This window comes from Cnephaeus nilssonii (assembly GCF_951640355.1).
Source record: "Cnephaeus nilssonii genome assembly, chromosome: 5".
In the NCBI taxonomy this organism is placed as follows: Eukaryota; Metazoa; Chordata; class Mammalia; order Chiroptera; family Vespertilionidae; genus Cnephaeus; species Cnephaeus nilssonii.
Genome location: NC_137076.1, coordinates 10175093 through 10241741, shown reverse-complemented (window position 1 = coordinate 10241741; position 66649 = coordinate 10175093). Strand labels below are relative to the sequence as shown.

General features: G+C 55.5%; 7 protein-coding genes across 12 annotated transcripts; 3 read left to right on the top strand and 4 right to left on the bottom strand.

Annotated features, from left to right (window-relative positions):
• The first annotated feature begins 6589 nt into the window (after positions 1-6589).
• TIMM44 (translocase of inner mitochondrial membrane 44) lies at positions 6590-24761 on the top strand. Of its 2 annotated transcripts, none has more exons than XM_079770990.1 (13): positions 6590-6723; positions 12101-12202; positions 14296-14466; positions 15442-15522; positions 16266-16394; positions 17817-17956; positions 18248-18333; positions 18994-19086; positions 19194-19318; positions 20725-20775; positions 22831-22920; positions 23720-23830; positions 24198-24761. In XM_079770990.1, the coding sequence occupies exons 1-13, from the start codon at positions 6679-6681 to the stop codon at positions 24315-24317; spliced, it is 1344 nt and encodes a 447-aa protein (XP_079627116.1). In that variant the 5' UTR covers positions 6590-6678; the 3' UTR covers positions 24318-24761. The 2 variants fall into 2 exon arrangements, with proteins under 2 accessions (XP_079627116.1, XP_079627115.1); XM_079770989.1 differs by lacking the exon at positions 6590-6723 and adding an exon at positions 7028-7272.
• A 241-nt stretch (positions 24762-25002) lies between these two features.
• Positions 25003-27319, top strand: CTXN1 (cortexin 1). Of its 2 annotated transcripts, none has more exons than XM_079773159.1 (2): positions 25003-25319; positions 25650-27319. In XM_079773159.1, exon 2 carries the CDS (start codon positions 25670-25672, stop codon positions 25916-25918), a length of 249 nt encoding a protein of 82 aa, XP_079629285.1. In that variant the 5' UTR covers positions 25003-25319; positions 25650-25669; the 3' UTR covers positions 25919-27319. The 2 variants fall into 2 exon arrangements, with proteins under 2 accessions (XP_079629285.1, XP_079629286.1); XM_079773160.1 differs by having other exon boundaries at positions 25630-27319.
• Positions 27320-29427: 2108 nt separating this feature from the next.
• Positions 29428-31815, bottom strand: SNAPC2 (small nuclear RNA activating complex polypeptide 2). Its single transcript, XM_079770216.1, has 5 exons — positions 31579-31815; positions 30862-30972; positions 30658-30726; positions 30164-30422; positions 29428-30072 (listed from the first exon to the last, which is right to left on the bottom strand). The coding sequence occupies exons 1-5, from the start codon at positions 31759-31761 to the stop codon at positions 29741-29743; spliced, it is 954 nt and encodes a 317-aa protein (XP_079626342.1). The 5' UTR covers positions 31762-31815; the 3' UTR covers positions 29428-29740.
• An 899-nt stretch (positions 31816-32714) lies between these two features.
• TGFBR3L (transforming growth factor beta receptor 3 like) lies at positions 32715-36055 on the bottom strand. Its single transcript, XM_079772317.1, has 6 exons — positions 35966-36055; positions 35003-35139; positions 34634-34924; positions 33866-33986; positions 33328-33766; positions 32715-32918 (listed from the first exon to the last, which is right to left on the bottom strand). The coding sequence occupies exons 1-5, from the start codon at positions 36033-36035 to the stop codon at positions 33333-33335; spliced, it is 1053 nt and encodes a 350-aa protein (XP_079628443.1). The 5' UTR covers positions 36036-36055; the 3' UTR covers positions 32715-32918; positions 33328-33332.
• A 429-nt stretch (positions 36056-36484) lies between these two features.
• MAP2K7 (mitogen-activated protein kinase kinase 7) lies at positions 36485-46901 on the bottom strand. 4 transcript variants are annotated; one of them, XM_079772313.1, is made up of 13 exons: positions 46688-46901; positions 44869-44916; positions 41037-41178; positions 40793-40859; positions 40570-40683; positions 40364-40483; positions 40110-40217; positions 39854-40033; positions 39673-39753; positions 39425-39567; positions 38846-38891; positions 38597-38727; positions 36485-38417 (listed from the first exon to the last, which is right to left on the bottom strand). In XM_079772313.1, exons 1-13 carry the CDS (start codon positions 46809-46811, stop codon positions 38330-38332), a joined length of 1392 nt encoding a protein of 463 aa, XP_079628439.1. In that variant the 5' UTR covers positions 46812-46901; the 3' UTR covers positions 36485-38329. The 4 variants fall into 4 exon arrangements, with proteins under 4 accessions (XP_079628439.1, XP_079628440.1, XP_079628441.1 ...); XM_079772314.1 differs by having other exon boundaries at positions 36485-38414; XM_079772315.1 differs by having other exon boundaries at positions 36486-38518.
• Positions 46902-48535: 1634 nt separating this feature from the next.
• LRRC8E (leucine rich repeat containing 8 VRAC subunit E) lies at positions 48536-56704 on the bottom strand. The gene is made up of 3 exons (XM_079772713.1): positions 56638-56704; positions 52734-52876; positions 48536-51636 (listed from the first exon to the last, which is right to left on the bottom strand). The coding sequence occupies exons 2-3, from the start codon at positions 52869-52871 to the stop codon at positions 49393-49395; spliced, it is 2382 nt and encodes a 793-aa protein (XP_079628839.1). The 5' UTR covers positions 52872-52876; positions 56638-56704; the 3' UTR covers positions 48536-49392.
• An 8001-nt stretch (positions 56705-64705) lies between these two features.
• On the top strand, positions 64706-66471 carry PRR36 (proline rich 36). Its single transcript, XM_079772203.1, has 2 exons — positions 64706-65326; positions 65510-66471. Exons 1-2 carry the CDS (start codon positions 64936-64938, stop codon positions 66019-66021), a joined length of 903 nt encoding a protein of 300 aa, XP_079628329.1. The 5' UTR covers positions 64706-64935; the 3' UTR covers positions 66022-66471.
• The last annotated feature ends 178 nt before the right edge of the window (positions 66472-66649 follow it).

Sequence of the window (66649 nt, the reverse complement as noted above, 5' to 3'; positions counted from 1 at the left end):
GGCTGGTGTGAGCAGAGGCCCTGATTGCCCTGCTGGTCGCCCACAGAAGGCAACCAGCGGTGGGGAGCAGGGCCAGCAAGTGGGTAGCGCCAGGCCAAGGGGGGTGCAAGCGTGGGCCCCCGATTACCCTGCCGGTTACCCTACAGACAGCGACCAGCGGTGGCAGCGGGGGGTGGGGCTGGTGAGTGGGCAGCGCCAGGCCAAGGTGCGTGCAAGCGGGGACCCCGATTGCCTGGCCAGTCGCCCCACAGATGGCAACCATCAGTGGCAGGGGGTGGGGGGGACCCAGCAAGTGGGCGGAGCCAGGCCAAGGCAGGTGCGAGCCGGGCCCGATTGCCCTGCTGGTCACCCCTGATCAACCCTGATCACCGGCTAGGCCTAGGGACCCTACCCATGCATGAATTTTGTTCACCAGGCCTCTAGTCTATTCATAAAACATCATGGCACAAAGATGTAAATGTTATCATTAATGAAATGATTAATTTGTATACCAAAAGTTATACCTTACAAATAATAAGTAGGTCTTTTAAAAAATAAACTTTTGCCCGGCTGGTGTGGCTCAGTTGGTTGAATATCAACTCATGCACCAGGGATCGCCAGTTTGATTCCCATCAGGGCACATGCCTGGCTTGCGACTCGATCCCCAGGCAGCTGACGTTTCTCTCTCAGAAGGATGTTTCTCTCTCTCTCTCTCCCTTCCTCTCTAAAATCAATAAAAACATTTTTAAAAATAAATAAACTTTTTATTTTAGAGCAGTTAGATCTACAGAAAAATTACAAATATGGTACAGAGTCCACATACACCCCACACCATTTTCCCTATTTATAACAGATTAGTACAGGATTTTGTTACAATTAACAAACCAATACAGATACATTATCCTTAACTAACATCCATACTTTATTCAGACTTCCTCAAAATTTCCCTAGTGTCCTTTCTGTGCCCCAAAACTCCACATGGCATGTCAGCTACACAATCTCTCAGGCTTTCTTTGTTTTGATAACCTTGACATGAAGGAGGAGGACTGGTCAGGAATTTTATAGAATCTGTCAGTTGGGACCTGTCTGAGGTTTTTCTCACATTTAGACTGGGGTGATGTGTTTTGGGAGGAAGATCTCAGAGGTGAAGGGCCCTTATCATCATATCACATCTTATCAGGAGTATGCTGTCAGAATGACTAATCATGGGTGAAGTTTTTCTTCAAGTTTTCAAGGAAGAGTAACAAAAAATATAACACATATAGGCCAAGAAAGAAATTTCTAAGCAAAAGAAGAAACTGCTCAAGTCCCAGGTTCTTTTTGGCACAAGTATCTATATACATAAAAGCCTAAGCAACCGAACGACCGGTCGACCCATCGCTATGATGCGCACTGACCACCAGGGGGCAGGCGCTCAATGCAGGAGCTGCCCCCTGGTGGTCAGTGCACTCCCACAACCAACCTCCCACGCTGACCAACCTCCCGCAGTCCCTCCCCACACCAGCCAGCCCCGATCGGCCTCATTCAGGACTGGGCGAGTCGGCCCGGATCGGCCCCAATCATCGGCCAGGCCACAGGACACCACCCGTGCACGAATTCATGCACAGGGCCTCTAGTAATAAATAAAGCTGGAGTTATCCCTGAGTCCCAAGTCTCACAAGCCCCGGACCATATAATCAAATCACTCTAACACTTATGAAGAGTGTAAGTGGGGCCCTGGCAGGTTTAGCTCAGTGAACAGCGCGTTGGCCTGAGGACTGAAGGGTCCTGGGTTTGATCCTGGTCAAGGGCATATATCTCGGCTGCAGGCTCGATCCCTGACCCTGGTCTGGGCCTGTGGGGGGAGCAACCAATTGATCTCACATTGATGTTTCTCTTTTTCTGTCTCTCCCTCTCCCTTCCACTCTCTCTAAAAATCAATGGAAAAATATCCTTGGATGAGGATCAACAACAAAAGAGTATGAGTGGGGGTCAGCCCCCACTCCTATATTCATGCTCTTGTCTGATCCTGTCTCCTTCAGTGTAGTCAAGACCTAGTGAGTCCAGCCCTACCAGCATGGCTCAGTGATTGAGTGTAGACCTATGAACCAGGAGGTCAGGGTTCAATTCCTGGTCAGTGCACATGCCCAGGTTGCAGGCTTAATCCCCAGTATGGGGTGTGCAGGAGGGAGCCAATCAATGATTCTGTCACATCATTGATGTTTCTCTCTCTCTCTTCCTCTCCTTTCCTCTCTGAAATCAATCTATACACACACACACACACACACACACACACACACACCTAGTGAGTCCATTTTAACAAACTATGACCATTGTGATAGGTTGTCACATCTGAGATTAGACTACAGAAGACTGACTCTGTCTTGCTGGCCGCCTCTTGCACCCCTGATGGAAGCCAGCTGCCATGTTGGAAGCTGCTGTATGCCCATGTGGCAAAGACTGAGGAGGGCCACTGGCTAACAGTCAGTGAGAAACAGGCCTTCGTGCAACAGCCAGCAAGGAACTAAATCCTGTAGTGGCCAAGTGAGTGATCTTGGAGCAGAACCCCCCCCCCCCCCCTCAGTTGGGCCTTGAGAAGATTTCAACCTCACTTGACACCTTGATTGCAAACTTGTAGGATGCCATGAACCAGAGGACCAGCTGGATGGCACCCAGATTCTTCCTGACACACCGAAAGTAGAACACACATACTTATTTTAAATGATTATGTTTTCTGGATACTTTTTAAAAGAAATATACAGTATACACACACACACACACACACACACATTTTTTTATTTCAGAGAGGAAGAGAGGAGAAAGAGATAGAAACATCAGTGAGGAGAGAGAATCATTGATAGGCTGCCTCCTGCATGCCCCCTACTGGGGATCAAGCTCGCAACCTGGGCATGTGCCCTGACCAGGAATCAAACCCTGACCTCTTCATTCATAAGTCGACGCTCAACCATTAAGCTACATGGGCCAGGCTTGGATGCTACTTACAAAAGTGCTCCAAGCGCCCCACAGAGACCCCTTGCCTCTCCCACCATATGAAGTTTATTGAGTTATAATTGATGTACAAAAACTGCATTTAATACATTTGTATGCATATGTAATGTATACTATTGTATACAATTTCATGTACATATTTAAACATAAACAATTTGATGGATTTGGACATATGCCATAATCAATGTAATAAACATATCACCTCCAAAATTTCCTCCTATCCCTTTGTTTCTTGGATTTTTGGGGGGGCGGGGGAGGTAAGGAGGGGTAAAGAACACCTAACAGAAGATCTACCCTCTTAACCATATCTAAGTGTACCGCGCAATGTTGTTAACTGTGGGCACTATGTTGCACAACAGAGCTCTAGAACTGATTCATCTTGCATATCTGAAACTTATACCCATTGAACATCACTCAAGGAACATTTTTGGCAAAATTTGAAACTAATTATGCTATACAAATCAGTCAACTTCAGAATGTGGGATAGTTTTACAAGACAACAGGACTTCAAAATCATCAGCCATGCAAGACTTCCCATCCTCCCAATAAAAACGGAGGAGACTTTTCTAGATTAAAGTAAACTGAAAGAGATAAGATAACCAAATGTAACAAGTGAAGCTTGATTGAAGTTTACATGTTGTTTTAAGAAGTTATAAAGAGAAAATTGGGGGAAGGATAATAGTTGTATCTGATTGAACTTGAATTATTTAATTAATGATAATAACTGTCTTGGGGTGATAATGGCATTATGGTCTTATAGAGGATGCCCTTAGGTGATACATGCTTAAATATTGGAGGGGAAGAATTATGATGTCTGCAGCTCTCCTCCAAATGGTTTAGCAAAACAAACATTTTCTGTATAGATGTTCCTCGATTTACGATGGGTTATGTTCTGATAAATCCACCATAAATTAAAAATATCGTCAGTCGAAAATGAACTTAATATAACCTAACCTGCCTAACATCACAGCTTGGCCCAGCCCACTGTGACCATGCTCAGAACACTTACGTTAGTCTCTGGTTGGGCAAAATCCTCACTGCTACTGCCCAGCACCACAGGAGAGTATCACTAGCCTGGGACAAGATCAAATTCAAAATTCAAAGTATGTAAAAAAAAATTTTTTTTCAAAGTAGGCATATCGCTTTTGCACCATCATAAAGTTGAAAAATTGTAAGTTGAACCATTATAAGTCAGGAATTGTCTAAATATATTTCTATAAATATATCTGTGTATATATGTATATGTATAATAGAGGATGCTAAAGCACGTGTGGTTAAATGAATCTAGGTGAAGGATATATGGATGTGTATTATATTATTCTTGCAACTTTTTTGTAGCTTAGAAACTTTTCAAAATAAAAGGTGGGAAAAACAAACCACACTCATGCCTCCATATATGTTTCTCAAGCTGTCATCATTTAATCTTCTACTCACAGCAAAGATTCCTCAAAGGAGTATATGCACACTTCGTGTGCAGATTAAATGTTTAATAACTGGCCCTGCACACAAACCAAAAGGTTCCTGATCTGTAGTCTCTGTTAATTCCTATGGTGTAAATACTCCCACCATGGCCAATTTCAAACTACTAATGTGGTGTCATTAGACACAGAATTGGTAGCGGTCAGCAGCACACATCATATAGTATTTCCAGCATACAGATGTGATATATGTAAATAACCTCAGCGGCACAGATAGTAACATGTAGTAAAATAATTAGTAAGTGTTGAGTTTTGAATATTTCTTATCTTTGTCTTAATATAACCCATTTGATCATACGTTTACATATTCAATTTAAAAATAATGGCTGTGTTTAGCAACTGTCTCCAAATTTTTTTTCCTTTATTGATTTTTAGAGAGAGAGGAAGGGAGAGGGATAGAGAGATAGAAATATCGATGAGAGAAACATCACCTATTGGCTGCCTCCTGCATGCCCCCCACATGGGGATCAAGCCCACAAGCTGGGCATGTGCTCTGACCAGGAATCAAACCAGTGTCCTCTTGGTTTCTGGATTGATACTCAACCACTGAGCCACACAAGCTGGGCCAAAATTTCTAAAAATGTGACAGTTGGCTCTCACCAGCCAGTACATACTGGCTTCAGCACACCCCTGTAAAAAAAAAAAAAAAAAAACTCAACCCACTGAACTCTGGCTTCCACAGCCACCATTTAACCAAAACCCTCTTGCTCGCCCTAGCCGGTGTGGCTCAGTGGATAGAGTGTCGGCCTGTGGTCTCAAGGGTCCCAGGTTCGATTCCGGTCAAGGGCATGTACCTTGGTTGCGGGCACATCCCCAGTACGGGGTGTGCAGGAGGCAGCTGATCGATGTTTCTCTCTCATCGATGTTTCTAATTCTCTATCCCTTCCTCTCCGTGAAGAATCAATAAAATATATTTTTTTAAAAAATCCTCTTGCTCAACTCAGCAAGGACCTCCATATTGTAAAAGTTAAAAGGATGATGGACAGAGTTCTGGCCTGGCCTGCCTTGCCTGCATTCTCTGCAGCATTCAGTACTGCTTGCTCCATCTGCCTTCTCCAAGGCCCTCCAGGTTCTCTGCCTACCTGTTGAGCAGTCCTGCCCTGTCTCCTATAAGGGCTCTTCTTCCTCCATTTTACCTTTGGGCCTTTGATATGGCCTGTTTGACACATTCTCCTTGTGTGCCCTTGTCCAGCTCCATGGTCCCAAATCCAGCTGAAAGCGCAAACCTTCTTCTCAGCTAGTTTGCTCCTCTAGGAATGAAGACCTTTCAAAGCCAGAGCGGCGCACCCATCTCTTGCTCCCACCCCTAGGTGGCGCTCCTGAGGGACGGCAATGCAGGTCAGTCCAACCCTGAAGCAGGGAGTGTATGTGCACTCTTTCAAGTCCCATATACCTTATCACAATTTAATAATGCAAAAAGCTTCATATAGGACAAACGCATATATATTAACTCCCCGAGAGACCATCCCTTCCTCTCCCCAGCCTCAAATAGCTTGGTGGCGGCATTCTCTAAATGGGAAATCGCAGCTGGCCTGAGCTTCTTCAGGGCAAGGTGTCTCAATTCACCCTGAATCGATGGAGGGGTGACCCACACCAGCCTGGTCTCGTCTGTTCTGGGCCAAAATCACCAGGAGCCTCCCCAGAGTGCTATACAAAAGTGGGCTCATCCGCTCTTGCTCTTGGAGCAACTGAATTGCCCATCAGGCGGTCACTGTCAGTCAACCAGTCATTATCAGTGAGAGCCAGTCAATCACTATCTGGCTGGTTCGCTGGTCAATCAGTCAGATTCCAACTGAACCTGTTCTTGTGGTAGGTCATTCGGCCCATGTGTCCGTCCAGCCGCCGGAACCCAGCGAGTTCTAGGGGAGAATCTCTGCTCAGGACAGAATCCCCTTAGGCTCCGCCCCTTCGTAGTCTTACCCAATCCTAGGTCTTTGCCTCACAGGAGTTCCCGCCCCCCAGGGCCACATCCAGTGGCAGGCCCCGCTCTTTCGAAATTCTGTCCTAACAGAGGCCTCGCTCTTCAGGAATTCCCCGCCCCCCATTGGGCCTCGCCCCTATCGGAGACCTACCTCCAAGGCCCGCCTCCCTGGGAGTGCTATCCAATCAGAGTCATTTTCTCTCACACCTCGCCCACAGGGCCCGCTGGTCCCAGGCCCTAGGCGTTCCAGGCTGACGCGACGGATGACACTATCAAGCCGCGCGGAGAGAAGGTCACACGGGGTCCTCCAATATGGCGGCGGCGACGCTGCGGACCGGCTGGTGCCGCTGCCCGCGGGTGAGCAGACCTGTGGGGCCGGGGGCAGAGGGAGCTGGAGGGTGGCTGGTCGTAGGGAGCTCCCGGCCCACGACCTCTAGGGTCTCCTTCTCCTGGGGCCTTTGGCTCCCCCTCGGCCTTTCCCTGGTCTCGGCGAGAGGCGTGGGGTTGGACCGTGGGTCCGCTGAGGCCGGGGCAGGGGACCCGGAGCTGGGCCTGAGTGCGGGCGCCGAGCGTGCCGGGCGGGGACGGCGTGCGCGGGGCTGGGGCGGGAGCGGGTCGCGGTCCCTCGCCTCCTGGTCAGACCCCAGGGGGCTGGCGCCTCGTAGAGAGAAAGTAGCGAGGAGAAGAAGGCAAAAAACCATGACAGCGTGGCTCACGTTTCTATGCCAGGTCCTCTACCGAGAGCATTTCCTGCATTGCCTCCGGCCCGTCCGTGTGCAAGTGTGGGAGGAAAACCTTGCCCTTGCTAAGAACTTGGTCTCAGGAGTTGCGGTGGGAGTCAGCGCGTGTAGAATCCACGCAGGAAACAGAACTTTATGCTGCTGTTGCTTATCGCTGTTTCCCAGGGTAGGACACCGGGGCAGCCTGGGTAAGCGGCCTGCCCACAGTCTGACCCCGTCCGAGTGTTATCCATGGGGCTTGCCGGTGGGACCTCGCTTCTTCTCGTCCTTCCCGTCCACGCAGAAAAGATTTTTTAAGGCCAACAAAAATGAAAGTAAAGCCAAGTGGGATTTCTTGAAGATACACTCCAAGAGAGGGGTGATATGGCCAACTGAGAGAGACAGTGGCCCCCGAACTCCTGGGTTATGTGGCTTAAACCAAAAAGATGTTACCGAGCAGATGAGGGGAGCCCTCGGTTCTTCTTGAGGGAAAGATTTCAGTCAAGAGACAAAGTGTAGAGCCCTAGCCGGTTTGGCTCAGTGGATAGAGCGAGCCCCACCCCCACCCCCCCTTCCCAGCCCCTCCAAGGGTCGGGGGTTCGATTCTGGTCAAGGGCACGTACCTCAGTTGCAGGCTCCTCCCGGGCCCAGGCCCTGGTCCGGGTAGGTGCAGGAGGCAACCAGTCGATGTATTTCTCTCACATGGATGTTTCTCTCTGTCTTTCCCTCTCTAAAAATCAATGGAAAAATAGCCTGGGGTGAGGATTAAAAAAACAAAACAAAAAGAAACAATGGAAAAGCAAGCAAAAATTTATTGACCACAGCAAAAATATACTTAGGAGAGTGAAACAAGGAAGGACATAGATTACAGTGATAGCGAACCTATGTATGACACGCGTGTCAGCACTGACACACGTAGCCATTTCTGATGACACGCGGCAGCATGCCGAGGATGAAACATTTGCTGCTCCTGAGGATGAAACATTTGCGACTAGAGTCTTGGAGTTAGTTTTTTCCTCAAAGTGACACACTACCCGAGTTATGCTCAGTTTTTTGGCGAAGTTTGACACACCAAGCTCAAAAGGTTGCCCATCACTGACATAGAAGAAGTAATAGGAGAGCCGGGGCTGGGCTGCTTTGGCTCCCTGGGAAGTCAGAGGAAAGGGGGGAAGGGGAGCCTTGGAGACAGGTTCAGGAGGTTAGCCCTAGACGAGCTACCGCTGCCCATTGCTCCCCTGGCTGCAAATCTCATGGGGTCCCTTAGAGGTGAGGGGATACATGTGAGGGGGTGCTGAAGGAGAAGGGGAAGGGAATGAGTGGCACTGGGGTGCTTCCTGGACTTTCATTTGCAGGGGTTTTAAAGGCTGGGCCTTTAGGGGAGGTCTTAGGGATAGATCAGTAAAATATTCATCAGCTTTTGCTGACGTACCAACATGAAATTTATTCTCTTAATTTGTCTGTCCTTGGGTGTGGTTGGCAAATGGCACTTAATCGGATTTCTAGTAAGGTGATTTAAGCTATTTACCCTCTGGTTGGCGAAGAGAAGGGCAAACTGTTTACTCTTACGTGTCCTAGGTTTAGGAGATAGGATTTACTAGGTGGATACAAACTGCTGTTAAACTATCTCAGTTTCCCTATTCTGCTTCTGGAATTTCCCTAGCTTTTACTATGCTATAACATAAAGCCGAGGTCATTCTGACTCCAGAGCCAGATTCTGGAGTAAGGAAAATATTTCATTGGAATCTGAGTGCCGGAGAAAGAAGTTGTCTTGGACTGATTTTTTTCCTTGGCTTTGTCTTTTGAATCAGGGTTTAGAGGTAAAATCTGCATGTGTTTGGATTTGGGCAAAGAGGGAACCAACCTCACGTTTGGTCCTGTTATGGGATTTCTCTCCAAGTTAGCCATCTTTAATTTCTGACTGATGCTGAAGTCAGTGCCTCCAGAAACAATGGGTGTAGGCATATAGAGAAGTAAAACAAGTTAATTAAACTCCCAGAGTTAACTTAGAGTAGCTATAGGAGATGGTGGCATCTGTATAAGTATGGGGTGTTGCCTAGGGCAGTGGTCGGCAAATTCATTAGTCAACAGAGCCAAATATCAACAGTACAACGATTGAAATTTCTTTTGAGAGCCAAATTTTTTAAACTTAAACTTCTTCTAATGCCACTTCTTCAAAATAGACTCGCCCTGGCCATGGTATTTTGTGGAAGAGCCACACTCAAGGGGCCAAAGAGCTGCATGTGGCTCGAGAGCCGCAGTTTGCCGACCACGGGTCTAGGGTATAGAACAGAGAAAGGAAAGACCCATGGAAGGTAGAAATGAAAGATTGGTTCTACAAATACTCCAAAATTTATATGGAATCAAGAAAAACTCCAAATAGCTATAGCAATCTTGAGAAAGAAAAACAAAGTTGGAGGACTCACAATACCAAATTTTAAGTTATACTACAAAGCCAACGTAATCAAAACAGCCTGATACTGGCACAAGAACAGGCATATAGATCAATGGAACAGAATAGAGACCCCAGAAATTAACCCAAGCCATTACACTCAATATTTGACAAAGGAGGCAAGAGCATACAATGGAGTCAAGATGGCCTTATCAATAAATGGTAGGGAAATTGGACAGATACTTGCCCCCCTAAAAAATAATTAAAAAAATGAAACTAGACCACCAACTTACACCATACACAAGAATAAACTCAAAATGGATAAAAGACTTAAGTGTAAGTCATGAAACCATAAAAATCATAGGAGAAGTCATAGGCAGCAAAATCTCAGATATCTCTGGTAGCAATATGTTTATAGATACATCTTCTAGATCCGTGGTCGGCAAACTGCGGCTCGCGAGCCACATGCTGCTCTTTGGCCCCTTGAGTGTGGCTCTTCCACAAAATACCACGTGTAGGCGTGCACTTACAGTGCGATTGAAACTTCGTGGCCCATGCGCAGAAGTCGGTTTTCGGCTCTCAAAAGAAATTTCAATCGTTGTACTGTTGATATTTGGCTCTGTTGACTAATGAGTTTGCCGACCACTGTCCTAGGGCAAAGGAGACTAAGGAGAAAATAAACAAATGGGACTACATCAAAATGAAAAGCTTCTGCACAGCAAACTGCACAGCAAAAGAAACGATCAACAAAACGAAAAGGGAGCCCACTATATGGGAGAACATATTTGGCAATGATAGATGACCAAGAGACATGAAAAAATGCTCAAAGTCACATCATCAGAGAGATGCAAATCAAAACGACAATGAGGTACTATCTCACACCTGTCAGATGGCTCCCATCAACAAATGGCAAGTGCTGGTGAGGATGTGGAGAAAAGGGAACCCTAGTACACTGCTGGTGGGAATGCAGACTGGTGCAGCCATTATGGAAAACAGTATGGAGTTTCCTCAAAAAATTAAGTATGAAACTTCCATTTGACCCAGTGATCCCACTCCTAGAAAACCCAAAACATCAATCATAAAGAATGTATGCATCCCCTATGTTCATAGAAGCACAATTTACAATAGCTAAGATCTGAAAACAGCCCAAGTACCCATCAGTAGATGAGTGGATAAACAAGCTGTGGTACGTTTGTACCATGGAATTCTATGCAGCTGTAAAAAAGAAGAATCTCTTACCGTTTGAGACAGCATTGAATGCCCTGGAGAGTATTGTGCTAAGTGAAATACAAGTATCACATGATCTCACTCATGTGGAGTCTGATTAACAAAATAAACTGATGAATGGGGTGGATTCAGAGGCATGGAACAGAGTGCAGAATCTTGGAGTGAAGGCAGGAGATGGTGGGTGGGTGGGAGGTAATCAACCAAAGACCTTATATGAATGTATGCATAACCCATGGACACAGATAATAGGGTGGTGAAGGCCTGGGGTGGGGGGCAGAGGTGGGCTGGAGGAGGTCAATGGGGGAAAAAGGGAACATTTGTAATACTTTCAACAATAAAGATTTATTTAAAAAAATAAAAAACAAGAAGAAAGATTGGTTCTATCAGGCCATTGATATCAATGTGCCCGGCTCCATGCTGGGTTCTGGGATACAACATCTAACAGGACCTGCATAAGCCCTTAGGTAAGCAGCATCTTTGCCAAAGTGACTCCCTAAATTTCCCTGCTTATGGCCTGACCCTGGACCAGGACATGGTAGGTTTATTCCAGGGTTGTGCCTGGTACAATAAGTTATCAGTGTTTACCTCTTTTTAAAATTTTATTTTAGAGAGAAACATCAATTTGTTCTTCCACTTATTTATGCATTCATTGGTTGATCCTTGTATATGCCCTGACTAGGGATCAAACCCACAACTCTGGCATATTAAGACAATGTTCTAACCACCTGAGCTACTTAGCCAGGGCTATCATTGTTTACCTCTTAATGTCCAGGTCTCTGGTCTTACAAGGCCAGCGGAAGTGGGTGGGCTTGTGAGAAAAGACTGCTTGCCATCAGCATTGAGACTCAGCCTGCCCATTGTCAGACTAAGGGATTAAATTGGGGATTTAGCCTTATTCCACCACTAATTGGCATTTCCTAGGATCAATCTGGTTTCCCCTAGGTTCAGAGGCGGGAGGGTAGATATGGCCCCTGGTGCTGGAGATCCAGTGTTTTCTCTTCCCACCAGATTCCACTGGCTTCTCAGAATTTGGGAAGATTGTGGAGCGTTTAGCAAGTGGCAGGCCTGGGATAAAAATTGGCAAATGAGCCCTAGCTGGTTTGTCTCAGTGGCTAGAGCATCAGCCTGCGGACTGAAGGGTCCTGGGTTTGATTCCGGTCAAGGGCATATGCCCGGGTTGTGGGCTCGACCCCGACTGGAGGGGTGTGCAGGAGGCGGCTGATCGGTGGTTCTCTCTCATCATTGATGTTTCTCTTCCTCTCTGAAATCAATAAAAATATATATTTTTTTAAAAATTGGCAAATGAGTCTCAGGCAGTTCCTGCTTTTTTAGTGTGGCCTATTTACTTCCTAGTTACCCTCTTATCTGAATGGATCTTTCTCTTTTCTCCCCCAATTAGAGATGCCTTGGCAGTGGCGTCCAGTTTCTGTCCAGCCACAATCTAGTGCCACTACCCCGTGGTACCTATCAGATACCCAGGCCAAATGGAGAGCTGCCCCTGGTGAGTAACCCGGGTCAAGCGGACAGAGGGGGAGGCCCGAAAAATCAGAACTAGTTGACAAGAAAGAGTGCTGCAGGAGGTTGCCCATATTGCCAGGCATTCCATATCTAAGGCCTTGGGAGTTACAGAGCCTAGTGTGCCTGGTCTTCTCCGGATCCCTAGCAGTGCTCAGCATTGTCAGGGATAGAAACCCTGCCTCACAAAGTAGCACAATGTGTCAACTGATGGCTAGAAAGGCGTCCTTTGTGGTTTCTACTAGTGGGTCCTTCACTGCACAAGGCTATTCCTCTTCTAGGTGACACCCTTATAAGCAATTTGAGCAACTCCAGAGTGTCACCCATCATATCCTGGGGCTTAGTTTCTCCAGGCTACATCTCCCCCATTCTTTATGTTGTTCTTCACAGTTAGCATTTTCTAGAGCTTTTGCCCTCCCTGTCACTCCCCTTTAACCATGCTTCTGTTGGTGCCTCACCACCCCAGGGAGCAAAGCCCAAAACCTGACACTCATCCCCAGTCTGCATTGGGCAGCCCACTCCTTGTCCAGGCTCATCTCAGCTGTTTCCAAGCAGACAGCGAGTTTCCTGGGCCTGCCTCGCTCAGGCTTTACTCCCTGGTCCTCTCCTGGTGCTGTTACAGGCCTGGGACAGGCCCTGTGGCCCTTCCCTTTACTTGTCCAGTCCCAACTGCAGTTTGTAGCCCCTGAGTGAGTGTCAGGGCTGTGCAAGGTGGCATAGTCCCTAATGTTTTTAGAACTTGGAGTCCTGTGGAGAGAAAGGCTGGTCAGGGTGCATCTAGACAAGGCCAGGCCGCCTTTCCTGTGGAGTAGCCCTGAGCTTGTCAAAACTTTCCCTGGGGCTTGATGGGCTGGGAAGGCAGTTGCTCTTGAAATCGGTAAAGTGAGCCCCCAACCATGGCAGCATACCCTACACGTTGTGGTGGCAGTGGTAGGAGCAGCTGCACACACTCGGCCACTCACCCACTCACCGTGACTTGACTCTCTCACAATTGTTCTTTAAGCATTCTCTTTTCTGAGCGTGCTCTTAGTTACATAGTGCCAAAGCAGGGATCTAAACCTGGTTCCGTCTGACCCTGTGTCTTAAGCAGTGTACAACACTGTGCCTTGTTCCTGGAGCACGGCCTCTTTTAGAATCTGGCCTCTGGGTGTGTTGGGTGGAGGGGAACTTTGAGCTTGAGCTCTCGGTGACTGTGATCCTGTGGGCCAAGAGAGGGAGATTTGGCCCAGTGTGCAGGCCTTTGGGTGACGTGTAAGTCCCAAATGGGGACTTGGGAGTGGCCCCAAACCAAGAAGTTACCTGGCCCCAGAAGTCCGGGGAGCAGGGCCCTGTGCCAGCTTCTTTGGGATGAGGGGCCACACAATCCTTCAAATTCAGTTTTGGGTCATGAGCCTCTTTGGTGTTGACCTTGGCCTTGCTCAGTGAGCATGTTTGAATCCCCAGGAGGATTCCAAGCTGCTCCTGTTTCTTATCCAGTGTTTCCTCTGTTGGAGAAGGAGCCTGGCATTTTGTTGTATTTTTAATAGACTTTTTTTTTTTAACAGTTTTAGATTCACAGAAAAATAGAGCAGAGAGTTCACATATACCTCCTCTCCTGCTCAGCACAGTTTCCCTGTTATTCACATCTTGTATCAGGGTGGGACATTTGTTACAACTAGTGAGCTGATATGGATACATTATTATTTACTGAAGTCTATAGATTACATTAGGATCACTCTGTGTGTTGTACATTCTATGAGTTTTGGCAAATATAATCATTTGTATTCATCATTATAGTATTATACAGAATAATGTCTACTGCCCTGATAATCCTGTGTCCTGTCTGTTTATCCCAAACCCCAAGTTTTGCCTTTTCCAGAATTTCATAGAGTTGGAATCAGACGGGCTTCTTTAATTTAGTAGCATGCTTTTAAGTTTCCTTTAGGTCTTTTCATGGCTTGATAGCTCACTTCTTTTTATTGCTGAATAATACTTTGTTGTCTGGATGTCTGTACTTTTTAAATTTGTCTTGTATTGTTAAACCTGTATAAACAGAAAGGAGAAAATTAAAAATCCTTCATTCCTTTTACATCTTTCCAGTTCAAATCCTATTCTTCTGGAAACAGAAAAGGCTTTCTCTCCGGCTTGCTAGATAATATCAAACAAGAATTAGCCAAAAACAAAGAAATGAAAGAAAGTATTAAAAAATTCCGAGATGAGGCCCGGAAGTTGGAAGAGTCAGATGCGCTCCAGGAAGCCAGAAGGAAATACGTGAGTCCCTTTGCTTCGTGTCTCCGTCAGTGGGCACACTTACTTTCAGAGCAAGGATTTTCCTGGCCCCAGACAGTGCAAGGAGCGCAGTGTGGGTGTGACAGAGAAGAGCGACTTTTGTGGAGTGAGTTCACCTCAGTGATGATAGCTGCCTAGGGGACAAGAATGGGCCACCCAGCTTTCCAGTTCTGTAGTGACACAGTGCAGCATTGGCTTCTGGGAGCTTGTGAGAAATGCAGGGCCCTCTACCTGCTGGGTTAGAATCTCCAGCTCCACGGACCCCTTGTGACCCCTCAAGCACTGGGTTTGAGGTGAGCTGCTCCTAAGAGACTCCCATCATAGGTCCTCTGAGTGATGTGGATAGAATGTGCCTCAGGGTGCTTGTATGTATAATTACTAATTACCATTTCCACCTCTTATCAAGTAGCTGCACTGAGTGGGGGTGCACTGCCCCGGGTCCCTTGATTTTTATTCTCTTGGGCCCCTCCCAGGCTGTGTACAAGCCCTGTTCCCTCTGAGTGTCCCCCCAAATCTCTCAAATGGATGTGCCTACCTGTGTGGGGATTCAACCCAAGGGAAGAGCACCCTTTTCATTAAAGTCGGGGTTGGGCTGAGGAGTCCTTTGGGGGCAGAGCAGGCTAAGGTTGGGTGGGGTGACTGGGGTGTGGGAAATGCTGCAGTGACTGGTGACTGGGTAGGGGGCAAAGTGGGGAAGGAGAATACTGACAAGCTGACAGGCAAGACCACCCCCTGCCACCCAGAGACAGATTCAGGACCAAGGCCTCCTGTGCCAGGAGGGTCCCAGTTGGCCTTCAGCAGCTGAGACCCACAGACCAGGCAGTGGGGTGGGTTAGAGGCGGGTGGGAGAGGCGAAGTTTGGGGGAGGTGGGAGCTGCTGAGAAAATGTTTCTTTGGTCTTTTGGCTCTCTGGTAACTGCTATATAGTAACAAAAGGAAACAACATCCTTTCTATAGAAAACCATTGAATCCGAAACCGTGCGGACCAGTGAGGTGATCAAGAAGAAGTTGGGGGCTATCTCGGGCACTGTGAAGGAGGTAATGGCCTCTGGGTCCCTCAGTTTCCTGCCATAGCCCCGTGGCCCATCTGTGCCTCACCATGGGGTCATGCAGGCATGACTCGGGAGCTGGGCAGCTAACAAGGGAGAGCCAGCCTGGCCTGGTGGCTTCCAGAGTTCAAATACACAGCACCCCTCAGGAAGGAAGGGAAGTCACACTTGCCCACCTGCCAGGCAGTTTACTACTTAAGTTAGAAGTGAAGGGTCCACCAGCCAGGACAGGAGGGTAAAATAAAGGTTTTATTCTGCCTGCCTAAAAACAGAAGGGGAGGGGATAGTTCGCCCCCAGGGGAGAGTAGATATGAGGTTGAAATTCCCCGCCTCCCCCCACCCACCCATGGTGTGGGGTCTTTTTATTGGTTCTGTTGTTGTGGGCAGGAGAGGGGAGGCAGGACTTTGCGGTTCTAGGCCCAATACTGGGCACACCCTCACTTTCTTACTCCTTCTCCCTGGACTGCTGCTCTTGTGGCATTCTATGAAGACTTGGGGCTCCTTCCCATTCTGGGAAAAGGCCAGTTGACCCAGGGAACAGCACCCCAGAAATTGTAGGCAGTGTTCTCAGATGTGTGTGCCTCAGACTTGGGGCCTGAGGAGCCTGATGAGTTCAGAGTGCCTGTTCCCGCCCACCCTTTGGAGGATAAGGACTGGCCTTGGTTCCAGGGGCGCCCCTGTGGGTCTCCAAGGTCACTACGCTGACACCCTCTCCCTTTTCTGTCTCAGTAGAGCCTTGACGAAGTCAGTAAAAGTGACCTTGGCCGGAAAATCAAGGAGGGTGTGGAGGAGGCAGCCAAGACTGCCAAGCAGTCAGCTGAGTCGGTGTCCAAGGGTGGGGCCTTCAAAGCCCTTTCCCAGGTGAGTTAGATGCTGGGGCCTGCGTGGGCTCTGGCCCTCTGAAGCTGAGAGCCAGAGTTCCCACCTCAGAGCTCACCCCCAGAGAAGGCTGGCTGCCCTGAAGGGAGAGCAGTGGGACTGGTGAGGAGAGCCCACTCGAGGTTTCAGGTCCTGCTGCCCTTCTGGCTTGGTGACCTTGTGCAAGTCACAGCCCCTAGGGAGCTGCAGGTTAATGCACTGAGAGAGCCCCTCGCCCGCTCTCAGCTGCTAACACCCTAAGCTATGTCCATAACCCAGAGTTCTGTCGCACTGGGTGTGACTTGAGGTCCTGAATTCATTCCAGTAATAGTTATTGAACCGTACCACATGCCAGGGCCTCTGCTGCCATGGGAGCCACAGAAGACAAAGTCCGAGTTCCGGCTCTCGAAGGCTTTGGGGGGACAGAAAAGGGGACAGGCAGTTCCTGAGTGACATGTGACAGAGGAACACAGGGAAGGGGTGTAGACAGAGGGAGCAGGTCCTGTGGAGGGGTGCAAGTACAGTCTGCTTGGTATATTCCTCGCCACCTGGAATATACCAATGGTCAGAGCAAAGGCAGGGGGCTCAGAGGGAGGCCAAGGGAACGCAGGGACCATTGGAACGGTCCTGCAGGCCACTCAGAGGACTTGAGGTTTCCTCCAGAAAGTGGCAAGGAGCCAAAGAAGGATATAGGTGGACCTTAGAGATATTGTAGGATTGGTTCCAGACCACTGACTAAAGCGAATACCACAATAAAGCCAGTACAGTATGTTACACTGGACTGTAATCTGTTACATGTGCTATAGCATTATGTCTCAAATCACAATGTATAGACTCTTACCTTTAATTTATAAAAAAACAATATGTGTGAAGTGCAATAAACTGAAGTATGCCTGTATAGGGTGTGGAAGAGGCACAGCTTTCCAGTCTGGACTATGGTACCAGCACAGAGGAGTCCTGAGAGTGTCTTGGGAGGCCTTGAAGGAGCTGCCCTTGGGGTGGAGGGAAGGGAAATGAGTTCGAGACATTTGGGGAGGAGGACCCACAGACTTTGGGTCTGCTTGAATCGGGAGAGTGGGGCAGAGGCAGGACTTAGGATGCCCCCCTGGTTCCAGGGAGAGTGGGATATGGGTCTTAGAACCTGAGGGTCATCTGGCTGCGGGGGAGGCATGTCTGCTGCTCCTGGAAGGGGAGAGGGCAGAAGTCAGGCAGAACTGGGGTCTCCTGGGAGGCTCAGGCCTGTTGTTGCCAGGCCAGGTGGGTGATGTGGGCCAGGTGACCAGAAGACCTGGGGGAGGGGAGGCCCCAGGGTACCATCGGGCCTGAGGTTGGGGTTCACAACATATACTCCCTGCACCGGCTGAGACTGATCTGTGGGTGTCAGGAAGGTCCCCAGTACCCACCCCAAGCTTTACTCTCCTCCAGGGGGTGGAGTCAGTGAAAAAGGAGATCGATGAAAGTGTCCTGGGCCAGACCGGGCCCTACCGCAGGCCCGAACGGCTCAGGAAAAGGAAGGAGTTTGCTGGAGAGAAGTTCAAGGAAGAGAAAGTGTTTGAGCCCAATGAGTAGGTACCAGTCCGCCCGGCCCAGGATTCTCCTCACTGCCTCCCCTTCAGGCTCACAAAAGTTCCACACAAGTCAGTTATTGAGTTTGTTTTCTGCTCCAGGTTCTCTGGCTCCCTTGAGAGAATTTGTGGGAAGGTAGGAGGTGGGAAGGGGAATAGAGAAGACAGGAAGCTGAGAGATGAGGATGGGGTCACCAAAGCCCCTGAGCTTGGGCCCTCCTCCCCACAGCAATGGGCCTGGGCCCAGTGACTCCCCAGCTACTGCTTACCAACCCCCCCCATCTTCCCCAGGGATGCCCTGGGAGTCGTGCTACACAAGGACTCCAAGTGGTATCAGCAGTGGAAGGACTTCAGGGACAACAACGTGGTGTTCAACCGTGAGTGTTCATGTCACCAGCACATGGCTGACAGCAAGGCTGTGACAGGGGACACTTACTGAGCACTCCTCAGGCTTGGCACAAGCCGACCCCCATTTCACAGAGGAGGGGACTGGAGTCAGAGGACCGTTTATTTCTGCCGGTTACTCAGTGAGTGAGCAGTGGGGCACTGGCCTCTAGGTGGCCAGTGGGCAGGGACATTGCCATTAGGGTCACCCTCTTGGCCATTGTCAGAGCAGGGTGACTAGGCACAAAGGCCGCCCTGAAGGTGGAGCTGTGGATACTGAGAGACACTCAGCATTAGGAAGGCCAGGAGGCCTGGAACCTGGTGCAGATGGAGCCCAAGCCTACTCGGGGCCCTGGCGTTATCTGCTCTTGCTGGCGCATGGAGCTTCCCTGGTGCTGACATGGTGGGGCCACACCATCCTAGAGGCTGTGTTTCCTTGTTCGCACCCCCCAGGCCCACAGCTAGTGGTCTGTGCTGCCCCTGAGGTAGGCTGGCTGCCCAGTCTGCACAGCTGAGGGAGCAGGCTCAGAGAGGTCTTCTCATGTGCCCCGCCTGTGTCTGGAGCAGTCACACAGGCCACGAGGAGCTCCCAGAAGTCAGGCCGAGGCATATGTTTCTGGAAGGGAGCCCTGACCTCTGACCTGTCTCCTCAGGGTTCTTCGAGATAAAGATGAGGTATGACGAGAGTGACAACACACTCATCCGGGCCTCCCGTGCACTGACAGATAAGGTCACAGACTTGCTGGGTGAGTGGGTGGTTTCAGGACCATCTTGCCCCACCCCCACACCCCTGGGCTGACAGCTGGGAGGGGTTCCCAGCCCCCCTACTTACTCCAGGCTTGGCTGCCCCCAGGGGGTCTGTTTTCGAAGACAGAGATGTCTGAGGTGCTCACGGAGATCCTACGTGTGGATCCTGCCTTTGACAAGGAGCGGTTTCTGCAGCAGTGCGAGAATGACATCATCCCCAACATCCTGGAGGTGGGTGCCCAACCCCGAAGGCCGGTCCTCAGATGTCCTGTCCTCACTGCCCTGCCTCTGGTGCACCACCAACCTGAGACCAGACCAAAAAGTTCCTCCAGGGATGTTTGGCTAAGGAGAGTGTTTTCTCAGCAGAGACGAGGCTTCAGTCTTCAGAGCCTGAGCACCCCCACTCCCAGGCCTTGGCCATCAAGTACCTCTGAGAAGGCATCTTGCCCATAGCCCCCTCTGGTCCTAGTGGTGGTGGCCCTGACCCATGGTGTGTGTCTGCCTCTAGGACTCAGTCTCCCTTTCCATCTCGTTTCCCTCATGTTCTCTGCCTGAAGCTATTCCCTCGTGGCTGTCAGGGGTCAGGTGTTTGTCTTCCAGGTGCTAGAGGCCTTTCAGGAGTCAGGGAGAAGCTGGCTGCTGGCTCTTGGGGTGAGCCAGGAGGAGGGCTTGGGGGAATGCATGTGAGCTCCAACCAGATCCTCAAGACAGGGAGGCCAGACCAGGGCTACTATAGCAGAAGGGGGCTCTCTTCCCTCTTCCTGTAGGTCTCCCTAGGAATCCTGAATCCCATTTTCTGGTCCCCTTGCACCTCCTTTGGCTCAGAAGTGAGGATGGGGTGGCTTGCTCAAGGTCCCACCCTCCATGAAGCCCCTGTCTCTGTCAGCTGCCTTTTCTCTGCCCATTCACAGCCCCCAACCTCTAGCCCAGCCAAACCAGGCCTTTAGGAGGCCCCTAGTAGGATGAAAGAAAAGCCCTCAACTTCATGTGGATGCCTGCCCTCTGCCTGTCACCTCCCTCCCACCAGCCTCCATGTGGTCCCCTCTCCCTCCTCTGATTGCCCAGGTCCCTCATGCCACTTTGGGCTGGGCTGGGCAGAGGTGGGAATGGGGGGATTCCTGACAGCAGCAGTCCAGGCTCAGACAGCTTCTTCCAGGGTAAGGGTGGCTCCGCACTCAGCCTACCTGCAGTTTCCCACAGGCGCCTGGCCCCCCTCCCTTTTCTGGGCTCCTCCCGGCCCTGATTCCAGGTTCCTGTGGAAGCAGCTCCTATCCCCCTTCCCTATATGAGCCTCGCCATCCAAAGCTTTATCCCCAGGGGAGGCAGAAAGCAGCTTCTCACCTCCTGGGTTCAATTTCCCTGCCAGGTTGAGAGCCTGGCATGCTGCCACCTTCCTCTTCCTTCTACCAGGTCTTTGGGACCCACCCTGGGCCACATGCAGGGGCTCTGCTCCCAGGGGCCTGGGGAGATGGCACCCCCTGCTGCAGCCTGACTCAAGTTCCCCATCCTTCCTCAACCAGACCCCACCACAAAGAGGTCTACAGAGGAAAGGGTCTCATTGGAGAACATTCTTGAATATTCTCCTGCCTCAAAAGCCCACTCTCATTTTCTTACTTTTTTTGTCTTTTCCTTTTTAGGCCATGATTTCTGGAGAGCTTGACATTCTCAAAGACTGGTGCTATGAAGCTGTGAGTACTTTCTTTTTTTCTATTTAGGCCTAAACAGAAATCACAGTTTGGAGGACATCTGCTAAGCAGCTGGTCTGGAAAAGACATGACAGGGCCTGGTGTCCTGGTTAAAGGGAGGTTCTTATGTCTCACATGCTCAGAGGCACAGATCCTTCTGTCCCTTATGCACATCACACCACATAACCTGCAAGACTCACCGAGGGCCTAGTGGGTGGTCCTTCTAGGGTAAACTAGTCAGGGATGGTCCTTCCAGCTTGCTCTTTCTTCCTTTACTTGGCCTAAAGGATGGCCTGGGACGAGGGCAGTCCTCCTGCCTTGTCATCCAGAACCCTTCCTCCATCCTAATTCTGGTTTTAGAAGGCTCATAGGAGAGAAAAGTGATGATAAGAGAAGCATCTGAGTAAGGTGAGTTTTCAGTGTGGCCTATCTGCCCTGTTTTAGGTGGCCCTGAGTGACATAAAGCAAGGTCTCGTGGCCAGGATGGCCTGGGGTATAGGCTGGGGGCCCAGGGGCCAGGTGGAAATGGACAGTGAATAACTCTGAGTTGCATTAGATGTTCCTCTGGAGCCCATGGGTGCTGGAGAAAGAGCAGTTGGAGGCCCCAATGGCCTCCGTCACCTTCCTTTCCTGAGCCAGAGTCACACCGTTGTCCCCATTCCGTGGGGTACAGCTTGAACACAGAAGCGGTGTTCCAGGGTACACAAAGCACCAGATGAGTTCATTAGCTATTCTTGCTTCAAGATCCCAGAACACAGATCAAAATAGACACTGATAAATTTCCTGCCTGGGGAGGAGCCATGGGTCCTGACGAGGCCCCACTGCTCCCCCAGGGTCAGGGCTGGGGGTCCTAGGGCCACAGGCGGTGCTAGGCTATGAGGAGGTGGGTCAGGTGTTATCAGGAGCACACTCTGCCCTGTTCCAACCTCCTCATCTCCTCAGGGTTTCCATCTTCTCCGCCACCTCGCCTTTCCCTGCTCACTTCCTGACCTGTGTCTTCATGGGGTGTTTGCTTCCATTTTCTTTGTATTGAGCAATCCAGAGGCTTTTTTGGTCGATTCTGTTCTGTGCCAGCTCAAAAACAACTTGGAAAAGAAATTGTTAGATTTTTCTTTTTAAACATGCCCCTGCATGGTGACTAATCCAGCAGTCAGTTACAAGGTGTTTGTTTGTTTGTTTGTTTGTTGTTTTTGCTTTGGAACCATTATGACATGGCAGATTCTCTTTGCCAGAGAGCCGCTGGTGCCCCTGAAAACAGCTGAGATTATAGCTGCTCACAGAGGCGTTTTTTCAATGTCGTCTTTAAGAAACCTCACAAGAAGTGGGGTGGACACCATACTCTTCTCTCTATTGAAATGTCTTCTGTTGTGGTTGCCTGTTGTGATATGAGGCTGCACATGTCCCGGAGGCTGTGTTTTGGGTGTGGGAATAGGCACGAGGGGATTAAGAGTGTCACTTGGGGCACCACTGTCCCCGGAGGGAGAACAGGCTGCCTGCGGTGGTCAGCTACCTACAAAGGGCTAGTCAGTGAGGACAAGGCAGTTAGTTTCAAAGCCACCCATGGGTTAGGGCAAATCCTAGAAGCGTTTGATTCCAGGCCAAGATTTGGAGTGAGATAAATGTGGGAGCATTTAAGATCAGCCAAGCAGGCCTCTAAACCCTGGAGTGCCTTTCAGGTGTCTTTCCGGAGGCGTTACCTACTGCGCTGATTAATACCACTTTCATTTGGTCGTCCTGACAGCTCTGTCTTTATAATAAGAAGGAAGTGTGTGACTTGGGCCAGCAAATGGGTGGCACCAGCCTCTGTACTTGGAGCCATGCTGCTGGCATCTGCTGCTCCTGGCGTAGCACACCCAGGCACTGTGGCCATTTCTGGAAGGTGCAAGAGCTGAAATCAGGAAACTGTGAGCCGCCTCCAGGAAGCATGTTCTAGGATGCTGGCACCTGCCCAAGGTGGGCAGGCATTAGCGGTGCACCAGCCCTGTCTTGTGGCGTGGCGCCTTGGTGTGGCTTGGTCTTGGGTGGTCCTCAGATGGGTACGTTGGCCTCTTGTTGCAGACCTACAGCCAGCTGGCCCACCCGATCCAGCAGGCTAAGGCGCTGGGCCTCCAGTTCCACTCGCGTATCTTGGACATTGACAATGTCGACGTAAGTGACTTTCTGGGTGGGCTGGGTGGACCCTGAGATTGGGAAGGAATACTGATCTGCATGGGGAGTGAGCTCCCATCCCTGGAGGAGTTCTATCACAGGTGGGCACTTGGATTAAATGATCTCAAGGGTCCCTCGCAGTGAAAGTTTTCCATGGTCCTGTGGTTGGAATATTCTCAGGAAAGTGGTAGGCATAAGGGCTGCTGCTGCCCAGATATCGGGGTCTCAGGGTCCCCCAAGATGATGGTATGGCTGCACCTTCACTAGGAAGGGTGTGGGGGCTTTGTCAGGACTTCTTAGGCTGCCAAAGACCTGCTCTGCCACGATCACCCCCATTTCCTCCTCCTTGTTCTGGGCTAAAAGCATGCCAGCACCAGCTTCCCTCCCCCCACCTGTGTACGAGGTACCCAACTCTGAGGTCCTTTTGCGTGCGCTGTCCCCCCACCCCCACCCTGCACAGCCCCAGTCTGGGGACCAAGAGACTGCCAGGGTGTTGGGAGCCCTCATGGGTTCTCAGAAGTTCAGACTCCATCTCACAGTAGAGGGTTTGGATTTGTCCATGGGAAGGGTTTCCTGGGAAATGCCTACACAGAAACAGGCCAGCAGGAGGTGACAGGCTTGGAGTACTGATTGGGGTGGCTCCTCGGAGTCCCTCCAGGGTGATGAGTTGAGATGTTGAGGTGCAGGGGCCTCCTCCTGGCAGCATCCCAGGACACAGGGGTCTCCACATCAAGGGGAGCAACAGGGAATTGGGGGACTGTTCAGTGATACCCATCCACCCCATTGGCTCCCCCCACAGCTGGCCATGGGCAAGATGATGGAGCAGGGCCCTGTGCTGATCGTCACCTTCCACGCCCAGCTGGTGATGGTGATCAAGAACGCCAAAGGCGAGGTGGTCGAGGGCAACCCGGTGAGTGAGCGAGGGGGCTAGACAGGGCAGGCTGCCAGCCCAGGACCAGTTGGATGGCAGTGGCCAGCCACCTACACTGGTGGCAGTTCAGAGCCAGGAAGTTCTGTGACTGGGAGGAGACAGCAGGATGGCATCTTGAGAAGTCCCAGGGCCTGTTTTGGGTCTGGTGGAGGTCAGAAGGCGACTGACTTGTCCAGTTTTACCAAGTCCTGAGTTTTAGGCTCTGTCCCAGCCTCTGTTCTGGACCCCAGACCCACACTCCAACACCCCTCCCTGGTCCCCCAGTGTCCCCATGTCCTGACCCGGCAGCTTCATTCTGCTGTGCTGCTCTCTGCCTCCAGGCCCATACCCATTCCCATTCCTGCAGGACAAGGTGTTACGCATGCTGTACGTGTGGGCACTGTGCCGGGACCAGGATGAGCTCAACCCTTATGCGGCCTGGCGGCTCCTGGACATCTCTGCTTCCAGCACAGAGCAGGTCCTCTGAGCTCGGCAGCCACCACCGGAGGTTCCAGTCTGGACATCGCAGGGCAGCTGCATGGGGTGGGAATGTCCACCTGTGGCAATAGACCTCTGGGGACAAGACTGTCAGCTCCGGACTGCTTTCTGCTAGGGTGGATGTAGAGCCAGCTGGACAGGGAATGGCCAGGAACTGTGGAGGGCTGCTCCCCACAGTGCCAGCCCCTGAACCCCCCTCTGCTGCTCAGGGGTTGCTGGCAGGGAAAGTCAACAAGGCGCACTGGCCAGACAGTGCCAAGAGGAAGAGGCTCTGGCCCGGGGACTCCTCTGGGGACAGGTGGTGGGGCCCACTGGCCATATCATCCAGGCTGTTTTAGCTTCATTTTTTAAAAAAAAATTAACAGTGCCCTTATTAACCTGTATGACTGAGATTTGGAAGTGATAATAAAACACCAAAGTGCAGGAGAGCAACTTGGGTGGTCTGAGATGTCTGTCACTGGTGTGGCTGAGTGGGCAAGATGGTCACGGGAAGCAGTCAAGGTCACTGAAGAAACTGTGGACCCAGAAGAATGCCTTGTCTGGTTAGGACCCTGCACTCCTGGGGGGTGGGGGTGGGGGAACCAGTGAAAAGAAAAGCGAGGGAGGTTTTCCACGAACTGGCTGGGTGTCTGGGTGTTGGGATCCCTAGGGCTGGGGGAGTGCAGGGGCTAAGATCTGGGCGGAGCATCTGGGGTACTTGTAGGGGTGGGGATCCTGGATGCCTGCAGCTGGGCTGGGCCTGAGAAGTGATCCTGAGGCCGGGGCGGGGTCGCTGCCGTGCGCCGCTCCCTGCGCAGCCTCCGCCCCCGTCGCTATGGAAACAGCAGCGGCGGCCAGGCTCACTCGCGCCTCGCCCGCCTCGCCCGCCTCGGTCTCTGCCGCTTCAGGAGCGGGTGGGGTGGGCTGAGTCCCGACCGCCACTGCCGTCACCACCGCCTGGGAGAAGCCGAGAGCGGAGTCGGCGCTGGTCCCGGAGGAGAGCACGGCCAGGGTGAGGGGAAAGGCAGGGGTGGTGGGGCGAAGGAGTCCCGGGGACGCCGAGAACAAAGACAGCGAGCGGGGCACGGGGAAGGATCCCATGCCGCGTCCCAGGGCTGCGCGGTTGCACCTGTTGTGTGCTGGCTGGTCAGGTCGGGGCTCCGTCGCCGCTCTCCGCTCCCCCACCTGTGCGGAGTTGGGTCCCCGCGTGGGATGTGTCTACTGGCGGGGCATGGGCATTGCCTGGAGACCGGAGAGGGGGGACGGGCAAGGTGGGTGGAGGGGGGTGATGTGGGAAGGCACAGCCTCATTCCCGCGCCCAGGGCCGACTTCTTGTCCGCAGGACTCGCGGGAATGTGAGCCATGAGCACGACCTGGACGCTGTCCCCCGAGCCGCTGCCGCCGTCGACGGGGCCCCCGGCGGGCGTGGGCCTGGATGCTGAGCAGCGCACAGTGTTCGCCTTCGTGCTCTGCCTGCTCGTGGTGCTGGTGCTGCTGATGGTGCGCTGCGTGCGCATCCTACTCGACCCCTACAGCCGCATGCCCGCCTCGTCCTGGACCGACCACAAGGAGGCGCTCGAGCGTGGCCAATTCGACTACGCGCTGGTCTGAGCCACGGCACCCTCGGGTGGCCCTCTGTCCGGTCACTGTTCCGGGCCCACCTGTCGTCGGCCTGACCGCGCTTGGGATCCCACCCCAGAGCCCAGTCAAAGGAGGAGTGCATGAGAAGTCCAGCCCCGCCCTGCCCAGACACCTTCCATACTCTCAGGCCTCTCCCATCATCCCTCCCGGGCAAGCCCCAGCCCCACTTGGTGCCTTTATCCCTCCCTGTCCTCGCCCCAAAACTCACTGACCGCCCAGCGTGTAGGTGGCTCTGCTGTTATCCAGCTTCCAGCATAAATGGTATGTGCGTTCCTGGATGCGGGGACTCCTCTGTATCCCCCCTCCCATGTCTGGCCATCCCACCACTCCATCGCTTCCCCCCCCCCCCACCCCTGTTGAACCCCTCCTTGGGCTCCTCCTGGACCCACAGAGTAGAATATGCCCAGTGCAGCCTGCCCTGAGACTGAGCCTGAAGAGCAACAATGGCTGCTGTGTCCAGGATGTTTGGCACCTTCCGTGGGGGCAAAGGCTGGCAGACTCACTCCCACCCCCTGCCCAGGCCTGTTAGTAATCAGCACACCCCTCCCTCAGTCACCATCTCCGTATGCCAGTCACTGGCAATACTGACACCTACCCCTGATCCCTCCTGCCACGCCCCACACCATCTCCCTGCCCCCATGCTCTCCTCATGCCTTCTTACTCCTCCTGTCTCTGAGTAGATGGTGATAATAAAAGCTTATTGAGCGCTTACTTGAGCCACGCAGAAAACCGAGTTAGCATTCCTGCCCAGTGCTGCAGACACTCAGACCCATACTTAGGAGGACTGGTGTGTTATCAACTCAATACCCCTGGCTCCAGGCACAGCCAAGACACCCTCTCTTTCCATTGACTTAGGGAGACTCTGGGGAATGGACTTAGTCGAGTGGGCAGTGGGGATGGGGTGCCCTCAGCCAGCCCTACAAGAACTGGCATGGCCTCCTGCTGCGATGATTACATCTTCAGCTCCAAACCCCTCTGCCGTTGGTCTCTCCTTCCCGTCATCATCACGTGCCCTTGGGAACCCGTGGGTCTGGTGTGTGTGTGTGGTGGGGTCCTGATCATGGAGTGGGCTGACTCCACAACCCACCTGGGAAATGTGCTGTGCGTCCCGGGAGAGCCGTGTGCAATGTGTGTGGGGAGAAGTGAGGGTTTCTATAAAAGGAAGGCTGAGTGAATGCACTCTGGGAACAGAAAATTTGGGGCTCTCAGTGGACTAGTTAGGCCTGGGGAAATGCAATTCCATGGAAGGACACTGGTTCCTGTTCTGCTCTCCCCTGAACCCACACCCTTGGAGGCTGTAGAGGGGGGACCCCTTGCGAGGAAACCCAAAAGCACCTCCAGGAATTTGGGGCCTTTGACAACAGGTGGGACTTAAACTCCCTACTCTACCCAGCTCTGCTCCTCCTCCCCTTGCTTCCCCAAAGCTACCTCAGAGGACCCTCTCTAACCTGCAACATGGGACAGCCCACCCCTAACCCTCGGGCCCCTCAGCCTTGGGCAACATCAAGAGTTTACTAAGGCCCTAGCTGGCTTGGCTCAGTGGATAGAGCGTCAGCCTGCGGCCTGAAGGGTCCCAGGTTCGATTCCGGCCAAGGGCACATGCCTGGGTTGCAGGCTTGATCCCCAGTGGGGGGTGTGCGGGAGATGGCCGATCAGTGATTCTCTCTAATCATTGATGTTTCTCTCTCCTCCCTTCCTCTCTGAAATAAATAAATATATTTTTAAAAAAAATTTACTAAGGGCCCTACCTGGTTTGGCTCAGTGGACAGAGCGTTGTCGTGTGGACTGAAGGATCCTGGGTTCGATTCTGGTCAAGGGCACATGCCTGGTTGCGGGATTGACCCCCAATAGTGGGTGTGCAGGAGGCAGCCGATCATTGATTCTCTCTCATCATTGATTTTTTTTTTGTTTTTATTGATTTAGAGGGAGAGGGATAGAGAGATAGAAATGTCGAGAGAGAAACATCGATCAGCTGCCTCCTGAACACCCCCTACTGGGGATCAAGCCCACAACCTGGGCATGGGCCCTGACAAGGAATTGAACAGGTGACCTCTGGGTTCCTGGGTCAATGCTCAACCACTCAGCAACACCGGCCTTGCTGAGGCCCAGTGATTTTTTTTTAATTTTAAGGTATTACATATGTGTCCTTATCCCCCCATTGCCCCCCACCCCACTTCCGTTCATGCCCTCACCCCCTGGTGTCTATGTCCATTGGTTATGCTTATGATGTTTCTATCTCTCCTCCCTTCCTCTCTGAAATCAATAAAAATGTATATATGTATTTTTAAAGTTTATAAGGGAACTTATGGACAGAAGTGGCTCACACCAGCAGGGGAGGGAGGTGTGATATAGATAGCCAAGTGGCAACAGACCCACTTGTGTATGCAAGAACATTCCTTTCAGGTGATATGGGCCACCCCTTCTGGGGTGAACTGGTGGTCCTGGTGACCGTCCGGGTTAAGTACAAAGATTCATTTTGCCTAACACACTCTCACTCTGCTGGTGCCCACCCCCTTCCATCTGTATGATATAAGGTCACCCTGCTCAGAAAACCTTCCCAACACCTTCCAAGCTAAAGCTTGTCTTGACCCTCCGCATAACCACTAAGGGTCCCCTCATAGCCAAACTGAGGTCACTCCAAGCAGCTTTGGAGCAGCCTGGCAGTGGTAGCATTTGGTGATTTCTCCCTCCTCCTTGGCATGCCCCTCGGTCCCCTGGACCCTAAGCTCTCTCTCCTACCTCCAACATCTCCCTCTGTACTCTGAGCCACCACTGCCACTTTTGTTGCTGTTAATTCTCACCTGAGGATGTTTTATCCATTGACTTTTAGAGAGAGTGGAAGGGAGAGAGAGAGAGAGAGACATTAATTGGTTGCCTCCTGCACGCGCCCCAACCAGGGCCTGGAATCGAACCTGCAACCCAGACCCTGGTTGGGGCGCGTGCAGGAGGCAACCAATTAATGTCTCTCTCTCTTGACCAGAAATCAAACCCATGACTCTTCGATGCATGGGTCGACACTCTAACCACTGAGAACACCAGCCAGGGCTCTGCCACCTTTAAGTCACAGAAAAAAGAGTGAGACAACCCTTGCTGGGTAGCTCAGTTGGTTAGAGTGTCATTCCAATATGCCGAGATTGCGGGTTCGATCCCCAGTCAGGGCACATACAAGAATCAACCAATGGCCGAAACCGGTTTGGCTCAGTGGATAGAGCATCGGCCTGTGGACTCAAGGGTCCCGGGTTCGATTCCGGTCAAGGGCATGTACCTTGGTTGCGGGCACATCCCCAGTAGGGGGTGTGCAGGAGGCAGCTGATCGATGTTTCTCTCTCATCGATGTTTCTAACTCTCTATCCCTCTCTCTTCCTCTCTGTAAAAAATCAATAAAAAATATATTTAAAAAAAAAAATCAACCAATGAATGCATAAATAAGTGGAACAACAAATCGATGTTTCTCTCCCTGTCTAAAATCAACTTTAAAAAAAGAGACAGATTGACAACTTTATTCAGTTATAGGCATAAGCAACAGGATGAAAGGAGGGGCCAGTATTTGATGGTGGTTTTATCCCAGCCATCTGGCTGCCCCCACTTAAGATCTGTGGCTGAACTCCTACACAAACTGGACTTCCATTTCTGAAACCCCTGCTGAATGGAACGTCCTAAAGGCCACTTGGCACTGCACACCGAGTGAGGGACTTTCCACCAGGGCCAGATCCTCATGAAGACCCAGTGCCAGCCCAAGCAGAATTGAAGGCCAGGAGCTCACAGACGTCTGCTGTGTGCTCGGTCAGCTCATCACTTTGCAGGGGTAGCTACCTGGCCCAGAAGCTCCAGGGGCACCAGAAATGGGTTCAGGGGACAAACCCCAACTACTTGCCAGGCAGATCTCGGTTTGCTGGGCCTGGCATTCTCAGGGGCCTGGGGGTTGGCCTGACTGGACTCCTCTTGCCCCCTAGAGCCAGTCCCACAAACCTCAGCTTCTGGTCCCAGGTTCCCAGTGCTGGGGTCAGACTGGGGGGCCATCAGGTGTAGGTATGTATCCATCATATGCTCAACCAGGGCTGCACAGGGCAGGTGAGACAGCTCCTCAGGAAGTGACATGAGCAGGTCCAGGACCACAGCTGACTCTGGTGGTGGATGGCGAGGAGAAGGGTAAGAGGAGGTCAGGACTTGCTGCCTGGACCCCACCACCACAGCCCCCTGCCCCGTTCTTCTCACCAGCTGGGGAAAGCTCAGGGCCATGGTAGCTGTGGGAGATGGATGACAGGTACTTGTAGATCTTTTCAAAGTCCACTTCGAGGTCTCCCTCAGCAGAGGGGCCAGCAGGTGCTTCAGGGGTGGGGCCAGCAGCCTCAGGGCTGGGGTTCTCTTGTCTGCTAGGGGTGTTAAGGGGCAGGAGTTTTCCACGCGCCTGCGTAGGCTTGGACGGCTTTGAGTACAGGAGGCTGACGGGTTCCACAGCCATGATGGTGAGCGCCTGACAGGCAGACAGATCAGGAAGGGAAAAGCAGAAGTCCAGTCAGCCCCCTGCCCTGCTAGCTGTGCTGAGCCCTCCACCTCCACCTGCTCACAGAAGATGGCCTCAGAGGAGGGGTACTGAGGCTCCCGGTGTCCAGTGAAGGGCCCAGGACACAGATCCATACCTTACTTAGGCTCTTGTGTATGACCCTGTCCCTAGGGACACCCTTGGCCTCCCTAGGGGATGGTTGTACCTGTGAGAAAGCCACAGTCAGAGCTTCCTCCAGTGGGCCTGTTATCTTCTTAGCCAGATCCATCCACACCTGGGTAGGGCAACCAGAAAATACATGGTCAGCCTAGGGATCAACTCTTAGGAGTCCCCCCCTTCCTGAGGATCCTCTGACCAAGTTATCCTCCCAACTCCCACCCATCTTCCAGAGAGCCTTGCCCGGCCTCACCTCGATGGGAGCTGGGGGCTGACGCCTTTGACCCTTTAGGCCACCTGGATGCACCTTCTGAATGGCTTCCCGGGCCACACGGTTCTTGAGCTGCTGGAGGAAATCCCGAATCTGGGGAAGAGAAAGGAGACCAAATGGGCTTTCTACAAACCCAGGGCTTGGGGTGAGAGCCAAAGCCCAACGTTAAGGGTCACAGAGGCTCTGCCCAGGGTCTGGGGTCCAGGCCCAGGTGTGACCTCATAAAAATGTAAGGTCCAGGCCCATCTGGCTCCTCCCTGCAGTACTACCCTATTCACCTCCCTTTCGTCCACTGCACCCCATTTCCTGATTCTTGTTTCAACCTCATTCCGCCTAGTGCCGCTGCACTGTCCGCCACGTCCGCCCATTCTGGGTCTCCATTCAGTCCTACTCGCAGTGCGTCCCGCCCCCGCCCTCAGCTCCCGCCCCGCCCCCAGCCTCGCGCAAGCCCCGCCCCCGGCCGTCCCGCCAAGCTCGCCCCGCCCCCAGCCTCGCGCAAGCCCCGCCCCCGCCCTCAGCCGCCCGCAAGCCCCGCCCACGCCCGGCCGTCCCGCCAAGCTCGCCCCGCCCCCAGCCTCGCGCTCGTCCCGCCCAGGCCACGCCACGCCGCTTGTCCTACTCCCGGTGTCCCCCCACACCCCCTCCCGGCACACATCTCAGGTCCGCGTCCAGCCTTGCTCCCTTCCGGGACCCCGTCACCTCGGCCTCGCTCCGGCCCGGCAGCTCCCCGGCCAGCTCGGCGACGTCCGGCTCCGGCTGGCCCCGCCGCGTCTGCAGCAGTCGGAGCAGCTGCCGCTTCTCGAGGGCGCTCCAGGCGGCGGTGCCGGCCGCCTCGCCCCGATAGCGCGCCGGGGCAGCTCGCCGCCGCGGCGGAGGCTTCATGCCGGCGATGGCGGAGTTGGCGGGCCAGGGCCGCTCCCCTGGGGGCGGGGTTACGGCGGCCGCCGGGGCCGCAAAGCAGCGCGCGGCGGCGGACGCAGACGGGGGCGTGGCTCTGCGTTGCGAGGTGGAGGGAGCGGTGTGGCTGGGAGATGAGGGAGGCTAGCATCCGAACGCGGTGGCGAACGTGGTCCCCCCCCCCCCCCCCGTCCCCATTTTATCTCATTTGTACACCGGAGCCCACTTAGGTCTCGTGCCCTCTCGCCATGTCTGGACTGTCTTGTGGAACTCCTGCAGTGTGATTTGCTTCTCGAAGAGGCCTGAAGGGCGGCTGCCCGCCCAGTCGTAGCCAAGAACCTGGGCTGCGGGGTCGCCCAGCTCTGGGGACCTTGAGCAAGTGATTTAGCTGTACCCGGCCTCAGTTTCCTCATCTGTAAAATGGAACTAGTCGTTTCGCACTTGTCAATGCCCAGGGGAGCTCCTGATGCCAAGTCACACGGGCAGGAAGGATTAGGGAGCTCTAGACTGGAAGGGAGAGGAGACTGGAGCAGAGGCCGGAGGTCAGGTCCTAGCGAGGGCAGGGTCCGGGCGGTGCAAGTGGAGAGCGGAGAAGGCCTGGATTTGGGAAGATCTAAAGAGGCAGGTGGTCCGGTGCTGGCGTGGAGGAAGAAAGCGGGATTGGAAACTTAACCTGGGGGGGGGGGAGGGGGTCGCCCCTTTCTGTTTGGGACAAAACGCCCTTGGGTCTCCCCTGATCCGCACGTGGGTGTATGAGCCCGCCCCCAAGCTCTAACTCTCTAGCCTGGGCCTTTTCCAGCCCAGAACCCTCCCAGTCCTGATGCCAAGCCTCCGCTTCGTGCTCCGCACCCCACCCTGCGCACAAGCGTACTTCAGAACTCTGCATGTCAGACCAGATGTTTATTTTGAGTCCAGGTGGGAGGAGTGAGGAGGCGGGGTGCAGGGATCGTGGTACCGTGGGGACCGAGGTCGAAGGCTGTGGTCCAGACTGGTGAGTCTGCTCCGACATAAGTCTGGCGGGTGCGTCCCTGGACTCTGCTGGGGGCGCGCCATCCCTTGAAGGGGCGATCCAGGCCACCCTAGGGAGAGGACACTAGGAAAGCTACCTCCGTCTCAGCTGATGATTGGCTCCCCTCATTAGTCTGTGTGCGGGGTGAGGATGCCAGGTGTCAGTCTTGAATTCTCGCCTAGTACCATCAGACACAGCCCGCTGTCTGCCACGGGTGACCCACTGCCTGAGTTTGAATCCCAGCTCCACCAAATTTTGTGACCTTCGATAAATCACTTAACTTCAGAGAGTGCCTCATTTTTCTCTTCTCTAAAATGGGGATTTTAATAGTATCTACCAAAAGGTTTTTATGAGGATTAAATTAGTAAACATTTAGAACACTACCTGGCACAGAGAAAGCGCTATGAAGAGTCATTATCATCACCTCCCTCCTCCAGCTCTCCTATGGGCCCTATGTTACACACACACACACACACACACACACACACACTCTCTCTCTCTCTCTCTCTCTCTCTCTCTCTCTCTCTCTCTCTCTCTCTTACCTGCCTTACTGGGGTCTTCTGGGCTGGGGGTCGCTAGGCGAGGCTCTTGGGGGTGGGCTGGGAGGTGGGGGCGCTGGAAGTGAGAGGCAGGCTCCGGAGCAGTAGGGGTTGCTGAACGCTGGCCCGGTGCAGGTGCGCCCCCTGGGGGCTGTTACGGGCATAACGGAGGCAGGTCTAAGGATGGTCAGGCCCCGCAAGCTGGGAACGCAGTGACCCCGACCCCAAAGCACTGGAATATTCTGGGGGTGACGCGAAGATCTGAGCGGGCCAAGCTTGGTACCTGAAGGCGCGCACACGAGGCCGAGCCCGGCGACCAGCGCGGCGCCCAACAAGAAGGCGGCCACCACCAGCGCCACCAGCGGTGCGGGCTCCAGGGCCACCGGGGCCGGCGCAGGAGGCTCAGGGCGTACGGCTCTGCCGGGGACGCCCTTGGGTGGCCCTGTGGGGAGCACAACGCGGAGACTAGGCCCGGGCCCCAGAAGTCCTCCCACCCCAATCTTCCTGCCCCAGGGACCCCTGCAGAGGACTTCGCGCTCACTGAGGGGCGGCCGTGGCACCGTGACCACGATGGGCTGCGTCAGTGTGTGCAGGTGGGGGCCGCTGGCACCCAGACTCTCGCCGCTGCCACTGCTGGCGCACGCCTCACCCTGAGGCAGACACTGCAGGGAGTTGGGGGAGAAGGAAGGGGCGGGGATGTGAGCGCCCGGGATCCAGGAGCTCCTCCCCAGGGCTCCTGAGAGATCTAAGTGTCCGGCACTCTTTGCAACCAGGAGTCCCACCACTAGATCCCTGTGAATCCGACCCCTTGGGGGTCCCCGAGCCCAGCCCATCAGATATACAAGCAGCTAGCCGCACAGCTCCCAAAGACTCCAAATCTCAGCCCCTCAGGGAAGTCACACGACCCGGCTCCCTGAGCATCTAACCTGTGGATTCCAACCTGAGGCACCCAGAGATTTGGCCTCTTAGTGGCTTTCTTTATCCAACCACCCAGCCTTGGAGGGACCTCAGAGGCCCACCCGAGGGGGTCCTGGTGATATGGCCATGAAGGAATTCAGTGCCTACACCCCCTGTTCACTGAGGAACCCTTGTGCGGAGCCCCTGGGGGGCCCCTCAAGCCCCCTGGCCCGGCCTGGGAGAGACCCAGTACCTACCCCCAGCTCCAAGGGACCCGTGCCCCAGGCTCCAAAGCGCCCTGACCCCAAGATTCCCCGAACCCGAGAGGCTCCTCCTTCAAATGCTGGAGGTGATCCTGCCCACCCCCACACCGGCCTCAGGAGCCCAGACTCCCTGTCCTGCGCCCGCACACCGGCGACTGGGGCGGCAGCGGCAGAGGTTCCGGAGTCCGGTGGCTTCCCCGGAGGCGGCAGCGGCTCAGCTGGCAGTGCAAGAACTGCACCGAGGCATTGAAGACCGGGTGCAGACGGAAGCTGAAGCGGGTGGCCCCAGGGCGTGGTGGCGGGAAGGTGACCGAGGAATCGGCGGGGCAGCCCCCTCGCAGGAGCGCCAGGGTGGGTCCTGGGGCCGGACGTGAGGAGGGCGTCACCCAGCAGCGGTGCAGGGCCAGGCTCCAGCGCGGGGAGGACCGGGCCAGCGCCGCCTGGGGGTGGAGTGTCGCCTTCAGGATCCAGCTGCGCCCACCTGCCCGCCGGCCCGGCTGGCCCCGGTCTGCCCGCACCTGCACGAACACGCGGCTGTCCGCTGGGACCTCGAGCGGCCCTGCGCGGCGCTGGAACGCGTCCTGTGCGTCCGACAGCTCTAGATGGAAAAGGGGTCGACGCAGCCGCGAACCGGGCGCCCCTGGAAAGGGGGGCGCTGGCAGGACAGAAAGAGGGGCACAGAGGGAGTGCGGGCTGCCCCTTAGGCCCTCAAGCAAATGATTCAATCTCCTAGCCTCCTCTGGAAAATGTTGCGTGGAGAATTCACTCACGCGGGGCTCCTCGTTCAGCGCAGGTGGGACACCAGCTGTGATGTATTCCCTGGGGACCCATGGGCCAACGCAGCCCAGCAGCGAGGCTGTGCACGAAGCTGTGTGCCCTGGGGAGGGGCTCCCCTTCCTGGACTTTGATTTCCTTCCCCACAGAGAGCGGGGGATTCCAGACTGGGAAGGGGCTGAGAGCCCAGGAGCTGCAGCAGGGCCAGGAGTGTGGGGCCCCCACCCTCCCTTTCTAAGGGGAGACAGGTGCTGTCATCAAAGGAAGGGGGGAAGGGAAAGGGGTGCTCTCCCACAGCCCTTCTGGCACAGCCCAAGCCCAGCCAGGCCACCAGGCTCTCCTTTGGTCCAGACTCCTCCCTCTCAGGGTGAGGGCATCGCAGTAAAGGTAGAGGCACCAGGAACGCCAACAGGGTCTTCTCATCAGTGAGGACATGCACATGCAGTGCATACATGTTTGATTCATGATGCCCCCCCACACACTCCCTGAAAGTATCTGCACGGACCCCTCCCCTCCCACAGTACTTGGCCTCACGTGGCTGCTGGGAACTCTTAAGTTGGGGATCCCAGAGAACCTGGAAATGGGGGACAGGGGTGGACCCCACTGCCCACCCACCCATTCCCCAAGGCAAGATAGATGGGAGGTTCAGAAAGGGTGGCACAGAAATGGGAGCACGAAGGCATGTCTATTTCCCAATCCCTACATACCCGGCGGCCCGCTGGGCAAGGCGGAGGTCCCCGGGAGCAGGGCCAGCAGTAGGGCCGTGGCACCCAGCATGCTGGCTGGCTGCGGCAAGTGTGTGGGGGCCAGAGCAGAGGCACTGGTCCAGGTAGCACCCAGCCCAGCGGGAAGCAGGTGTCCCTGTCCTTGGCTGGCGGCCACGCCGGGAAGCAGAGCGGGGGTGGCAGGCTGAGGGGCTGACACCAGAGCCCTCCCCCAAGGCCAGCCAGGGATCAAGAGCTCTTCTCCAGCAGGACCTCTGGCTTTTGGGGGCCGGGTGGCCCTCCACACTGCCTGCTTGATGTTGGGCAAATCACTACCAAGACCACCCTCCCAGCCACAACCCTGCCTCAGTTTCCCTTTTGATGCAGAGACCTTATCCACCAGAATTCACCACTTCCCAGCCCTCCAACCCCGAGGTCAGGGTTTACAGACCCTTCCCACATCTCAGGCCATAGCCTGCCAAGGCTCAGGTCACACCACAGACTCAGTGGAAGAAAAGGGAAGGGTTTTATTCTCAAGCATCTAAGGATTTACAAACGAGGGTGTTTCATTTTAAAAAGGGGAGGGGCAATACTGGCGGCCTGAGAAGGGGTCATGGGCTGGTGAGCTGGGCCAAGTCGCCCCAGGCTCCTGCCTGCCCGCTCAACCCTCTGCCTGGTCCAGAAGGACGGCTGGTGACTGGAGATAGAGGGAGGAAACAGGGGAGAGGTGGGTAGGGGGAGGAGAGGCTCCCCCAGGGCTCCCACTTAATTAACACTGAAGGGGAGGGACAGGCAGACACACACTCATAAACAAAATTAAGTTAAATAAAATAAACCGGCAGCTGGCCTCTGACCTTTGCTGGCCCTGGAACCAGCCACTTGACCTTCTGGATGTGGGCAAAAGCCCCCTTGGCTGGGACCCCCCCAAGGGTGGAGCCAGGCCTGTTGCCCACCTACCTCTACCCTGCCCCATCCAGTCACAAGGGGGATTTGGGCAAGAAAGGTGGCCACCCCAAGCCCCTGGGGGAGCAGAGAGAAGACAAGGAGTACTTTTTAAACATGCGACCTTTTGTGACTATGTTAAGAGTAACAAGAGTCAATAGGATAGTGAGAGGTTACAGTGATGCCTATGCTGAGCCTGCATTGCTCCAGCTACATCCAGGGAGTTCATCACCTTTGGCGTTGGTTGGTTGGTGTGTGTATGTTTGTCCACTGATTTGCATGCATCACCAACGAAAAAGGAAACCCCCCCACTCCTGCTCTGACTGCTGCTGAGGGGGGTGGGGGGAAGAGGGGCCCCATGGCCTATCCTCAAGGTGGGCTGGGGACTGGCCAGGTCTGGGGGAGTTGAGGGGTGCTCAGGGGCACTGTGAGGGCATGACTGCCCTCCCACCCCCAGCCCTAGGCCTGCCCCACTTCTGTCCCTGTCACACATCCTCAAACCCCCACATCCATTCCCTATACACTCAATCCCTGCCTCCCTGGGCCTTATGACCCCCACTACTGTCATTCACTCCCTTCTCCTGCCACACCAGCATTTACTGCCTCCCACCATGCCCCATACCCACCTTCCCTGAAGGCCACCCTGTGTGGCCACAGCCCCGTGGGCTCCCTCCACACAGCCTGAGGTCCTCAATTCACCCCAAGCTGTGGCCAGTCTCCAGCCCCAAGGGAGGAGCTCCCGCCCCCAGCACCCACCTTTGGGACTAGTCTCTCCAGAACAGGCTGACAAGGCACAGTGGCCCAGGCCCCTACCTGGCTCCAGCCCCCCAATGCCCACAGGAGGTTGGGGGCTATACCACAGCAGCTAAACATGACTTTGGTAAAAGTTTCTGAAGGTACTGACAAACCCCATGAGAACAAGCTCTTCTTCCTCCCCCATCCCCCAAACACCCCACCAAGTACAATAAAATACAATAAATTCCAAAAAGGACCCCCTGAGATCAAAGAGAGAAAGAGAAAGAGAGAGAGAGAGCAAGAGAGCGCGCAAGCGCCAGAGCCCCCACAGCCTGGGTCAGCTGCAGTCATAATGCCCAGCCTGCCTTCCTGGGACGAGGATGCCAGCCAAAGGACTCACTGCTCGCCACAGACCTAAGCGGACCGAGGAGTCCTGCTGTGGGTAACAGGGCCTGGGCTTGGGCCAGGAGAGAGGCAGATACAGGAAGGGAGACAGGGAAAACCAGAGAGGCATCAAGGGAGGTGACAGAGGCAGAGAGACAGGGAGCATGTGTACCACGAAGGTGGAAGGGACAGCATGGGGAGGATGCAAGAAGGGTGACTCTCTCCTGGCCCCTGGTGGCCACCCCAGCTCAGGGGTTACGACTGAATAAATAGCGAGTCTGCTCATGGCCTGCTGCTGTCTTCCGTTCACAGTGTCTGTTGGGGGGACTTGCACAGCCGGCTGACCCCAGGACTGGAAGGGCTAGGGCCTGGTGGGCCCATCTGTCCGTGGCTGCTGGGTAGGGAGTCGGGGTTGGGTTGGCATCCCCTACTTTCTGTCCTCAGCCCTCGGCGGCCATCCAGTTCCCAGGTCTCCCTTGGCGGGCAGCTGGGTGGCTGGGTAGGGAAGAGGGGACCTGTGGCCACTTCTCTGGCCCCTCCCCCCAGTGGGGCTGGCCACCGCCACGCAGCTACCTGAAGAACGGCAGGTGGTGTTGGCTTAGGACTCCACTAGTCCTCGGTGACTCGGTCTTCGCCATGACATCCTTGAACCAGGACGCCACGTCCACCTCCAGCGTCTCATAACGCTTAATGAAGCTGTGTTCCTGCAGGGCCCGAGGGGGGAGCTCAGAACAAGGGCAGCTGCTGGCCTCACCCAGGCCCTGGGTGTCCAGATGAGTAGGCGGTGGGGAGTGAGGGTGGGGAGGGGCCTCAGGTACTCACAAGTAGCTTATTATACTTTGGTCTCTTCCTGTGATCTTTAGTAAGGCTGGGGAAAGAAGGGAGGAAAGGGAAGTGAGAGCCTGGAGGGGCTCAGCTGGTCTACCTGCAGAGCCAGGGGTCTGCAAAACCTGTGGGGAGGAGCTACTGCATCTTCCCTGCCCTGTGTCACCAACTGGGGTACCTCAGAGGACCCGGGGCCTGAACCATGTTGTAAGGTGCCAGTAGGAGGGGTTTCCCTGAGGGAGAATCCAATATGAACGTCCTGCCTGCATAATTCTGCTTGTTGGTGCAGGATGCTCATAGCCCTCCCCACTCTGCTTGTTTAAAACTTCCTGAGGTGAAGCCCCAGGCCACCCAGCCAAATGCCCTGGGGCCAGCTGCCACCTCAGGCCAAGTCCAAGCCCAAGTCATGGCTCCCAAAGCTTTGGCTCCTGCCTGCAGCCCCTGCCCTGAGCCCCTTCTGACCCACAGCTGCCCCACCCCATGAGGGAAGGCTTTCCATCCTCCCGCCCCAAACTTCCCTGGCTGCTCTGACCTGATCTGCCCCCCTACTGGAAGGCCTGGGTAGGGGCTCCTCACCAGTCTTTGACGAATGACTGAAAGTCCCCCGAGAAGCCCATGTGACTGGGCAGGAGCGGGGGCTCTTCCTGCAGGACCTTGGTGAGGACCTCGAAGTCCGTCTTACAGTTCTTGTAGGGAAACTGTCCTGTCGCCAGTTCCACCTGAGAAGACACGGGCTGGATTGGTCGAAAACAGATTCCTGCCTTCCCTGCTGTCCTCCCAGAAATGGGTCACCCCAGCCCTCAGGAGGAGGGGCCCCAACTCACCAGAGAGATACCCAGGCTCCACACGTCAGCCCGGATGTCATAGTCTGGCTTTGTGGGGTCCGGGGGGTCAATGCGCTCAGGCTGTAGGGAAGAGGTGGGGAAGAGGAGACAGGGAAAGGGGAGAATGGACCCCGGGGGCTGGAGCGGGTGCACTGCCCAGGCCACCCGGGCCCCCACTTACTGCCATGTAGGCAGCGCAGCCAGCGCTCCGTGTTTTGGCCTTGGAGTCGACAAGGCGGCCACTGATGCCAAAGTCGCAGAGCTTGATCTGGCCCCGCTCGTCCAGCAGGATGTTGGAGGGTTTGACGTCCCGGTGGATCACACCATGCTTCTCCTTCAGGTAGTAGAGCGCCTTCACGATCTGCGAGGAAGGAGGAGCACTGTGACTGGCGGGGGGGAGATGGGCCTGGGCCTCCTGCCCCAGCCTGGCCACTCACCGCTACCGTCATCTTGCCCAGGATCCGCTCGGGGATGGGACCCTGCATCCGCTTCTTCAGCTTCTCAGCACAGGTGCCCATGAGCTCCATGGCAATGAAGACATCCGTCTGCAAGGGCAGCAGGCGTGGCTTGGGGGCGGCCGTACCCTCTTGCCCACCCCAATCGGGAAGAGAACAGGGGCTGGGGGCACACTCTCTGCCAAGAGAGACTCAGGGAGGGCGCCGAAAAGCAGGGGCTGGGCAGTGAGGCTCACGTTGGTGATGAAGGTCCCGAAGCACTGCACGATGTAGGGGCAGTCGTGACTCTTGAGTACCACGTCCAGGTCCATGAGGATCCGCTTGTTCTCTTCCTTGTTCCCCGAGCGTCGCATTTGCTGCACAGGATGGCAGGGGAGGGGAGGAGATCCTTGGCACCAGAGCTGAGAGGCATGGGACTCACCCGGGCGGGGTGGGTGCTCACCTTGACGGCGATAACGTGGCCCGTCTTCCGGAAGCGCATCTTCCATACCTGGCCGCAAGTACCACTGCCCATCTCCCCCAGATTCTCCAGGTCATTGATTTCTGCCTGGTAGCGCTGGTGAAGAGCATCAGGACTGAGAGTCTGCCCAGCCTCTGCCCTACCACGTAGACCTAGCCCCACTGTGTCCTCCCCCACCGCCCAGGGGCCGGGGGAAGGGTGGTACCTGGCCCCCAATAGTCAGGTAGCCTGTCTGCTTCATGATCTCCTGCAGCTTCTGGTCAATCTCGATACTGGAGGAACAGGGTGAGGGTGTGAGTGGAGGGGGGGTCCTGACCAACCTGAGACCACCCCAGCTCCCAACACACAGGGGTTTCCCACATATTTCACCACCTCCTCCCTGGGGCTAGCCCAGCAGCCCTCTCCAAGCTGACCTCCCAGAGGTCAGTGGCCCCATTCTGAAGGCTCACCTCTCCATGCTTCGGGGTATGAACAAGGTGGATGGGAGCCCCAGCATGTGACGGGGCCGGGCAGGGGGCGTGGGTTGCTGCGGGGAGCTCTCAGAAGACGGTGAACGGCTACCGCCATCGTTGGCCAGTGGGAGCTGGAGGGCTGGGGTGAGAGGCAGGGGCATGGAGGGGGTTGGCACGCAGCTGGCCCCACCTCCAATGCTGGCATCTGGGGGCTCGGGACCTTGATTTTCCCCTCCCAGGAATCCTCAGATAGGCTAGCACAGCCGCCTGCCCTGCTGGGTGGGAGCAGCTGGCGCCTCACCCTCCTTGGAACCACTCTCAGGGTACCTCTCCCATCTCCCTCCCCTGGAAGGAGATGGAGTGGGCTGGCTGGGAATGGTGGTCCCCAGAGACCAACAGTTCACCCCCAAGTCAATGCTGACAGAAAAATGAGTCCTGGAGGCTGATGGCATCCCTCAGACAGGCGTCCTCCCTGGCATGTCCCTTTCCTCCCCACGTCCGCCCAGGAAGCAGGCCCAGGGCCACAGCACCCATGCTCAGGACCATGCTCAGAAGGACTGCCAGCCAGGATCAGCCTGCACTCTGGTCCTGTGGGCTGCAATGAACTTGGCTGTCTAACAAGAGTGAGGCAGACCATCCTGGGGAGACAGTGGGCGAGGGACCCAGGGTTCCCCACCCCATGTTCTGTTCCAAAGTAAGGGAAGGCCACCCTCTGGCCAGCAGGCTCATCTGTGAGCCTCCCAGCCTGGCTTGCACAGCTGGGGCCAACAGGGACAGTGGCAGGGGCAGGACCCCAGCTGGGCCTGTGTCCTGCTGATGAGGGGTTCCGGCTGGCACAGCCCCTATAGGACTGGTGGGATTTGGAGGGGGTGCTAGGCCAGGCAGGGGTTTGGTTCTTTCCAGCAGCCTGCATGCAGATGGCTTTGAACATGCTGCAGGCAGGCAGGCAGCGGGCAGGCAGCGGACAGCCCAGGACAGGCAGGCAGCGTTAGGGAACGGGAGGGCAGGAGACAGACAGACGGGAGCCAAGACCGGAGCCCAGCTACCCAAGAGTGGGGGTGCTGCAGAGACAGGCCAGAGAGGGGCCTGGACAGGAGAGCGGTTCGCTGAGGGGGTGGGAGCCTCCCCTGGCTGGGCTGGCAACAGGTTGGAGGAGCAGAGGCTGCTGTGGCCCCCGGAGGAGACCCACAATCCTCCATTGCACCCTCATACCTGAGAGGCCCTGGCTCTCTGGAAGGGGCTTGGGAGGGCACTGGCTACAAGCACCCTCCCAGGGTCACCTTCCCCTGGGGCTTGCTTCCAGCTGATGTTCCTCCTCTCTCCACACCTCCTCCTGCAGCGCACTCTTTCTCCCCACAGTTCTGAGCTTCTAGTAACAGGGCCCAGTGACCAATGGGTATGTTTGAGTTGCTGGTGGCTGAGCACTTTCCTTGCCCTGCTGACCCAGGACCCTGATGTGAGGGAGCCAGAGTGAGGGAACAAGTATGTGACCCTGGCCTGCAGTTCTAGAAGGGGTACAGGTCCTGCTAGGGCCTGGCAGGAATAGAGATAGAGTTCTGGGGACTCCAGAGACATAGTCAAGCCCAGAACCCTCGACTCCCATGCCCCCCATCCCACCCCAGCTTTGTAGCATCCCTACACCTCTGCTCTGCCATGGCCTGGACCAGGGTCGTAAGCCCTCCCTGTCTCAACAACCTCGCTTTGCACTCCCCCTGCACATGGAATCTCCTGAGACAGTGTCCGGTTCTCATCCCTGGAGAAGTACCTGGATCCTTTTCCTGCCCTGCACTGTCAGCTCTCTGCGGGGAGGACCACATCTCTGCCCTCTCCACATTTTTTGGTGCCCCATGGGTCCCCTCCCTCACATAGGCCACTGGGCCTTTGAGCTGCCCCAGAAAGGGCTGCCAGGAAACAGAGGCTTCCCCCAGCCCTGCAAACTGAAGCACAGTGGGATCTGAAGTGGTGGTGGGAGGGGGAGACACATAAAGTCCCAGAGTGGTCAGTGAGCTCTGAGGTGGTGATGGGCCACGAAGCAGGTCAGGAGGACAGAGGGAGATCATGAAGATGAATGAGAGAAAGAGAGAGAGAGAGAGAGAGAGAGAGAGAGAGAGAGAGAGAGAGAGAGAGAGGAGAAGGAGGGAGGAGAAGGAGGGAGGGAGGGGTGAATGAATTAGAGAGAATAAGAGAACATGGGGCATGCAGCTGTCAGGAATCATAGATGTACCAGGCTGTCAGCCAGTGCGCGCGCGCACACACATATACACATACACACACACACACACACACACACACACACACACACACGGCATGGCACAAACCCACACAAACATGCAGCCAGGCAGACGATGCAACAGAGCCTCCAACATCATCTTACACTCTTACACACACACACACACACGAGGTGGTACACATACAACTGCCCAACCTAGTCCCACTTACCCACAAGGGCCAACAGGACCAGGCCTCCAGCCTGGTCTCTCACCCCTCCCCACACTGGGCCTGTGCTATACACATCCATTCCCAGACCCACTGGCACCTACACTCCGGCCTTGGCAGTGCCGTTCTGCTACCTCCATTCAGCTGCTCCCCGCACCTCCCACAAGACTTTGCTTCCAGAAGAAATCATTTTACAGTCTCCCCAAGTGACGGGCAGTTGGAACCATGCACAAGACACCAAAAATAATGGACAGCCCAGCACCAAGGTATAACCTGAGGCTCTCCATGAATTTTCATTGAGTAAAACAGAAGTGGTTTTATTTATCATCATGTGTCCAGGAACAGAGAAATCCTCCATGACATGGTAGGGCTTGTCATCTATAATCCTGTGCTGGTGGAACTTACTTTTCTGATCATTTTTTAAAAAAAGAATAGTTTATTCATTTTTAGAGAGAGAGGAAGAGAGAGGGAGAGAGAAACATCTATGTGATAGCACAACATCCATCAGCTGCCTCCTGCATGCCCCCTACCCGGGATGCAGTCCACAACTCAGGCATGTGCCCTTGACCAAGAATGGAACCAGCAACCTTCTGGTGCATGGGACGATGCCCAACCAACTGAGCCGCATCCGCCAGGGCGAGCATGTTCTGAACTTATGATACAGGTGTTTTTTCAATTGTTAAAAAAACCCCTACCTTTTCCAGAGCTTTCCCCGACCACCCTGCTGCAGAGCCTCATCCCTACTCTACTCTGCCTTTCCTCCAAGGTTCACAGCTTTCCCCTGCTCTCCCTGACTAAGAGTTTGTGCACTGTTCATACTCCACCCCATCTCCAGTGGAGCATCAGCTGCACAAGGAGAGGGACTGGGTCCATTTTATTAACCGCTGTGCTCCTGGAGCCTAGGAAAGACATAGCACACAGGGGCCAAAACATGTTCCCTGAATTGTTGAAGTGGATACATAGGCACAGCTGACCCACTGGTCCCACTTTCTCTCCTTTTCACTGATACACACACACTTGCACACACACATGTGACTCCCTCACAAGTGATATACTTCGTCAGTGAGGGAGCCCAGTTCCTCCTCCAGGGAGTCCAAACCTGCCTCTGAGAGAAAGGGAAGAGGAGGGGGTGAGAGAACAGAGGAAGAGGTGGAATGGGCCTGATGTGGATCGCATGGAGGGAGAAAGACTGAGAATGAGAGAGTTCAAGGAGGTGTGTACTAGTATGTGTACTAGTACTAGCACGCGCACATACACACATGTACACACACACACACACACACACACACACACATACACGGCATGGGGGGATGAGGGATGGGATTCTGCAGCTGGGGCAGCAGTTAAGTCAATGGTGCAGATGTCCAAGCAGCGATGATAAAAAGGCTGGTACCTGCTCGTTGGGACGGGGCAGGAGCAGGGCTTAGAGTGATCACAATAACTGGATGGGGAGAAGGAAGAAAAAAAAACACAACACGACGATAAATCACAACAGAAACAACCGATTTGTCCAAAAGAAAAGAAATCAAATCATAATGAGGAGGAGGGGGAGGTGCAAGGCACCAAACTGCAGAGATGGGTAGAAACTGACAGATGGGCGGACTGGAAGGATGGGATGGAGCTGACACAGACACAGATGCCTAGAGTGGGGCTCCTCAAGGGCCTGCCCGCCTTGGGCCTCGCTGTGCCTCCTTCTGCAACTGGGACAGCCACCCCCATAAGGCACCTCAGGCCCCATACCCAACTCTGTCTTGTTCATGCTGGGGGATCGGGGCGGGGGGGCGTGCAGCACTGCAGAGCCCAGCATGGACCCTCCAGTCCTGGCTGGGCTTCCTGCCCCAGGCCACGGAGTGTCTAATGCCAGCATCGCCGCTTCAAGGCTTTCTCTGGGCCCCCAGGAGACCCTCTCATGGAGGAACCCAAGCTGACCCAGGAAGGGAGGGATGGGGAGTGGGCCCTACACAGGGACTGGGGTGGGTTTCAGGCTGTGAAGGTCAGGCTGGGTGAGCAGCAGGTAGCTGGGAGTACCCAGATATAGGGTGTCTTCCTCCTTCTGTCAGGATGATGCCACGGGAGCTACATAAGCTACAAGGGTCATATCAGAGAGGACATTAAAGAAGACAAGGAAGACACAGAAAGCGTTGTGGGGTGCTGTTCATTAGGTCTGTGTGGAGAGAGAAATCTGATGCCCTCCAGCTGCGAGAGGATTTGAGGAGGGGTTCTGTGGGACCTAACAAGACTAAATGTAATCATGGTGATTCCGGGGCAGGTGGGGGTATTGGAGGGACAACTCTTGATTCCAGATGACAAGATGCCAGGAAGGTAGGCACTGAGATGGTGGACTCAGAGGAGAGGTATGTGAGTGCTGGGATGCTAGATATTACCACATGGGCCTCAGGTGTCCCCGGGCCAGGTGGGTATCGGTGTGTAGGGAAGAAGTCATTGAGCCCAAATGACAAAGTCCTCAGACTGGAGGCTGGGTGTGTATTTTTGAGGCGCTAGACACAGTCACCAAGATGGGGTAGTGAAACTGGTCAGAGGAGTATGCAGGGGCCTGGTGTATGTGGTTGGTGTGGCAGGGGGCTGCTGAGCCCAATGACAAAGTCCGACTGGGGAGAAGGGAGGGAGTGGGAGAATCATCAGGTCAGAGGGAAAAGGGGGGTTATATGTGGTCAAGTGACCTCAGGTGTCCCCAGGCCAGGTGTGAGTATGTGAGTGGATCACCCCTTGCAGCCGGTGACAAGGACCCAGGAGTGGAGTGGGGTTAGGGTTCTCCTAACAGTCACTGAGATGGAGGGAGTGGAACCATCTGGTCAAAAGGGATGAGGGCGAGTTTGCTGGGGACCTGGATGTAGTCCCAGCCGCGTGGGGTAGAGGAAGCACGGCTCACAGTAGGTGACGGAGGCTCCGCAGATCACGGTGATGGGGGCAGGTCATCCGGTGGGGTAACATCACCTGGAGCCGGGTAACTAGCCTCTCAGGCCCCATAAAGGTGAATTTCCCCCAGGCTGGGGGAGGACCGTCCGGGAGCCCGCCAGCCCCTAGGCGCGGGGTCACCGTGACCCTCTCCACGCGAGCCGACAGCTGGGGGGAGCGGTGAGGAGAAGCGAGCGCGCTCCGGAAGAGGAGGCGGGGCCTAGGGACGTGGGCGGGGCCTCCCGCGGAGCGCGCCCCGCCCCCGCCCGCCCCCTCCCCCACGCCGCTGTGCTTACTGGGCCTGGGCCGCTGGGGGCTGATATCCAGGTTGAGGTCGATCCTCCGACGGGCCTCGCGGTTCTCCTGCTTCAGTTTTGCTTCCAGGCGGGACAACTTCTGCTCCAGGGAGGACGCCGCCATCTTCCCCGCCGCCGCCGCCGCGCACCGCCGGCCGCCCGGCCGCCCGTCAGCCCGGCAGACAAACACCGCACTGCGCCTGCGTCTGGGTGACCCCGCCGAGCCGCCGTCTCGTCCCCCTTAGCGCATGCCCGCGGTTCCCTCGTGCGGAGCTCCGCGCGTGCGTGCGGCGTCCCAGCCAAAGCGATGACGCCCCCTAGCGCTTGAGGCTGGCAATTGTGCAAGCCTCCCGCCAAGAAGCTCTGGTGCGAATACCCGAGCGCTCTGGTGAGCCGCGCTGGTTGGAAACCACATTCCGCATTCGGCACGAGCGATGCGGGGGGCGGGGAGGGGAGCGACGCGCGAGCGTACACCGGGGGAGACGAGGGCTGCTGTGTAGGCTCTGGCGTTGTCGCGGGTGGTCACCACGGCTGTGTCCTTAGTCTTAGCTGTTTCTGGCTGGGCCATTTCTGACACCCGTGCCCTCTCAGAACTCCTCTCACTTCGGACAGATTTCATTAGGATCCGTTATGCATAATTGCAGCCTCCTCATAATTAGGCAGCCGTGGGAAGCCCCTTCCATTTCAGCAAGCTCAGGATTGGCCAAGGGCAGGAGGAAGAGGCGGGGGGTAGGAAGAGATGGGGGCCCTGGGAACCCAGCGGCGTGACCCCTGACCTCGGCGACGGGGCCAAAGTCAAGGCTAGAGTTCCAGGTCAGATTAGCCTGGGATGTTTTAAGACGTTCCCCCCCTCTGTCCGGCCCCCAGAATGTGAGCCCTCCTCCTGGACAGTGCAGAAGACAGGCTCTGGGGTTAGGTGCCTCTGCCTGGTGTCCTGGCAGCCTAAAGATTCCTTTAACTGGTCTGAAGGTGCTGGGAAAATGTCCCCATCTGGAATTCTGGGTCCCTGGAGAGTAGCTTGTCTTTGTTCTAGGGGCCAGGAGGAAAATGGCATTTAGCAGACACCTAGGAGGTGGTCGAGCCCAGGGGGTCAGGGTCACGCAGGCTGCGCCAAGTGCTCTGCTGGTCCAGCCGAGGGGACCCCTCTGCTGATGACTGACAGGTGAAGCAGGCACAGAAGTATAGAGTCAGCCCTGGCCGGGTAGCTCAGTTGGTAGAGCATCTTCCTGATATACCAAGGTTGTGGGTTCGATCTCCAGTCAGGGCACATACAAGAAGCAACCAATGAATGCATAAAAGGGTGAAACAGCAAAAGTGATGTTTTTCTCTCTCAAGTCAATCAATAAAAATTTTTAAAAAGTATAGAGTCAGGAGAATAACAGCGAAGGTATAAGAAGAGGGGTTCTCGCCCTGACCGGTTTGGCTCAGTGGATGGAGCGTCGGCCTGCAGACTGGGAGGTCCCGAGTTCGATTCCAGTCAAGGGCATGTATCCTGATTGCGGGCACATCCCCAATGGGGGGTGTGCAGGAGGTGGCTGGTCGATGTTTCTCTCTCATCGATGTTTCTGGCTCTCTATCCCTCTCCCTCTCTGTAAAAAGTCAATAAAATATATATTAAAAAAAAAAAGAGGGGTTCTCCAGGAAAAAAGCTAGACAGGAGATGCCACCTAATTTCTCCTGATGAACTGAGGTCTCCAGGACAGAGACACATACCCTTTATTGTGGCACTGTGGCTACTGGCCTATAATTGGTCCCGTGAAATGGCTTAGACAACAGGGGTGGACACAGGAAATCAGAATGATAGTTCTGATAATTAGTATTATTTATTTTTAAAAATGTACCCTCCACAGCATGTGTTCTTAACCTGGGGTCTGCAATCCTTAGGGCAGCCACGAATAGTCCTTGGGGAGTTGACAGCTTTTGTTGACTGCCTGAAATTGTTTGCAGAATTGTGCATGAATGTGTACACGGGCATTTTCCTGAGGAAGGAGGTGCCAGCTTTCATCAGATTCTCAAAGGGTCTAGGGACCTAAAAAGGGTTCAGAATTCCTGCTCTAGAGAACACCTCTGTAGGTCAGCATTTCCCAACATGCCGCTCTAGGACCACAGGCATCAGGGTTACCTGGAGCACTTATTGACAGGCAAGTTCCTGGCCGCGAGCCACAGCTCCTGAGTCAGTCTTTCAGGGGTGGGACCTGTGATGTTTTCTGGGAATGTTGATTTTGATACCTTGCCAAATGAGAGAATCAACATCAAGTCAGGGCAGCGTGTGCTGGTCCCTGGTGTCTGTGACACCTTCTTGGGAGAGAACCCCAGATGTAAGCTTTGGTAGGGGGGGAGAAGATTGAAATCCTATCGGAATGTGTCCTCACCCCCTTTTGTGGCACTGACTGGGCTAGAATGTCCAGGGGGAGGGCAGCCGCTCTGGCCCAGGGCTGCGGCAGGCCAGCCAGCCAAGACAGAGATGTGGTTTTGGTCTGAGAATCTATGACTGAGTTCATCTCTCCATGCCATTCCACCCCAAATCCGCAGCCTCTCGTCTCCCCCAGATAAACCAGTCCCAAGATCTTGCCTGGGCCCCATGGGCTGACATGTCTGCTCCTCCTGTCCTCTCCTGGCCTGGGCCCACCTGACCACCTCAGTGGTAGAGATTTTGGTACGGAAGCATCCAGAAAGCCTCTACTGCAACCTGCCCCTCCCTGGCTTTACTCCTCTTCCATCTTCTCTCGAACCTCTGCTGGCAGGCCCTCATAGAGGCTGTCCTCCACCAGAAGCCCAGCCTTCTTTAGCCCTCTACAGTTGCCCAGTTCTTCTGGCAGAGCCTCCAACCTGTTGCCCTTGAGCTCCAGGCGGCTGAGGGACCTGAGGGCCCCCACCTGGGGAGACAGCTGAGTCAGTTGGTTGTAGCCCAGGAGTAACGTCCGAAGCTTACAGCAGAAGAAGATCTCCTCAGGCAGGGTCTCCAGGGCATTGTAGGAGAGAGCCAGGTGTTGCAGGTTCTGGAGGAGACCCAGCTCAGGTGGCAGGGAGTGTAAGCCATTGTGGGTAACATCCAGCAGGCGGAGGCCAGAGCACATGCCCAGTTGGGTGGGCAGGGCCTCCAGCTTGTTGTGGCTGAGGTAGAGCTGCTCAAGGACCCGCAGCTTACGCACATGTTCGGGGACGTAGGCGATCTGGTTGTGCCACAGCCTGAGCGTGACCAGCTTGCGACAGTGCTGGAAGCTGAGGATCTCCTCAATGGACCGCAGGTGGTTGTCCTTAAGGTCGAGTTCCTGCAGTGCGCCTAGGCTAAAGACGGCATGGGGGATGCGCTCCAGCCCGCAGGCCACCAGCTCCAGCTCCCGAAGCACCGTCAGCTTCTTGAGGCTATTAAGGGCCAGCAGGCGGGCCCCATCGTTGTGCAGGCTAAGCCGCTGCAAGTGACCAGCCACATCGGTCACGCTGGCTGGGACCTTGCCGGCATTGCTCCAAAGAGATAGCACCTTGAGCTGCTTCAGCTCTCGGAGGCTCTCAAGGGAAGCTGCCTGAGCCAGCTCTGGGGGAAAGAGCCCCTCAAGGTGCAGCTCTTCCAGGCTACGCAGCCCAAACACCCAGAGAGGCACCTCGCGGAGCTCCTCACACTTGATACGGATGACCTTCAGGCGGTCCCGCAGAAAGATCTGCAAGGAAAAGGGCAGCCTGGCAGGAGAGTGGATCAGGCTGAGTTCCTGCAGGTGCACCAGCTGGGACAGGCCTGGGGGGAAAGTGATATCAGAGATGGCCTCCAGGCGGAGTGCCTCGACCTCACGGAGCTCAAAGACGGTATCAGGCAGTCCTGGGAGCATGCAGAGCGCCAGCTCCAGCCGGCCCTTGGTGTTGTGCTGCAGCTTCTGCCGAAGTTTCTCAGGCGTCCACTCGTGGTTGAGGTTGAGCTGCTTCAGGCGGCTCTCGCTGACCTCGGAGAGGAAGACGGCGAAGCGCTTGGAGTACAGCGGGTCATACTGGTCGATGAGGTGCAGCATGAAGGCAAAGTCATTCTTGACATCGGGAATGTCACCCATGCCAGTCTCCTCCCGCACGGAACGGAAGGAGTATTCCTTGAGGGGTCGGTGGAAGAGCCAATAGAGTGTATAGAGGCAGGTGATCCCATAGACACACACAAAGGAGATGTAGCAGAAAGCCAACTTGGAGAAGAGGTGGGCCTTGGTGTGGTTGCAGCAGAAGCTGGCATAGCCCGTGAACCTGGAGGTCTCCACCGTGCAGGCCACCACGAAGCTTATCTTCTCCACGTAGATGAGGTTGTAGACCAGGATGGCAAAGAACTTGCAGACTTTGAGCACTATCTGCCTGATGTACATGGTGTATAAAATGTCCCCCTCTTCCACATGCACACGGAACTTCTTGACCTTCTCAAACAGGGCTTTGGCCTGTTCCCCCTCCTTCTTGTCCAGCAGGGTAACAGCTGGTGGCTCAGTCACCACCTTCTCAGGCTCTGTCAGCACCTTCTCTTTTTCACCCTCCCCCACCTTTCCTGGCCCTGCCTCAGCAGTCACAGTTGCTGTTGCCTGTCCAGTGGCATGGCCCTTACGGTTCTCCCCCGAGACCTCAGACAGAGCCCGTGTGGTCCATGGTGAGTCGAAACACTTGCCCAGGATGGAGGTGAAGTGTTCGATCTTGGAGCTTGTGCCGGGGAACTTGAACCAGAAGCTGGTGCAGACCATAAAGATGAGTGTGTGGATGACAACCAGGTAGGGAAAGTACTTGGGGTACCAATGAAGGGCCTTCTCATAGCAGAGCTGGTTAATGAAGCTGTACTGCTGCAGGTCCAGGTTATTTTTGAGGCCGCTCACTTCCTGGAGACCCTCCATCTGTTCAGGGACCCCCTGCAACAACAGTTGCTGACACGGGGCCTCAGAGAAGTTCTCCCGGGGTTCATGACTGGGCAGACAGATGATCTTGTCCTGTGTCACCTATGGAATAGGGGAGAGGGGGAGAGAGGGTGAGGGATCTGGGAAATTGGGAGAGAAGTAGGCTGAGGTGGAAGGCCCTGATCCCCAACTGTCCCCAGCTGGCTCTGACTTGAGAAGAGTCACTAAACCTGAGCATCAGTCTGTCTGAAAAAAAGAGTTAGGTTGAATTGTGTCCTCCGGAAAGATGTTGGAGTCTTAATCCCCAATGCCCATGAGTGTGACGGTGTTTCCAGAGCAGATGGAGTCAAGATGAGGTCATTAGGGTGGTCCCTAAACCAATATGACTGCCTTTATTTATTTATTGATTGATTTACTAAAATATACTTTTATTGATTTCAGAGAGGAAGAGAGAGATAGAAACATCAATTTTGAGAGATAATTATTGATTGGCTGCCTCCTGCATGCCTCACACTGGGGATTGGGCCCACAACCTGGGCATGTGCCTGACTGGGAATCGAACTGTGACCTCCTGGTTCGTAGATGGATGCTCAACCACTGAGCCATGCCAGCCGGGCTGACTGTGTCCTTTTAAAAAGGGGGAATCTGGACATGGACACACACACACAGAGGGAAGATGCTATGAAGATAGAGGGAGAATACCATCTGTAAATCAAGCCAGCAGGACCTGGGAAAGAGGCATGGGGCATATTCTCCCTGACAGCCTGGGAAGAAACCAGGCATGCTGACACTTTGATTTCAGACTTCTAGTCTTTTTTCTTTCTTTTTTTTTTTTTTTCAGACTTCTAGTCTTAAGAGCCGTCAGATAAAAAAGGTCTGTTTAAGCTCCCAGTTCCTGATAGTTTATTATGACAGCCCTAGCAAATTAATAAGGTAACTGCAGTTCTTACTAGGTTCTAGGGACAAAAGTATGATAAAAATACGGACTACCACAGCTATGTGCAGGACTGTGGCGCTGCTGCCAGTGATGGAGAAGTGGGAAGGCTTCAGAATTGGTGAGTATAGGGGGCTCTGGTTTCCCCTTCCTGGGATAAGAGGAAGATTTCCAAAATTCCCCAGGCCACACCCTCTAAAGTCCCGCCCCTATACAGACTCCTCTCCTACCCCTCGTTCAGGCCCCGCCCTGCCCCTCCCCTTACCTGGAGGGTGCAGCCAAAGACCCCGATCATGAGCATAGCCACTGTGAGGTATTCGGCCAGTACGTCCCACCAGGGTTTGAGCAACTTGAAGGCAGGCTGCTGCTCCGAGAACTGCTTGAACTCGGCCAGTGGAATCATCCTGCCTATGAGAGAGGAGGGGGTGTGGTGTGGAGACCTCAGGCAGTGGCACCTGCTGGTGGGGCCCCCTAGGAGCCAGCCGCTGCTCCGGATCTGCGCTCCACCCTGCTGAAATCTGGCAGAACACAGGAGCTGTGTGTTCCCTTTCCCTCTCCCCCAGATCTCACCTCCTTCCTGGAGCCAAGCGACTAATGTTCTCACGACTTCTGCTCCCTGGGACCTCCGCGCCAATCTGAGCCTGCCTGCCCTCTCAGGGCTCAGGAAGGGCCGTCCCAGCGCCGCTGTCGCCCAGCTAGCCCGTGTGTCCTTCTTTCAGAACCAGGGCATCTCCTACCCTTAACTATGAGCCAGGCAAACGTTCCTCTGCTGCTCTTCTGACTCCAGACACTGGGTGTCTGAGTGTCAGGACTGGCTCTCCACCACTGGACCAGAGGATGGCTCGAGGCTCGGGCGTGGGCCCTGCCACCCCCTTGAGGGGAGCTCTGGGCACCACCTCCAAACTCCAACCGGAAAAGCCGGCTGGAGCCTGGCTCCGATTACAGGCCCCAGGGACAGGGAGTGGCAAAACTGAAGGCTGGTCAGCCCTCGGGGTGTGTGACTAGGACACCTGGGTTTCTAGAGGGACTAGTACCCGGTATCTGAGGCAGAAAAAGACACTTAGGCTCTGAAAGTGTAGGGCAGGGGGTGCCAGGGTGAGTGAGGCTGTGGCAGAGGATCAGGAAATGAAAAATGGGGGAGAGTGTGGACGAAAGGGGCCACATGCTGACCTGACAAGCTCAGGGGAGGCCTGCATGGCAGTCTTGCAAACTCAGAGACCTAAAGTCACCACCAAGGATGGTCTGAAATTAAACTTTAAAAGCAGTCATGGTGGGCAGTTACGTCCTAGGCCGTTATCTTCACTGCCAAGGTCAACCTTTACCTTAACTGAGCCTATTTGTCTTTTTGCAACTCTGATAACATACCCTTGAAATGTCTAGGTAACTTGTAACTTCCCTTTTTCTGGAGCCCCTGGGGCACAACCAAATGTGCTGGGCGCCAGGACAGATACCACAGATTCCTTCATTATCATGTTAATTGTTCCTACACCCACCTAAGCATGCGTCCATCATTTTACTTTTTATCCAAAACCAGGGGTTTCCCACCGCTTTGCTTTATCCCACCTCCTTAATCTATCACCAATGAGTTTCATGTCACCCACCTATGTCCCTCCTTTGATTGCAATGTATAAATACAGATGTAACCCGCCATTCTCCGGAGCATTATCTCAATTCATTGAGGTTCTGCTTCCCGGCATATGTCGACAGTTTGGCTCAAATAAACTCACAAAAATTCTTTACAGGTTTGAATGGCTTTTTTACGTTAACAAGAGCCAGTGTGACATCTATGACTGAGACAGGACTGAGCGGCCAGCCCACTGCCTGACCCTGGGTTTCATTTTAGACCAAGGTATCCTTATTCCAGACACAGATGGCCAGGTGCAAACCACACAAAGGCCACAAGCTTGGGCCAGGAGCCCCCTTCTCTCCCTGAGGCTGGAGGTGGGAGGAGAGGGAGGTAGCAAGGCCGCCACTGCCTCTGAGGGGGCTCCTAGGCCACCCACCTCTCCCAGCATCCATGGTTCCCAATATGTAGCCTCATTTTCTCCCAAAGGGTTCCTGGAGCCTGCTCTCCTCATCCCGATAGCCTCACTGGTGCAGGCTGGGCAAGGAAGGGAGCATCTGGGCCACCAGCTGGTCCTCCAGCCCTTCACCCATCTTCAAGGGGAACCTGACCCAGTCCCACACCTGCACCAAAGCCTCGGACACCTCCACACCTCCCTTTCCCACGAAAGCCTTGGGGATTTAGTGGGTGGGGCTAGAGGATGCAGGCCCCACCCACTAATCCCATCAGAGGCTCCCACCACTGTACCAAGATGGGGATAGGCTAGCAAGATGGGTACATGTCTGCTCACACCCAGACTCCTGGGCTCCCTGACTCAGGCCCTGACTCACCCAGCACCAGGCACACACAAGGAGGTGCACAAAGAACACAAGATCCCTTATGCAATGGCTCATTCCTCACACTCAGTTTCATACCATCCTAAACAAAAAGCCAAGTGAAAATGCCCCAGTGCATCCCAGTCTTGGCCACCAGGGAATCTGATGGAAACATACCCAGGGCATCTTAACAGCCCCAAGTGCCCCAAAGTACATTGCAGCCACCAAAAGGGTCACTTGGGGGCATTTTGAAGTGTGCACATTTGTGCATGTGGGCATAAGTGCACCAACCCTGAGCGGAGGGAGACCTGGGACCAGGGAGACGCCACACATCCTTTTCCAGTCCCTGCCCTGGCTTCCTGTCCCTGTCAGAGACACTGCTCAGTTGCTTAACTTAAGGACAGTAACTCTGGGGGCTGCAGCAGGGGACTTCCTACCTGAGTTCCTGCCACATTTCAGGATCCATCTCGCAACGGGGGACGTTCCCTTCTGGAGTCCACAATCACAGGCAAAAGGGCAGAGACCCTAAGGTCCCCAGCAGATGGCTCAGTGGCTCCCATGGGACAAGGTGCATATACAACACCATCAGAGGCAGACACGAGGGGTTATCATTATGTGTCTCCATGACTCAGACTTGATTGTTGGAACCTGCCATTAAGCCTCCACAGACACAATGCCCCCCCTTTGTCTGAGCAGGGCTAGTGGGAGGGTCCAGAGAAAAGGACTTTCGGGATGGGGGAAACCCTAAGAAAACAACAATGGGGCCACACACACAACTTACAGCCACCTTGTCTCAGTGAGCATGGGTGTTGGAACTCTCTTTTTCCAGCCTCAAAGGGAGAGAAATAACTTGCTCAAGTTTTCACAGCTCTGACAGGACTGAGCGGCCAGCCCACTGATTGCATCCATTCTGTTGCATTTTGAGAGAAAACCTCTGGCAGAGACGAGTACCTTTGCCAAAAGGACCTCAGTAGGGGAATATGGGGGTGAGATGGTGGGATGGCTGCTCTGCATGCCAGACTGAAGAAGGGGTCTCTGTCAGCCTAGGATAGGTACCTGCCCCCCACCCAGTCTTAGCTCCACCCATCCACACCTGACCACTGCTTCTCCTCCCTTAGGCTCCCCCCAACCCCTAACCTGCCTCCAAAAACACGGTGGTGGTGAGGACTCCTGATCTAGCCCCTGTTCCCACTCTCAGTCCGTGCTGAGAGCAAAGGAAGACACAGCAGCACTTGTCAGCGCTGGAACGGGCCTTGGAGGGCACAAGGTCCAACCTTTTGACTTTTACACAAGGGAGAAACTGAGGCCTTGGTGGGGGAGGATGGGGCTTAGTAGCAGATGGGGGGTGGGAGGGACACCTGGGAACTCCCAACTGAGTACTTTTCCAAGGTGCCCGGCCAGGACTTGGGGGTCTAGGGAATCTTGAGGTTCAAGAGTCCCAGAGGGGGCAGCCTGGTGAAGACCCCCAACTGGGGCCTTATGGAGCTCAGAGATGAGTTGCCGCTGTTGCCTCAGAGGTCAAGGAGAGGGAAACATCATGAAGACCCCCCCCTCCCCCCGTTGATCTTCACTCTGTCCTTGGCCAGGCCTCCCTGCCCTCCTGCCCTGCACCCTTGGCCTGAGCAGGGCCTAGCCTCCTTCTGCCCCCGCCTCTCCTCAGCTGCCCTGTGCCCCAGGCGGTGGCGGTGGGCTCAGGCCACTGTGCCAGCCATATTTGGGCCAGTCCTCCTGTGGGCCCGACCCCCACCCAGCAACCTGGTTCCCAGCGGTGGAGAGAGCCACCTACTCACCGCTCAGGGTGGAGCTGGGCCCAACTCCTGGGTCCCTGCTCCGGCAGAGTCAGTTCCCGGGCCAGGCTGGGTGAATCAGGGCGGGCGGGACCGTACCCAGGAGCCGCCCCGCCCCGCCCACCTGACGTCTCAGCCCTGCCTCCCTCCGGGTGCTTCCAGGTGGCCCCTGCTCCTGGCGCCGGGATCGCAGAAAAGGGTGACCTGCTCTCCCCAAGGTGGTCCAGCGGCCGGCCTTAGGAGCAGGCGCCTGACCTCTGGGCTCGGCTGCCAATGGCTTGGACTGGCCTGAGGCATACTGATGAGGATCAGGCATTGCGCACCCGCGGGGGCGCTCTCCCTGGAGCCAAGCTGTACAGATGGAGTCAGAAAACGAGGAGGGGTCTCCTCCTTCGCCCACCCCAAGGTGCAGCCACCTGGCTTTGAGGCCCAACCAAGGAACCAGTGATCGAGGCCCAGAGAAGAGAAAGGGGGTTCCCCTTTCCTGCTCTGACCATCCAGTCAGGGAGCCAAGTAGAGTGGGGTGCTTACAGGCCTGACCCTGCCCAGCCTTCACGTTGGCCCTCCCCGGGGGTAAGACAGGGAGCACGCTGCTGCCAGGTCCTTGGGGGTCCGTGGACAGGTGCGGGGGTCAGAGGGCTCTGGGAGCTGGGGCTAGAGTCCAGCCTGGGCGGCCAGCTTCTAGAAGGATGACTCGGTCTCCCCATGCCCACCCTTTCCTTCCCACAGGGAGGCCTGGGGTGGGTCTTAGACCAGCCAATTGCCCAATTCAGCCTGGGGGCATAGGCAGTTGAACCTTGATCTGCTTTGACTACAAAACAAGGGAGGGAATCTAGATTAGAATGGGGAGTGGTCTACCTTGGGACAAAGAAGCGAGAGTTCACCACATTAGAGGCTTCCTGAGACCCTGAAACCTTGAAGGCTGGGACTCCCTTAGCTTCGATTCCTCTGTGAAACCCTGTACTGCATTCCACCCTCCAGCACTCCGCCTCTGGAGTCTTGGCTCCCTCTGAGGAGCCATTTGAGACCAAGTACTTTCTCCCTCTTCTTCGGTGGCCTCTTCCTGCCTCCGAGAAGCTCCTTGAGATCCATTCCCTGGGGTTTGTTCCCAGCTTTGCTCTGGAGTAAGCATCCAGCGTGGCACACTTTATTGCAAGAGTCTGAGGTCACTGGGCTGGAAGCCCCATTAGCTCCAGGCAGGGGTCTCTTCTGCTCCCTTCAGTGTCCCCAGCACTTGGAATGGTGCCAGGCACATGGTGGTGAACATTCAGTTAATGATGAGTGGGTGGACGATTGAGCTGTTATCTTAATTCGGGCTCTTCTAGTTGCAGACTGTGAGACAAGGAATCGGATGTAAATAGCTTATCTGAGAAGTGATCCCAGCAAGCACTAATGGTGAGACAGTGGGGAGATGAAAGTGGGAAGGGAGGGAAGCCAGTAAGCTTTAATGAGGGTACAACAATGAGGACGAATGAGCAGGTTGACACTGTGGGCAACCAGGGCTCCATTCTTCGGGGGAACTCTGGGAGATGGTGGAGGACACCTCCCAGTTGTCGGAGTTGAAGTACTAATAGACCGGATCCTGCTTGTGTTGGCTGAGGGCTGCTCTGCAGAAGGGAAATGGAGGGGCATTAATTCCCTGGTACTTCTGACTTTCCTGGCATGCGGGAACCATGGGTGCTCAGGAGATATGGAGGGGGCTTTAGGGCACCTGCCGCACGGATCGCCGCTTGAGTGGAATGGATGGGTCATAGGACACACATACAATTTTTCCAGTTGTTCTCCAGAAAGACTACTCACTTTACGTTCCCATTGGAATGGGTGAATTTTCCCACATCAATAACACCCAACTTTAAAAAAAAAAAAGGTGATAACAGAACTTACCATCTTAACTATTTTTAAGTGTACAGTTCAGTGGCATTAAGTACATTCGCAGTGTTCTGCAAACATTCCCACCATCCATTTCTAAAACTTTCTCATCTTCTCAAACTGAAACTCTGTCCCCATTAAACACTTACTCCCCCCACCCCCCCAGGCCCTGGCACCCCCCATCTACTTTCTGTCTCTGTGGATCTGACTCCTCTAGGGACCTCATATAAGTGGAATCATACAGTACTTGTTCTTTTGTGACTGGCTTATTTCACTGAGCATAATATCTTCAGGTTTCATCGATATTTTAGTCTGTGTCAGAATATCCTTCCTTTTTATGGCAAAGTAATCTCCCATTGTATGGGTGGACCACATTTTGTTTAACCATTCACCATCAAAAAACCCTTGGGTTGCTTCCATCTTTTGCTTACTGTGAATAATTAAACACAAGTGTATAAATATCTCTTGGAGTTCCTGCTTTCAATTCTTTTGGGTGGAATCGATGGATCATATGGAAATTCTCGGTTTAATTGTTTGAAGACCATCCATACTGTCTTTCACAACAGCTGCATCATTTTGCATTTCCACCAACAGTACCCATGATTGCCCATTTCTCCACATTTTCACCAACACTTGTACTTAATACCCAGCTTCTAAGGTTTTGTGAACCCGAGGCAGTTAGCTATTTGTGCGTAACAAATTACCCCCCAAACCTAGCAGCTTAAAACAAGCATTCACTGCCTCACAGTTTCTGAGGGTCAGGAACCTGAGAGTGGCTACATAGGGTGGTCCAACAGTCTCCCTCCCCCACCAGCTCCCAGCAACTACTGTTTTGTTTTCTGTCACTGTAGATCAGCTTTCATTTTTCAGAATGTTCTGTAAATGGAATCATACAGTGAAGCCTGTGTGTGTGTGTGTGTGTGTGTGGCTTCTTTTCGTCAGCAGAATGTTTTTGAGATTTGCCCCTATGTATTTTGAGTGTCTTGATAGTTTTTTTTTTGTTGTTGTTGTTTTTTAATTGCTGAAGAGTATTCCATTGTAGGGATTGCAGGTTATGTTTTGGTTTCTGTAATCCATCCCCTTGTTGATGGACCAAATTTGGGAAATGGTCTTATATGAGGGCAGAATCCAGATCTCAGTGAAATGCAGGATGGAGTCAGTTTAGCCTTGGAGGGACCCTTGCACCAAAGAAGACAGCAGAGCAGGGCTCTGGGCAGGCAGTTAAGACTCAGGAGGGCGCTGCTGGTGAGTGGGTAATCAGGCAGGCAGGGACCTAGGCTGCTGTACTGCCAGAAGGTATTCACACAAGTGATCCTCAATAGACCTGGGGATGAGGTGAGGCCTAGAATGATCCAATCCAGAGGGCAGTGCCCTTGGGGGGGAGGGGGGTGTTTGAGGAGCACCTCTCCCAGGCTGAAGGGAGGGTTCATCGCAAGGATGGGTTCTGAAGATAGGCTTTTGCCAGCCAAAGCAGGGTATTCAGTTCTGACCCTGGCTTCTCTCTTTTTTCTTCCATTTCCTGAACCTCAATTGTGGACACAACTATTGAAGCAAGAAAATGCAAACCTCTGCTTCCGGCCAGGCTAAATATGTCTTTATTGATTTTAGAGAGAAAAGGAGGGAAGGGGAGAGAGGAAAACAATGATGAGAGCCCCGCCGGTGTGACTCAGTGGTTGAGCGTCAACCTATGAGCCAGGAGGTTGCGGTTCCATTCCTGGTCAGGGCACGTGCTCAGGTTGTGGGTTCGATCCCCAGTAGGGGTCGTGCAGGAGGTGGCCGATCAATGATTCTCTCTCATTATTGATGTTTCTATCCCTCTTTCCCTCTCCCTGCCTCTCTCTGAAATTAATAAAAAACGTATTTAAAAAGCAAGAAATATCGATGGGAGAAACATCCATAGGCTACCTCCTGCATGCCCTCTATTGGGGATCAAGCCCACAACCTGGGCATATGCCCTGACCAGGAATCAAATCTGCAATCTCTCGGTGCATTGGACAACGTTCAACCAACTGAGCTACACCGGCCAGGGAAGGCCTGGGTTCTTTTATTGGGGTAGAGGGTGTTGCCTAGGGTTTCATAAGCCCACTCTATTGGTGAATTTAAAGCATGGAAAGAAAGAAAAAAAATACTCAAATGGTCAACCAAAATCTCTAAAACAAAGGACCCTTCGTGGGGAAGACAGCCTGGCTACTTGTGTGGCTGGCAGCGTGTTTAAGGAAATGGCCATCCTTGAGGTGGCTGCCTCTACAATGAAAGTTTAACCAGCCCTTGCATTACAAAAAATTAAAAACCTAACTTTCATGGCTCACATACATCATCTTCCCCTCACCCCAGGACAGGTTCACCCTGGTGCCAATGCCACCCTTCCTGGTCCTGTGCTTGGAAGCCTCCTAAGGCCCAGGCAAGTATGAGCTGCTTCTGTAATGAGTGTGAGTGTGTGTGTGTGTGGGGGGGGGGGGGGGGGCACACAGGCATGTAATGGGGAAAGGAATGGAGCAGAGGGAGCTGGTTCTTTGGGATGGGGCTAAGCATTTAGACAGATCCCGCAAGGGGCAGAAAGCACAGGATGTACATGTGGGAGGGCATCCGTTGGGCAACACAGGACACCTGAGGATGGCCATCTCCCTCTTCATACTCCTATGCCTTCCATGCCACAGTCCCCTACCAAGTTCCTCCACTGAGACCACTTGCACAAGTTGATGAAGTCACCAGAATGACTCCTCCTACCAGCTGGGCAACCTGGGCAGGATCTTCTCAGCTCCTTCATGTACCTGTTTTGACACCTCATAACCTCCCATAATCTTGACAATCTCCGCCCCCCCCCCCCCCCCAAATCCTATCTCTGTCAGGAAGCCTTTACTGACCTGACCTCACCCCTTCATGTGAATTAGGTGGGTGTGGAGGTTGGGGGTGCCTTGTCCTGCAGAAGGCTGGGCCACCTCTCATCCTAGTCAGTTTCTCTCTCCCTCTTGACCTCCCTTCCTCTCTTCCCCCAAATTCAGGGTTTGTCCCTAAATTCCCAGGGCTGCGTTCTCCCAACAGTCCTCTCCACCACCAGGTAGGGATCTTCCTGGGGTCTGGGAAAGCCTTTGGGTTTGACAGGGGCGGATGCCTCCAGGGACCCAGGGCGGCCTTGCCTCCTAGGTCCCAAAGGCCAGGACAGAGACCCGGGACACTGAACTGCCGGATTGGTCAGGCCCCCTGGTTGCCAGGGCCCTGTGCTTGTTGTGGTGGGGAGGCCAGATCCGTGACCTCGAGGGATTCCCGCCTCCCTCCCCACCCCCTCGGGTTCGGTCTCTCGTGCTCCAGTGCCGCGCGGAGTAGCCGCCCCTCCCTCCAATGCGCGCCTCTCCCTAACCCTCGGCGCGCTCCCGCCACCTCCCCGTCCGGATCTGGCGCGTGCGCCCCTTGTCTCCCGAGCCCGCGGCCGAGGGGCGGGCCCGGCTCCGGGCGCCACCGCCCCGCAGCCCCCTTCCCTCGCTGCCACCCCACCCCACCCCAGGCGGCCCTGCGTGCATGAGCGGGAGGCCGAGTCGGAGGTGAGTGCGGCTCCGGCAGGTGGAGTGGGCGGCGCGGACTCCGCGCGGCTGGGCGAGGGCGTCTCGCTCGGGACGCGGTTCTTTGTCTCTCCGAGCTGGTGCGCGGGCGGCTGGGGCCGCGCCTCCTCCCGGCAGGTGCTGGCGTCCCTCGAGGCGGGCGAGGGGACCCGGGTGTGCGCTCCCGTCCCCCCACCCCATCGGGAGCCTGTGGGATCCCCCCGTCCCCGAGGCTGGTCGCCTGGATCCCCAGCGGGCGAGGGGTAGAGGCGTGGATCCCGGGTTCTAAAGGGAGCCGAGACCGGACAAGGGGGATGGGCTGGGGTGGGCAGGGCCCGGAGGAGGGTGATGGGGGTGGGACTTGGGGACAACCTGGAGCGGCTGGGCCGGTGAGTGGGTGGCTGGGTGGGAGGGAGGTGGATCGAGGCCGAGGTGTGCGTGCCCGCGGGTGGCGACGCCGGGGAAGGGGCAGCGAGGTGCCAGAGCCCAGGTTCCCGCGGCTGCGTAACGGTCCCAGCCCCGGGCGCCGTCTTTCCATCAGGTGCGGGATGGACAAGAGAGACAAGGCCAGGGCCGGGGCCGCTGCGCGGACGACGGCTTCTCACCCTCCGGGCCGTCGGAAAGCCCCCAGGCCCCCAGCGTCTCCTCGACCCCCTCCACCGGTGACCCCCGCGGCCCTCAGAGTTCTGGGAGCGGCGGGAGCTGCGGGGCGAGGGCCCCTGGCCGAGCGAGCCGCCGGCAACCGGCCAGCCGCTCTCCCTGAAGCTCCCCCCGCGGCGGAGCCCACGCGGAGCGCCAGGGCAGGGCCCGGCCACCCAGGTATCCTGGCCTCTTCCTCCGAGCTATCGGACTTCCTCTTTCCTTCGGAGGTATCGGGCCTCCTCCGCTTTCGGGGCACCCCGTTAACCAGGCCTTCTCCTGGCAGCCACGAGGCCCGCAGCGGCGGGGAGAGGGGAGCGGACCCCTGCCAAGACCCCCGGCCCAGGCTCCATCTCCAGCCCTGGACGAGCCAGCGGTACCACCAGGTAACACCCCCCCTACCCCCCCCCCCCCTACCTCCCTAGGCAAGGGCCAGTGTCACTCTCTGGAATAATTTTACATACGAATTGGGATGGGGAACACTTGCAGATGACTGGGTGCAAATCGGGTGAAAGCCAGTCTAAGGCGGCAGAGGGTCCATATGCCCATTTCACAGATGAGGAAGACAATGTGAACTTTGGAGGTCAACCAAAGAGACGGGGGTGGGGTGGGGAGGCGGGCTCTGCCCTGAGCATGCCCTCCCCACCCCCAGGCTAGGCCCTCTGGGGCAGAAAGGACTCCGGCTCCCAGCGGAGGAGCCGAGGGTCAGAGGAAAACCCCCAGAAACTCCCAGAACGAGTGCCCTGGGTGTGGAGACGCGGAGAGGTATGTGCCCCGGGGAGGAGTGGGGCTCCTGGGCAGGGAGGGGGCCAGCCTGTAAGTATCCATGACCCTTTTGCCTTCTGCTTTGCCCCTAGACTCTTTCGGTTCCACCCCAGGCGCTCCCTTCCCAGCCATCTCCCATCGGTCTCGGGGTGGGGGTGCTGATGTGGGGCTCCCTCGGGCAGCTTCGAATGCCCGGCCACGACCCCTGGCGGAAGCCCCCAGGAAATCAGTGAGCAATGCCCCGGAGCGCAGCACCGTGGAGCCGAGCCCTGCGGCCAGGAGACGACCCAGCGCCTGCGGGGGCGCCCAGAGGCCAGCCCCACGCCCCCTGGGCTCTAGCGCCACCCCGCTGTCCTCCCCAGCTCGCTCCCCGGCCTCGCTGGGTGCGACACCCCGGGCTCTGGGGCACTCCTCGCAGGCCAAGTCGAAAGGGCTGCAGGCTCTGCGTCCCCCACAGGCCGCACCCTTCAGGAAGGGGGCAGCCAGCCTGCAGAGCCTCTCTCCCCCTCCGGCCACTTCGTCCCCACGGGTTCAGACCGCACACCTGGCGCCGCCCAGCCTTATCACAGCCACTGCTCTGCGGGACACGCCCCTCACAGCTCCACCCACCACGCCTCCCTCCCAGGCCCCTGCGGGCCCTCTGGCCACGCCCTTCCCACTAGCTCCTCCCTCTGCTCCACTCTCTCCGCCGAACCTCCCCTCTCCGCCAGCCACCCTCCCTCTGCAAGCTCCCCTCCTACACCTGAGTGCATCCTTCCCAGAGGCACCCGCCTCTCCCACGGCCACTCTTCCGGCTCCAGTCTCTCCTGCAGGCTCACCCCCTCTGCAGAGTACGTCCCCTACCCAGGTTCCTCCGGCTTTGCCCTCTCTGCCGTCTCTCCCCTCTCCCTTGACCACACCTCCTTTGTCAGCCGGTCTGCCACCAGCCACGCCCCCTCTACCAGTCCCCCTTTCTCCCGCAAGGTCTCTGCAGAACTTACCCTCTCCCTTAGCCACAGCCCCTCTGCAGGACTGTTCTGCGCTGACCACTCCCCCCGCACTGGCCAGCCCTCTGTCTCCGCCCCATCTTCAGCCCTCGGCCTGTACACTGGCCACACCTCCCACCCAGGACCCTCTTCTAGCCACATCCCCTCCGCAGGCTCCTCCTCCACTGGCCACGCCCCCAATGCAGACCCCACCTCTGGTCACGTCCCCTCTGCAGGCCGCTCCCTCTCTGGTCCTGCCTCTTCTACAGGCCCCACAGTTTCTGGCCTCACCAGCTTTGCAAGCCCCGCCCCTGGACGCGCCCCCTCCACAGAGTCCATCTTCTCTGGACACACTTTCTCTACAGGTCTCTCCCTCTTCTCAGACCCTGTCCCCTCTACAGGTCTCCCTTTCTCTGGCCTCACCACCTTTGCAGGCCACTCCCGTCCCGCCCAATCCTTTCCTAGCTCTGGCCCCGGTGCAAACCCAAACTCTGGCCTTGCCTTCTCTGCAAGACCCGCCCCCTCCAATGGCCACGCCCCCTCCTCCGGCTCCACCTTCTCTAGTCTTGTCCCCTCTGCCGGCCCTTCCCTCTCCCCCTGCCTCACCCCCTCTTCAGACACCACGCCGCCCCCCAACCCCGGGTCCCGATGCCCCGGTCCCGGGCCCACGGTTGACCCTGGCGCTGGCCTCGGCCCCGCCGCCGCCGCCCTCGCGCAGCCCGTCCAGCACTCTGAGCGGCCCGGACCTGGCGGGCCACAGCAGCAGCGCCACCAGCACGCCGGAGGAGCTGCGCGGCTACGACAGCGGGCCTGAGGGCGCCGCAGCCTCCCCACCCGCCGACGCGGAGCTCGCCGCCTGCCATCCGGCCGCCTGGAGCCGAGGGCCCGCTCCGCCGCTGGCCGTCCGCGGCACCCCGGGTGAGCCGGCTTTGGGACCTGGCGGAGCTGTGGGCGGGGCAAGGCACTGGAACGTGGGTGGGCGGGGTGGAAGGCGAGGCTTCGCAGCTCGGGGCGGGCCGTTGGGTCCGGGGGCGGGGCTGAGGGGCGGGGCGGGGCGGGGCTTATCGCTCCCGCTGGCTAGTTCGGCTCTTTTCGCTGCAGGAGTGCCCCTGCCGTGGCCTCCCGCCGCTGGGCCTGGCGCTGCTGACGGCCTGTGCACCATCTACGAGGCTGAAAGGCCCGAGTCGGCGACCGCCGCCCAGGGAGCGCTGGATCCCGGGCCCGGACCCTGCGCGGGTGGTGGGAAGGTGGCGGCCGGGACAGGGACGCGGGCGGCCTCGCGCAGCGTGAAGCCAGCGCGCCTGGGCGAGCTGCCACTGGGGGCTCTGCAGGCGAGCGTCGTGCAGCACCTGCTGAGCCGGACGCTGCTCTTAGCGGCGACGGAAGGTGCCACTGGCGACAGCGGCTGTGGCCCCGGAAGCGCTGGGGGTGGTGGCAGCGCGGGCGGCGCCCGGACTGCGCTCAGCGATGCTGAACTGGGTCGCTGGGCAGAACTGTTGTCTCCTCTGGACGAGTCCCGCGCCAGTATCACCTCCGTCACCAGCTTCTCCCCGGACGACGTGGCTTCCCCGCAGGGTGACTGGACCGTGGTGGAGGTGGAGACCTTCCACTGAGTCAGATTCTTTTAACTCCGCCCACCACACTCCACCCCCGCCTTAGCATCGGTCCCTCCTGTTACACCTCTCGGTCTTAGACCCTGGTCCCCTCCTTCTGGAATCCAGATCTCCGTAGAATTTTGGCCCAGGTTCGCGACCCACCCACACCTTTTGCCAAGGCCCTCCCCTCGAGCTTCGCCCCTTTGGCCTGGGACACGCTCACGCTCCCCTCGAGCCCCGCTTCCTCCCTCAGCCTAGCCCCCATCCCATGTGTACAGTTTGCAATAAAGCCGGGACACTGCCGCCTGTGCATCGTTGTCGCTGCGGGGGCCGAGGCTGCGGTGGGACTGGGCGATTCCGAGCCTGGTCTAGCCAGGCACTCCTACCCACGTGCGTGAATGAAGGTGTTTTTTCCCATCTGACTTCTGCTGGAAACTTTAGGAGGGTCCCAATGGGTGAACTAGTGCGTGCAAGCTCTTCCCACACTGGGCCAGGGGAGCCAGCAACTCCTGGGGAGAGGGGAAAGACACGTGGGTGGGGCTTACTGGGGGTGGAGGGCCCCTCCCAGTGTGCACCCCCTTTCCTTGCATGCTCCGGTGTGTTGGAGAGAGGGGTCGCTCTGTTTCCCTGGGGACTCCCTACCCAG

Coding starts and splice junctions, on each gene's coding strand:
- TIMM44 (XM_079770989.1), top strand. CDS start 7,066: ATGACAGCGTGGCTCACGTTTCTATGCCAGGTCCTCTACCGAGAGCAT. Junction 14,467..15,441: donor AGGAAGCCAGAAGGAAATAC/GTGAGTCCCTTT, acceptor TCCTTTCTATAG/AAAACCATTGAATCCGAAAC. Junction 20,776..22,830: donor AAGACTGGTGCTATGAAGCT/GTGAGTACTTTC, acceptor CTCTTGTTGCAG/ACCTACAGCCAGCTGGCCCA.
- TGFBR3L (XM_079772317.1), bottom strand. CDS start 36,035: ATGCTGGGTGCCACGGCCCTACTGCTGGCCCTGCTCCCGGGGACCTCC. Junction 34,925..35,002: donor ACAGCCGCGTGTTCGTGCAG/GTGCGGGCAGAC, acceptor CTCCACCCCCAG/GCGGCGCTGGCCCGGTCCTC. Junction 33,987..34,633: donor CGCTGCCGCCCCAGTCGCCG/GTGTGCGGGCGC, acceptor AACTCCCTGCAG/TGTCTGCCTCAGGGTGAGGC.
- CTXN1 (XM_079773159.1), top strand. CDS start 25,670: ATGAGCACGACCTGGACGCTGTCCCCCGAGCCGCTGCCGCCGTCGACG.
- SNAPC2 (XM_079770216.1), bottom strand. CDS start 31,761: ATGAAGCCTCCGCCGCGGCGGCGAGCTGCCCCGGCGCGCTATCGGGGC. Junction 30,973..31,578: donor CGGGCCGGAGCGAGGCCGAG/GTGACGGGGTCC, acceptor TCTCTTCCCCAG/ATTCGGGATTTCCTCCAGCA. Junction 30,073..30,163: donor CCCTGAGCTTTCCCCAGCTG/GTGAGAAGAACG, acceptor ATCCACCACCAG/AGTCAGCTGTGGTCCTGGAC.
- PRR36 (XM_079772203.1), top strand. CDS start 64,936: ATGGCCACGCCCCCTCCTCCGGCTCCACCTTCTCTAGTCTTGTCCCCT. Junction 65,327..65,509: donor GGCCGTCCGCGGCACCCCGG/GTGAGCCGGCTT, acceptor TTTTCGCTGCAG/GAGTGCCCCTGCCGTGGCCT.
- MAP2K7 (XM_079772313.1), bottom strand. CDS start 46,811: ATGGCGGCGTCCTCCCTGGAGCAGAAGTTGTCCCGCCTGGAAGCAAAA. Junction 40,484..40,569: donor GCCACGTTATCGCCGTCAAG/GTGAGCACCCAC, acceptor CATCCTGTGCAG/CAAATGCGACGCTCGGGGAA. Junction 39,568..39,672: donor GGAGCCTGGGTATCTCTCTG/GTGAGTTGGGGC, acceptor GTGTCTTCTCAG/GTGGAACTGGCGACAGGACA.
- LRRC8E (XM_079772713.1), bottom strand. CDS start 52,871: ATGATTCCACTGGCCGAGTTCAAGCAGTTCTCGGAGCAGCAGCCTGCC. Junction 51,637..52,733: donor TCTTTGGCTGCACCCTCCAG/GTAAGGGGAGGG, acceptor CCTATTCCATAG/GTGACACAGGACAAGATCAT.